Genomic DNA, 72,089 nt, shown 5'->3' on the forward strand with positions numbered 1-72,089 from the left:
TTATTCGTAGACTATTAAGAAGAGACTTCATTTTCTTCATCTGGGTGTCAGAGTAAGGTTAAATGGTATCATTCTACAAGGTGATGCAGAGCATTACCCAGTTTGTAGAGAAAGCTTTCCTGTGAATAGTCTGGCCAATATCTTTTAGTTATAAGCTAGCCTTGAGCATGAAAGTGCGTAAATGACAGTAAAAAAGCCTTCTATGTCCTTTCAGAGCTACTGAACTCAGATATTTTTTGGATTAGAAAAAGTCTTTAAAAATCAAAAGCAGCTATCCATAAGAGGCAAACAAATTCTTTTTGAATCTTTCAGAGCAACAAGCTTGGTGGTGAAGATTTGTCAAATAATTTTGAATTTATTCAAGATATAGTTGAAGAGGTAACAGCATAAAATTTTCCCTTCTTGAAATAGCAGAAAAGAAGTGAGGGGTGAAAATAACATATTTCTTCCACCCAGATACAAATTTGTACAGTCTTCTGATAAAATCTAGTGAAGAGAATTATGTTTTTGTCTCATTCTCTGAAATAATTTTGTTAGAGTTTCTTTTTCAGTTTAGGGAAAAGCTTTAAAGAACTAACTACATCTTACCAATTGCATGCTTCTTCCTTCCATATGGCATAAAGTCTAACCAACCATTTTTAGATTGCTTTTAAATTATTCCTCCATTTTTATGAACAGTGGGAAAATCTCTTTGATATTAAACCATAAACAAGATGGTTGTTTTCTGAGTTTGTGTTGGTTTTGTTAGTTTTTAATGGATGTAAGGAGTGACTATATATGTAGTGTACCACTGAACTCTACAAAGTATTTTCAGGAATTGCAACTCTTTGCATTTTACCCAGCCTTAAATTTACAGTAAAATGCTTCTGAAATACCTAAGATTGAAAACTCCATTGCCAGGAAAAAAGTGAGGAAGCTACTTCCAGAAATCAGTGATTCCTTAGCTTTCAGCTACCTTTGGCATTTAGACAAGGTGCATAAACACATGGAAATGGATTTAAAGCACTATGAAACTTCTTGTGTTTAAGAAAAACGTCATCATACATGTTGCTTTAGATTATATTATTATTATAAAACTTGTACTAATTTAGCCCCATATTTTGAACTTGAACTTTGAATTAATATTCAAGTGTGTGATTGGAGATTTATAACTGTGCTGTATCCAATAAGACATGCATAGAAATCCTTGAGAAATGGCCTAATATTAGTTTTATTTTTATCTCTCAAAGAGATGCAAGATCAGATGTCACTTTAAGAGAGCTACAGGCCAGTTGGTATCACCACTTCACACAGCTGGTGATTGCCCAACCCTCTGTCTTGTCCACATATTCCTGCAGGGTCTCCCTGCCCTTGGGGGAGTCAACTGCTCCTGTGTCCAAGTCATTTATGAAGATGTTGAAGAGCAAAGGGCTGAGAATGAAGCCCTGCAGAACCCCATTAGTGACAGATCTGATGTGACCCCACTCACTATAACCCTTTGTGCCTGAGCTCTGAGCTGGTTGCTCACCTATAGCATAACGTGCTTATCCAGCTGTGTGCTGGGCATTTGGTACAGAAGGATCCTCTGAGAGACAACACGGAAGACTTTAATGAAATCCAGAAAGAATGCATCAGCTGAGAGTTCCTTGTCTCTAAACAGGAGAGACAAGGATTTGATGGCTGGAACACTCAGTAGATAAGGAATTGGATGGATGATTATACCTAAAAAGTTGCAGTTAGCTGCTCAGTGCCGAGGTGGAGACCAGAGACAACTGGTGATCTCTCAGGAACATGGAGAGTGCTATTGAGGAAGAAATTCTTTACCTTAAGGGTGGTGAGACAATGGAAGAGGTTACCCAGAGAAGTTGTGGATGTCTCATCCCTAGAAGTGTTCAAGGACAGGTTGAGTGAGCAATCTAGTTTATTGAAATATTCCCTGTCTATGGCAGCAGGGATGGAAGTGGATGATTTGTAAGGTCCCTTCTAAAACCAACCACTTAATAATTCTATGATTCTTGGTTAATGAATGTATTATTTGCCGAAACAGGAAGGCTACTGCATAGGAGTCAGAGGTAGTATATAATCAGCTTTAACTGAGAGATTTAGGGGGATGGAGAAGATAGGTGATAATTATGTCTCTGTATTCAATCATTATAGTTACCTTCGTTATGTAGGAAGTTAGTGCTTCCTAGGAAAAAAGCTTTTTATTTTGATTTCAGTTGGTTTTGGAGAGTGATTGAGTAAGAACTGGACAGACCGTCTTGTGCTTAGATTTCCAACAGATTTCCTGATGAACTTGAATAGTAATATCTTTCAAAAATAGAAGCCATACAGTTGACCTAACTGGGATAACAAAATCACATCTAAAGGAAATTGTTATGATCCACAGAAAAGTGACAGAAAAAATCAGCATATTTAGTTCCCATTACAGGGAAGGACAATTTCATCATCATCTTTATAGCCTATGTAGGCTCTTTTAGCCTTGCACAGTTCAGCATTACTTCACTACACAGATGTTTGTTTTGTGCTACAAGTTTTGTGGCAGTCAGTCAGAATGAGCGATAAACAAGATGCACTAGCACAGAAAATGTTTTTTTCACTGAGAACTCACTTGGAAACATCAACTATTCTATACCTGAATGATTGCAAAGAGCGTGCTTGTGTGCAGACAGGGCAGAAGCACACAAGTACAGATTTGCCTCTGTAATGATACAGTCTTCATATCCAGTGGTTTTACTGCGTTTAATTTGCAAACTCTTTGGGTATATATTTGATTATTGTTCCCAGCAGTATTACAAATATAACAAGCAAGCTCTCCTGAGTCCTGTTATAAGTAAGAAAGCTCTTACTTAAAGACCTTTCAAAGATTAAGACTTGTTCAGGGGGCTTCAGGCCCTTGTTCAATTCTCTGAGGACATTCTGCTGAGTATCCACTAACTGGATCTGATTCCTCTTTCCATCTTAGTCTTGGGAAAAATCAGTATGTAATCAGGATTGTAAGAATGGGGGTTTGACCTTGGATGCTCATATTCCAACCCAGATCATCTTGCAAGCAAATATCTTAATGAAGAATTCATACGAACCAAAGTTCTGTAAAATTGTGCAGTCTTCTGCACATCTGTAGGCTGTGGCCAGATGCCAGATCCCCTTCCAGCCGCTCTCTCACTTTCATTGTTACACAGTATGGGGAGAAATAGGATGGTAGTTTATGGGGTGAGGTAAAGAAAACTACTATCATGGACAAAGGAGACAACTTTGAGAAAATTTATTTCATTGGTTTCTAGTTAAAAACAGAGTAGGACAATGAGGAAAGAGTGACAAATTTTCCCTCCATTCCCCCCTTTTCTTAGGTTTTCCTTTACTATTCCATTCCCCACTGCTCGGACTGTGCAAGGGGGTGGGGAATGGGGGGACTGCAGTCACCCTACCGATCCTTCCTCCTCTCACATTTCCCTGCTCCAGCCTGGACCATTCCACGACCCGCAGGGCCAGCCCAGCCCGGCCGGGCTCTCTCCAGTCCGCAGGGCCATCCCTGCCGGGTCTCTCCCGTCCCGTCCCTGCTCCCGCTGTCCCCTGGGGCTCCCAGCGCTGTTTCTCGCTCGCTTCCCCTGGCTCAGCCCTGGCTGCCGGGCAGCGTTTTGCCCTCCCTTGCCCAGGCTTTCCTCCGGGCTCAGGAGCTCAGCCGTGCCCTGCGCTAGGGCCGCTGCAGCCGCTGGCACCGCCTGGGGCCGGCCCGGGCAGCGCCGGAACAGCCCCGGCACGGCCCCGGCACGGCCCCGGCGGGACACCTCGGTCCTTAAAGTACGCAGCAAATTGCCTTTGTTTACCTCCTTAAAAAGAAATATTTAGAAGTGTATAAATATTTTGCCTAACTGTGTTGTGTATGTGTACCTTTCGCTGGGGAATATTTGTCTGAAAGGAATGAGCCGAGGACCGGCTGTACTCGGCATCACAGTGCCAGCCCAAAAGCTCAGAGCACAGAGCTAGCGTTCTGCAGTGTTCATTCTTGGTGTTACAGTATAGACGAAAGAAATGGTGAAGATTAAAGCACTGTGTCTGACCTCCATCTATGGGAAATTCTCCCTAGAGCTCATGATCCATCCTGTAGGTTCAGTCTACTGTGTTCTGCATGGCGCCGTAGAAACTATTAGAAAACTGCCATGAAATGAGCCATAGTTTCTTGAGAATATTTAGCAGAAAGAATTCAGGTCACGAGCTTTCATTGATTTCTTTCTGTGTACCTTGAAACATATTATGAATTTTGATGCAGTTATTTAGAAACTAGATGTTATTAACATACAGGGATGGTAGAATTGGTGGGCTAAATAAAGCATAAATGTTTTCCAGAAGGTTTTTTTGTAAGTCCTCTCAAACTACGCTCTTGTCTTAGAGAAACTGAGACAAAACTGAGAAGAATTATTGACAAATTCAATTAAAAAAATAAAAAAGGAATTTGTTGTGCTGAATACCAAATGTGTACTGGCCATGTAGAATAAGCATTACTTTCAATAAATGTTTGTTTAAGCAGCATAAAATTTCATGCTTTCATTGCAAAAAGCCTATGTTTGGAAAACTTTTGAAAATTATTTTGAACTTTATTAGAAATAAGTGGGCTAGTGAAGTTTTAATGAGCAAAGAGATGTTGGAGGTTAAGATAAGAGCCTGTTTTACATTATGATCAGTGCCTCAGTTTTTCAGTTAAAACAAAAAGCCATAAAAGTTTAATATAGTCTATTATTGTATCAGTGTTTTGGTCTTGTCTCATGTATTTTAAAGGTCACTGTGTCTAATATAAAACCTTGACCTTACATTGTGGTTGAGGTTGAATGCTATGTTTACATGCATTTTAAAAAAAATTAGCTTTATAATACACAGGTAGTGAATATTTGTTCTTTTTCTAAAATTCTCTTGGGAATGACTCCATAACTAAAGGCATGATCTCCAACTTGAGATCTTTGTGACTGTCACAGCCCTCTGGATTAAAACTCTGTGGGACCGTGTATGCCCATGTTAACTCTAAAAAAAAAAACAACTTGGTGTAGACAGCTGTGTTTGTCTACAGCAGATTTTTGTCCAAAAGAATAATCTGTAGGAAAAGCTGCAGTTTATACCATCAGAACTCCGTCATGATCCTTGTCAGTTTTCCTTCATAAAGAATTTTTAGCTCCTTTGTAGTTAAGGGCTAACAGGAAGTGTAGGTAGCTGGATGAGCTCTCCTGCAATACCAGATGAGTCTTTTGTGGATCCATTCCATATCTTCTGGTCCCTTTGGCTCCATGTACCTACTGACTGCTTAATGCCTGCTACATGTTAAATGTAGAAGAGAGTGCCAGGGTCTGCTGGCATTTCAGAAAATTGGGAGATATGTGTGGGATGGAGAACAAATATTTAATTTATGGCAGATGGGAAAGATTTGGAGGGGTGGGTAGTGCTCAGGAATTAGCTGGGCATTGGTCAGTTGGTGGTAAGGCTTTTCATTTCCATCCTTTTTTGGGGTTTTTATTTTCTTCTCTTTGATATTTTTCCTGTATTCCATTTTTTAAAATAATGTTGATTTTTAAAAATTAACCTATTTTTACAATTTTCTCACTTTCAGCCTTCTAATTCTCTCCCCCATCCCACTTCAGGGGGAAGGAGACAGTGAGTGAGGGGCTTTGCAGGCTTAGTTGCCATCTTTAGCAAAACCATGACAGGTGATTTTAAAAATATATGAAGCTTTGACTTTCTAGTTACCAGGTGAATTTTCAGGGATGATTTAGTCTTGGCTTCAGAAGTCTTTTGAGATTAAAATGCATTCTCAAAAATACACTGCAGCTGTGATCGGATTCTTTGCAATCAGATTTTTTGGGGGTTTTAAGTCAGTACTGCTTGTATCAACTCTGTTAAATCAGTTTTAGTTTGCCACGAGAAGAAATATGATTGAGCACCATATTAGTACTTTGTTTGCTTGTCTAGTCCCAAACAGGAAAAAGATCTAACCCAACTGAGGATATTTTGCTCTTTCACATGTGGATATTTAACTTCTGTTAATTCAAGGTATTCAGATTTGTTGAGCTGTTAAGTTTATTGCTTTAGTGTCAGGCTCATTCAAAATTAAAATGTATACAGCACTGTGCTGTTGAAAGTAAAATACTTTACCATAAGAAGTGAAAATTAATAAAGAGTTGGGGGATTTTGCTAAGGTTTTCATGAGACATATGCAAGAGAAGAAAAACTTCCTGTGTACTGAAAAAAAAAGCCCCCAACAAACCAAGTCCCTGAAAAATCTACTTTGGGGGAATATTTTTATGTTTTAAAACACACACACACACATGTATATATATATATATATATATCTATCTATATCTATATATCTATATCTATATCTATATCTATATCTATATCTATATCTATATCTATATCTATATCTATATCTATATCTATATCTATATCTATATCTATATAGATATAGATATAGATATAGATATAGATATAGATATAGATATAGATATAGATATAGATATAGATATAGATATAGATATAGATATAGATATAGATATAGATATAGATATAGATATAGATATAGATATAGATATAGATATAGATATAGATATAGATATAGATATAGATATAGATATAGATATAGATATAGATATAGATATGAAACCACTGGAATTTTGGAAAGATTCTTGTCTTCCTCAGGAAAATGTAAAAATACATTTGACTGTATAAAGAGGACCAGATTTTATTAATGGCTGTATTTGAAACAAAATATGTGATTACATACAATTTTCTTTTTAATTATATGTCTCTCACATCATTAATTTAACAGCTACCTCATTAAAATAATAGCTACAATTTTTGGTGAGAAGATTATTAGCAAAATTTAGAGAGAAGCTGAGCCTGATTAGGGTTTTAATTTGGAGAGGCTTTGACCATCATTCTGAGTTTTTTGAAACTGGACCAATTTCAGGTGCTTACATTTACTGTGTTAGATAACAAATATTCCATGGTCATCTAACTAGATCATGAGATACTTCAGTATAGATGATCTGCTAACTTTTCATTTCCTCTTGTAGCTTGAAGAATTCAAACAGGTTCACTGCTGCCCTCTAAGCCTTGCAAGACCTGGGCCTTTTGTTTCTGCAATGCATTTTTCAGTAACACTGAAATTTGTAGATCACTACAAATATCAACTGTCTTGTCAACCCCATTATGATGACTATAAGTAAAAAAGAGAAAGCAGGCAATAATAAAGAAGAGTTAAAGGTGACGAGTACTCTTCTGTAAATGCTATTTTTAAATTCTCCAGTTTTGTTTTCACTGTAATATCTGTGATCAAATATTTAACTTGAATTAGAATTTTTTTATTCTATGTTGAATGTTCAACATTTCAGTGAAGTCTTTGCTTTTTCTGTCACCCAAATTGCCTGAAATTTGACCTATTGATACAAATTAGTTGCATGATATTGAAAGTGAATCCACATACTCAGTATCAAAACTTACTGCCTCTGAAAAGAAAATACTTCTCAAGACTAGTGACTCAGGCAAAGGCTGGCCTTCATGATACCAGAAACAGAACTGTCTTCACACATTTAAACCATTGCCCACCATATGCCTTATCCATACCTGAAATGGTTGGTAGGACTTCTTCTGCCATGCTGGTAACAAAATTCCCTCTTTGCCCATGCTGGAAAGGTAAATGGAGAACATATACAAGACAGTCAGACTTGGGCCGAAGTGGAATTCTGCTACAGAGAGTTGGTACACCAGTTATAGCAAGTAGATTTCTGCCAATTAAACTCCAGCATTAAATGGATTGTGCAAAGCCTGGAAATTGAACTGTCCAAGATTTTCATTGATTTTCCTCATATATGCAGACCTGGGAGCAACAACTCTTACCCTATTATATGGATGGACTTGCAAATTTCATAGTGGATGGACTTGCAAATTTCATTTCAATTAAGTGTATTTATAGTTGGGGTAATGTCAATATAAAATATGGGGTATTCCAGTCCCTTTGTAAATAAGTATTAATCAGATGCTACTTCTGTTGATATAGTGACAGAATTCAGCAATTGCAAAACTTGTAACACTGCTCCAATACCTTGAAAGAAGATTCTCTTTTTTTTGTGTATTTATCTTGTGTGTTTGCTTTATAGGAGCACCAAGTCTGTTGCTTGCATAAATGTTCTCAGAAAAAAGCATTTTACCCAAATTCTCTGAGTGCCCAGTACATATCAACACAATCCATCAATACAATTAAAAATGGTTAAAAATGAAATGTTAGTAAGTAATTGAGTTTGAGTTATCCTTGGTTATTCTGCTGTATGTTATTTCTTGCAGAACATTTAAAGTATTTGGAGTATTTTTCAAAGCATCCTGCTGCTTGAAGAATGATATGTAATCAGACTTTCTGTTGGAATATGTCAAAGGATGTTCTCTCATTGTAAGTACATTTTTCATCTTTAAAGCTTAGAATAATAGAATAAACTGCGTGTTTGTTAGTTTATCTGTAACAAGCTGTGAAAATATTTAAAAAATTGATTTCTGAGAAAGACTGTGTATTCCTAAGCCTGGTCTGGTAAAAGTAATAGCTCTCTTAATAAAATGCTGAACTCCTGGAAGAATGCACAGCAGCAAACCCAAAAATATGGAAGGGTTGGATGCTCATACTCAGAAGCAGATCAATATTTAATGCAACTTTCAGAACATTCACAGTATTCTGAAGAAAAAAACAATTGTTAGACTCAACACATGTATTATATTTTAGTACAGAATGTCCTAGACCTGCTACAATTACTGTGTGTTTTAAATCAGATTCTGCCATTGTTCTGTATAATATCTGCTTGAAAAATAGTCCTATTGTCAGCACAGGTGAAATCCTGACTGTCCAATTTAACACATCTCTATATGAGTCTGAATTAGAAGCCTCATTATAGTGTACTTGGAACATAGGTTTCTGTCTTTGTCACACAGGCTGTGTGCCTAAGGTTAGGCTGCAATGTGAGTATTTGTAGAGTGCAATTGGAAAGTCTGCTGAAATACTGTTATGGACTCTGATCTGCAAAAAACAGAGATTTTGATAGGTTGAAATAAAATCACTGCCACTAGGAACAGTATTTTTACAGTTGTAATAAAAGTTGTGCGCCTGGAAACTTTTGATCCAGCCATGGGTTAGGATAATCAAACACCTCTGAAGTCCGTTTGTATTGAGATCTAGAAATACTTACCTGTCTCTTGTTCTTAAAAATTTCACTGTAGGTGTTTTGCATCTTTAAATCTGATACACATTTTCACTGTCCATTTGCATGATTTTCACTAATAGCTTTTGCTATTATAATAAAAATATCATGCTAAATCTTACATTCTACCCTAAGTAAAACACCTAATAGTTCCTCAGAAGGAATCTGATCACCTGTGATACCTAAAAAATGTCAACAGATAAACTGGAATTTTAACAGAAGAAGAGTGGAAAGAAACTAATACACAATGTTGAACAAATTCTATTTTTTTTTTTTTTGTTTTGATAGTTGAATTTTATCTTGTTTTAAAGAATTTGGTTGGAGATGGATCAGCACTGGAAAAAAGAATAAAAGGTAAGATATGAGAAAAATAATTTGAGAGCTGAGGCATCATACAGTTTATACATTCAAGGAAGCTGTTTCATTTGGGAAATTAGATTTTTGCCAAAGAAGCAAATACTTAGAAAACAAAAATCTGTCAGGGGAAAATCTCAGTCTTCGGACCCTGAAAAAAATTATGGTTATAGTTGATGTAGGGATAAAAGGGAAAGCAGAACAGATCTCAGAAATGAAACAGAAGGGAAGATTTCTTTAATAGGGAAACAAAGTATTTGCATTGAAATATAGTTACTGTAGCGTTTTGTCATGGTGTTGGTACTCTTGGAAAGATTAGTGTTGTGTTTTTGTTGGTTTGTTTTTAACTAAAGGGTTTACTTTAAAAAGGCCCTTCCAGATTGTTTGGGATTGACTTTATTAGGGCACACGTGCCAGCCTCTACACTGTGTGATGAAGAATGATAGAATGCTTTCAAGTGGAACTGAGTGTATCAGGCTTTGAGACACAGCTTCTACATAAAAGTGAGTTATTTGATTAGAGAGTCACTAAATCAGACCTGAAACCACAGTCTATGGAGACATATGTCTTGAGCTACCTAGTTTCTATAAAATCAGACACAGACATTTTAAATGCTGTTTCAGTTTAGGAAATAAATCCATTTATGCTAATAATTTCCAGATGACTTACATAGTACTTAATGGGGTATAAATAGCACTGTTGAACATGCACTTGGTAAATGTGAGGAGTTTTTAGATTCCAGAAATTTGTATTTCAGATAATCACAGCTTACAGGGATCCATTCAAAAAGCCTGCTAAGTCCAGTTTCAATGACTTTTGGTAAATTTTTACTATTTGAATTCCAAAACTACTAGTTATTTCATATTCAAGTGAAGAATAAAAAGGTATACAATTAATCAGATGCATTCTTTTACTTCTAGTGAAATAAGGGTGTTCCTAGAAGTATTCAGAAAAGTTGTCTTTATCTGTAATATTCTTTGTCCTTTCTTCAGTTCCTGTTCTGTCAGTGATCCAGTTCTGAGACTTTTTAGTTGATAGGTTCAATGAACGCATCTTTTAACATGAATGTTTCTATAGATGTGTCAACATTTATTGTCTTCCATGACTCAGTATTATCCTAGCTAATCCATCAAACTTGAACACATAATATTCTCTCCTGATTTACAATCTTTTTCTAACAATACCAGTAAATCTTCTATCATCATACTACTGGACTTTAAAGATAACGGTAAAAATCAGAAGATAAATACTTTTGGGGTAGATTCATCATTCCAGGTGATTATCTTAGCCTCAGATGGATGCAAATATGTTGATTTTAAAAGAATATATCTCTGCAAAAATGAAAAAAATTACCCCATACTGTGACTGGAACAAACGCAAACCTGCTTAATTTATTTTTTTCATGTGAATATGTAACTCCTCTCATTTACTATGCAAAAACAGTTGCCTTGATACATCTGACTATTTTATTCAATCTTCCATATCGTTCTATTTGTTTCAGTCAGACAAATAGAGCATATATTTGTGATTTGATTTCCTTATTCACTGAATCTGTATGAGTGTAATACTTCTATTGAATACCTTTTTAGGCTAATGTGAAGTGAGAGTAAGGCTTTCGTTCAGGTGTGCACCAGAATGCGCAGGAACAGTTACAGAATTTTGCAAATAGCACTGGTTAAATAAAAAGGGTTGACATATATTACATGATTGGAATATTATTCACTGCCAATATATTCAATTTTCTCAAAGGATTCAATCTGGCAGACTTGTTTGACTAGAGGCAAAACAGATATATTTGATTAGAGAAAATATTTTGGTATGTGTCAACTGAGCAGTTATGAATTTTATTTCTTTCAAATTATATATAATCTGTCACCTATTTTAAAAGCCCTTAATTATTACTCATTCTGACTGTTTATTTTGCCAATTTTTCTGAATTTTGTTATGTACCCTTCATAATCTAAAGTGCTGAAAGACCAGATAGAAGAAATTATGGCCAGATTCTCAGACTTAGCACTTTATCCAAGGTGTGGTTTCATCAGTTTCAATGGAATTACTGATGGAATAGAGCACTGATAAAATCTGAATCAGAATGTAAACCTCCTATAATAAATCTGATGGTGATTTGCCAACAGAAATCTGTGTCATTGTTGTGCCTTACAGAATAACAAAACAAATTACCATCTGTTACTGAAGAAAAGGAGAATGTAGCATACAAGTCTGCCACTAGAATAGGATACATCCCTCCTAACCCTGCTTCTTGTTATCAGTAAGCAGTAGTAGGTGGAGTGTGCAGAACAGATAAAGTACCAGGTATTTGATGATAATGATGGAATATATTCAGAAAATATGTAATATGGTATTTTTATACCAAATTTAAGTGGTAAAATCTGAAAAGCTACCAAATAGAGCCTTATTTTTCTTAATAACATGACTTGCTCCAAGTGAAATTGCAATATAATTTCCATACTTTCTGAAAAATTTATCTTTAAAATGTTGAGTCAGTCATGAATTAGCAGATGGGTGTAACAGGATCTCCTCTGATCAGGCTCCTGGTACTCCATCTGACTAAGCTTTGTAAGAGCCGTTGTGGAATCTCATTCCTTTCTTCTGCTGCTTCTCTAAAACTTGTCCTTGGCATAACAGATAGGCTTTAATCCATAGGCTTATTATGGCATTCAGCATTAGGAAAATAATCATTGTAATATCAATTAATGAAATAAGAAGGAAGACAGATTTAATTTAGTCAGGTCAGAAAACAAGATACGTTGATCGAACACAATTACTTAAAGGTGCCTCAGAGAAGAAAACTGGGTCTGTGCCCTCTTTATTCATTATGAAATATTTACAAGATCAGAAAGTTTGTTATTTTTCTTTAAATAAATGTTGCTTATATTCACATGGAATATTAAAAATCCAAATTAATCTCTGTCTTGGAACATTTTGTAGGCAAACTAATTAACAAGTCTGAGTAGCAAGGCAGCATTTTTTTATGTCAAACACAGTATGTAAAGATAGGTTCTCATGTCACTGACATAAGTCTCGAGGCACGAGTACAGGACAGCCTCTACCTAAAACTTTTGCAGACAAACTCAACATTTCTGTAACGTTGGTTGTAGAATATTTTTAAGCAGAACTTGGCAATCATATTGATCATGGCAACAAGACTGACAGTGAGTAAGCTTTACAAAAACTATACATAAAAGATCTGAAGTTCTCCAAAAACTGAAATGAGACTTCAAACTTCTCATTTGGTCATACTGCTGAAGACACTATTCAGGTAGCAAGGACAAGTTAAAAGCCCAGGGGTATGAGTGAGTTACCTTCTAGTGTTTGCAGCCAGCCTGCAAACAGGTCCTTAACTGGTGTAATAATTTACATGCTTGCTTCTCAGCTAACCTGAAAGCATTTCCAATTGATTTTAGTGTGTTGAAATCACTGCCCTCATTTTTCTCTGTGCTATCAACATCTACAGCATATCTGGAATAGGAGCAATAATGGTACCATTGCCATATTTTATGAGGCAATAATAATGACCCTAGTGAAGTTAAAATGAAGAAATGTAATAACAGGAAGGATATATGCCCAGGAGTGTAATCATGGCCATTTTTTTCCTTATCTTGATTGAAGGAATATCTTTCTGTGAGCAGACAGATTTAGAAACAGTTCCTATGAAAGAGGAAGGTAAAGAAAAGGGCACTGTGTGATAACAACTACTCTCTAGCTCTAAAGGGAACATTCTCAGCTGGATGGAAAAGGTGAAGATTACCATGTCATAAATTCTTAAAGACTCTCATTTTCTCCAGTGTTGTCACAAAACTCACTCTGTTTGTTGAATAAGGAAATTACAACTTCAAGTCTCTGGAAGCTGTCACTGCCAGCAAGGATGCCAGTTACATTTTTGGAACAGTCTCTTACTACACCATCTGGATGCCTTTAGTACAAAGTCCAAAGATGAAATCACATGGGACCACATTTGTAACAGTCATACTTATTCAAGAATAGGAAACATTTTGCAATATTTATGTGCTGGGGTTTTTTTTCCCCTCCATGCTGAAATGCTAGACTAAATCCTCAATAATATACAAGTAAACTGGATTTCTCAGCTTTTTATAATTCAGCTCTTTATCTGATCTCTCTTAGAGATTTGTAATAGTACATGGGATGTAGATGACAGGATGTCACATCCTGGTTTTAACATTGTGAAGCATTCAGAGAATAACCAAGGATCACTTCCTTGATTTTTCCAGTGTGACAGCTGTACTGCCGTCTTACATTCATATTTATGTAAATGTTAAGTATTTTTCTGTCTGGTAGTAAATTTTTGGCTTACATTTTCACAATACACCCTTTTCTCCTTCTATAGGTATAAAATGAAAATACAAGTTCTAACCAAATACTAATTTAATTGAAAACTTTTTGCTCAAATTTTACCAATTCTTTTCAAAGTGTTGACTGTTGCTAATGAAAAGTAGGAATCTCTGGCTTTGCAGTATTGAGGACTTCAATCTTCAAAGTAGTTGAATACTTGATGACTGAGGCTCATATCTGTTACAATCACATGTCACAACAGCAGTTTTTGCAATAATTTATAGCTTGTGCAACTTCCATGCTCAGCATCTGTTCTGAGGTTAGGCTAAATAGGTGTGAATGGTAATTCACTATGGTGGGGTTTTACTGCTGAATTTTCAGTTATGCTAGCAGGATCATGGTTTTTCTCAGTTCTACCTCTTATCTGTAGTCTTTCCACATGCAAAGCCAGAAAGAATAAAACATTATAAACTTACTTACACTGTTTCATTTTGTCTTCATTATGAATTCCAAACTGACTCTCACTTAGGTAAATAGTTCTAGTATGAAGTCAGCAGAAAACTTTGAAGAGACTTCTGATTTTTCTGTATGTTTGTATATCACATAAAGTATTTGGTGGTTAATACAAATTGCTAGGATTAGGCCTTTAAGCAGAAATCACTTCTACCTCCCAGATATTTTCATTGCTGTAACTATAATCAAAGTATTGTTTATGTTAGTGGTTTTTTCTTGGGGAAATATAATAAAAATGTATGAGGTGTTTGGTGAGATAGAGTTCACTAATAAGTCCTGGATATAAAATCACATACAGGCTATCTTAAAACAGAAAACATTAAGCTTTCTGAAAGACCTATTAGCCCTGGTTGGTTTTCAGATAATTTCAGTTTTTCTTTTTCAAGTAATCTAAAGTCAGTGCACAACATGATGTGTCCATGGTATGTAGATTTTTGTACAAATTTAAATGTTATCCTCAAATGTGGTTCAAACCTGTGTATAGAAGGACAGTATTTTCTTTTGCTAAGCCACCAGTTCACAAAAAATAATACTTCAATCTGTGCATTACCATAGCTGTAGTTCCTTTGAAATTGATGTATTTGCATCCATGTAGACAATAAGACAAAAGGAGAAATTGCATAGCTGCTTGCAATGTGACAGGATGCTTTATGAAGCAATAGGATGCAGCAATATGTTACTCAAATAAAACTATTTCTGTGCCTAATTCTGACAAAACCAGAAGAAATTAGATTTGCAGATTTATGCTTTAACAGCAGTGTAATTTTGTTTCAGAATCGAAATCTTGAATTGCCAGTGCATCCTACTGTGCCAGTAGAATTTTCAGTTTTACTGAAATTGCACTTTAGGAAAAAAAAATAGAAACTCGGAAAATTATCTTTGTATGCAGTCAACATTACTTGTCTCTAGAAAAAAAGGATCAGAATATTTTTTGATACATTTGCCACATGGGTATTGAACTTAGAAGTGAATGTTTTGTGTAAGGAATGGAAAATAAATTCTTGGGTTTCATCTCCTCCAGCTCCTCCCTTTGTTCTTCTTTTGCATTAGATTGCATTAACATCTCAGTTCATGAGAAACAATGAAGAAGGGGATCTCTGCCTACTTTATTAACTTTGTTATGATGACTGAGAACTAGTGGAGCATCTGGAAGTATCAGTTATATAATAAGAATAAGGTTGTGTGATGAAGGTGTTTAAAAAAAATGCAGTATATTTTGAAAATAAGGATCATTTCAATGCCGTAACATTTCTTCCTGAGCAGACAAGGAAATGTGTGTTTCCAAATAAGTAAAGGGGGAAAAAAAAAAGAAGAGGAAGAAGAAAAAAGAGAAAGGCTTAATTATGCTTATATGTTTTACTTCCTGTTTCTGACTGTGTCAGCAGCTGTCAGCTACAAGCTGGATGTCAACAGATAAGTTCTCTGCTACTCTCAAGGCTTTACAACCCCATATTTTGGCAAAATAAGCTTTAAAAATGTGTAAAAACATTTATCCCAAGTCAGGAAGTTTCTTCAAAATGGCATTTTCAGTCCTTAAGTTATAAACAACAAAAAAAATTTAAAAATCTGTGGTTTGCAATGCCAAAAAATATAAATGGGTAGGACACGCAGATGCTAAACACCTCTGAAAAATCAGTCTATCAACCTCAATGTCCATTGTCTTGCAAAAATGTAAAACAGGAATAAAAGAAATGCTCTACAAGTTGGTGGACTTATGCATAATTCACTGACATTTCTATGATGCTCAGATACTATGGTGATGAGTACTTACAACAACAATGTTAAATAATAGAAGTAAGCAAATTAATTATTAATTTATGTGATGTTATTTCTCTTTTCACTTGTCTCTGCTGAATAGAACTAAAAATTAAATGAGTTTGAACAGCAAAATAATTGTTATTTTTCTTCTTGAAAAATGCAATATGTGGAATTTAAAAGCTGAATCTAAAATGTTTGTGACTATGTGAAAAAAAAGTTGTCTTCTTTAATGTGTTGACAACTTCAGTTGATAATAGTGATAGCTGTGAATTTCATTTATTAGATATACATTAACAAAATAAACTTATGCATCATTAATTTCTAATTTTAGTTTTAGTCTCCTACTTTATGTTGAATAAAAGGCAGAAACTGAAGAGATTTACTTCTGGTTTAGTCTCTTCTTAGATGTTATATGCTGTATCAAATAAAAATCCTCTTGTGTTTTCTTTTCCAGGAGAAATCCATAATATTATTTGGAAGACATTCTCTCAGTGGTTTCACTTTTTACACCAATTTCATATTTGCTTCTTCAGTGAAAATGGCTTTAGAAGAATTGTAGTGTGAAAGAGTAGAGTTCCCATGCCCACCAGAAAAAGGCTTTGAAGTACTCACTGAATAGCACCAGGGTGGACTTGGAAATAGGGCATGGCACTTATGAGAGATGTGGACCAGATACACACAGAAAGCTTATGTCTTTTTTCACCTCTTCTACATCAAATGCCACGTTCACATTTTTGCTCTAGTCACAAAAACAGGGTCCTCACTTCCAGCACTTCTCTTTCTTCCTCTCTCTTGTGTCTGTCATCCTCCCCCTCAAACATTATACAGATATTTTTGTCTCACAGCCTCAGACAAATGAAGTCATCTCACCTGTAACAACATAGACAATTTGCACTAGTTGAAATGGATGTAGCAGATTGCTAGGGTAGTACTACTTGACTTTCTTACCTTTCAGTTTCTTGTCTCCTCTGATGCCTTAAGTTTTAGCTTTCATATTTTTCAGATTCTGTACTGCATGTACAGGGTGTGTCGCTCTGATCTTCATATGGAGTCTTGGCAGGTTCTCTTCACAGTTTGGTAGGACAAAACAATCCTTTTCCAGCCCCAGAACCAAGGACACAGTTGCAGATTCAGGCCTCCAAAAGTATAAAGAAAAGGAAATTTGGGGGAGCAGAACTGGGAGAATGTGACTTCATAACCTGAAGCTGTAATTGGACAATTAACCCCAATATGCAGATGGACCAAACTCATAAAAGTGTGAAAACTCATGACCTGGTGTCCATCTTGGGTGTCACCTCATCAGGGCTCTTGTACTACCCAAGGTGCCTTTGAAGGCCTTTTTAATAAATACCTACTTTATTTCTTTACTCTTTCCAGCCTCTGTTCTAAGTAACCTCTCAAGGCATCACTTTCATGGTATAGACTGGCCATTAATCACCTTTTCTCTGGGTTGGTAAGTTGATCTTGAATGAAAATTTTCTGGCTGAATAGTCTTGACAACAGCTTCAGTGTCTTAGTGCAAAGGTCAGACACTCTTGATTTTAGAGTGTGGTGTATTTTTTTTATCTTTGGCTTCAGCTATAGCTAGCTTCCATTTGGGGCAGATTATATCCAATTCATAGCACTAATTGTCTGTGAGTATATTATCACTAATCATACAAATTATGTGAAAATATTTTGTCCGTTCACAAAGAAGGAGCAAAGATCTCAACAAGTACGCTCTTTAGAATAGTAGCCGTCATTCTGTAAGGGTTGTTTGTAAGCTTACAAAATTTTAGAACAGCTCTAATATTTTAAAAGACATTAGATTTTACTTGTGGGAAAGCATGCAAATTATCTCTACTCATTCTGAACCTCTAGTCTTCAGTTTTGGCTGTTTCTATGTGAATAACATTTCCCTTGAGAGTCTGCTTCTATCCATATTTAAGTAACAGAAATGGCTGCTCAGCATTTGGTGTGGTGGGTTGACCTCATCTAATGGAACTGACTCCTTTCTGCTGCATGTCAGAGAGAAAAAAAGGCAGGTGATAAGATTCATGGCTTGAGGAAAAAAAAAAACCAAACTGTATAATAGGTGGAACAAAAGGTACATGTGAAAGGAGAGAAAAAAAGGAGTTATTTCCTTCTTCCAGTGAGGTGACAGGGTTCTACCAATTTCATGGAAACCACAACTTCAGAATGCATAACAGTTACTTGGAAAGAAAATACTTTAACCATCAACTTCCCTGGGTCTGTTTTTGTTTTTTGGTTTTTTTGTTTGTTGGTTTTTTTTCTTTTTCCTTAAGCTTTTATTGTTGGACACAACACCATATGGTACAGAAGTCTGCTTGATCACCTGTTGTAGTTGTGCTCTCCCAGCCTCTTGCTCACCTCCAGCATACTCACTGGGGCAGCAGTGTGGGAGATAGATAAATCCTTGACTCTCTTCAAGTACTGTTGAACCACAGCCAAAACACAGCTGTGTTATCAACACTGTTAAGCCACAAGCCAAAGCACAGCAGCATGCTGGCAGCTAAAAGGAAAGTTACTTCCATCCCAGCCAGGCCTGGAATAAGTGGGGACCAGCAGCAGACTAGAAGGCTCACTGGTTCTTTCTCTTTCCCTATGACAGTTCTGGGTTGATGCTTGCTGCATTCAAAGGCAGATAGGACATGAATTTTCAGAAAAATTTTCTTTTTCAGGCCCTGCTGTTAAAATAATTTTAATTTACCATGGAGACTGCAGTTTTGGGTGTGGCAGGGGAGATATTTGAAAGATAGTATCTTCAGTGAGTACTCTGTGCTCTTTGGGGTAGTTTTCAAAGACTGTTGCTCTAGCATAGTGCCACACAAAGTAAGCAACTACCATAGATGTAGCATTTCATTTGACATTTTCAGTTCTCTGTATCTTTAAAAGTAGGCACAAACTAGTAACATTCATTAAAGAGTGGCACTTCCCTTTCCCAGCACGGAGCCAGGGCTCCATTCCAGAATCATATCAGTGTGGGTGAGGCAGATTGCCAGCTGGGCTGGACGCTCAAACCACAGAGGAGTCAGAAGAGGTATTTTATCACAGCAAGGTGTTCCACTTGTCTATTATCTAGAGAGAGTGAACTAACTACAGCATGAAATAAAATACCAGAGATTTTAAATGCACAATAGCTACTGCAAATTTAAACTATGTTAAAAATCAAAAAGTGAAAGACCACATACATAGGGGAAAACTGAAACTATAATTGTTTTAAACCTTTTGGATGGATCCTGGGTTGTGATTGGATACTGTATCCTGTTTGTAAGGTTGGTAGTGGGGGGACTACAGGGAAGACATCAGCGATACCTGGCCAGAAGTTTCTGCCATGTCTGACAGAGCCCGTGCCAGCTCCAGGACAGACCTGCTTCTGGCCAAGGCCAAGCCAGTCAGAGGTGGTGAAAGCACCTCTGGGGTTACATATCTAAGTAAAAAAGAAAATTATTGAGAAAATTTAATTATGGCCAGAGAAGAGTGGGGTCAGAACATGTGGGAGGAACAACTCCAAGGTCAGTGCAGAAGGAGAGGAGGAGGTGCTACAGGCACTGGAGCACTGATTCCCCCCTGCAGGCTGTGGTGCAGCCCATGGTGAGGCAGCTGTGCCCCCACTGCCCTTGGAAATCCGTGGGGATGGAAAGATTCACCTACAGCCTGTGGACAAGACCCACACTGGAGCAGGTGGATTCCTGAGGAAAGGCTGTGAGCCTGTGGGGGACCTGCAGACCTATGAAGAGAGGATCCAATGCTGGAGACATTTTCCTGGTAGGATTTGTGATTTTGTGGGGTACCCACACAGGAGCTGGCTGTGCCTGAAGGACTGCATCCTGTAGAATGACCCATGTTCCAGCAGTCTGTGAAGAATTGTTGCCTGTGGGATGGAGTCATCTTGGAGAAGTTCATGGAGAACTGTCTCCTGTGTAAAGGATCCCACACTGGAGGACTCCTCTCCCTGAGCAGTGGCAGAAAAAATGTGGGATGAACTGACCATAACTCCCATTCCCTGTCTCCCTGCACTTCTGGTGGGGAGGAGGTAGATCTGGGAAGGAGGGAGGGGTCGGGGGGAAGATTTTAAGATGTATTTTCTTCTCTTTATCCTGCTCTGGTTTTGTTGCTAATAAATTCATTTAATACCCCCAAGTTCAGCCTGTTCTGTGATTGTACTCGATGTGTGATCTCTCGCTGTCCTTACTTCCATTCATGACCCTTTAACTATATTTTCTTTCCCCTGTCCAGTTGCAGGTGGGGCTGATAGAGTGGCTTTCATAGGTACCTGGCATCCAGATAGGGTCAACACACCATAGTCTTTTTGGTGCTGATAACTGGGAATGAAACAGGGACCTTTAGGGTCCTCATAATTTTTAGTCTGCCTAGACATTCTAACAACAAATAAAATATTCATCATTCATATGTTGTATTAACCACAAGACAAATTTCATTGACATCATTTGTAAGTTTAAAGTTAGATTGGTCTCTAAACATACCATTGTTAAGCATTTTCTTTTTTGTGTCTGTCTTCCTCTGTTTGTCTGGCTCCCAGAGCCGTACCTTCTTTTACTTCTTCCAAAAGAATTAACTGCTAACAAGAGCTCTAAGGTTTGTCAGCTAAACTTCACAGACAGTTTAACAAGCTACTTATTACAAATCTTCTTAGAGAAAATCTTGTTTAAAATTACATCGTTTGCATTTGAATTTATAATGCCGAAGTAATGTTAGTTTACAGGTCTACAGGAATAAGAATAATAACAAAAAATAAATGTAAGCTGTGCAATGAACATCCCTTCATTTTCATGAAGAAAATGCTGCAGTTTAAAGATCAACTATTGACAGAAGCATGGTTTCTGATCAAACAGCTGGAGGAAATCCTGAGTTAAAAGATGTCTTTTGTTAAGCATCTTACAAGAATTAGCCATACACTTGCATAGCTAATCCAAGTTACTGATCTTCAAAAAGACATGACAACATAACACATGGGCTGTAACTTGTTAAGATGCCCATAAATCATTATGACATGAATAACAAACTTAGCTAAATGCATGGTTGTCACTTCTATAGGATTAAAAAGTGCATTTGAAGGGTTTAATTTAAAGGGTTCATATAAATATCCCTAAGGCCTCGCATTAATGCACAAGTTGTTTTGCAAATTTGCTTTTTAAATTACCAGTGACAGCAAAAAGAGAATTTTTTTTTTTTCTTTTGGATAAAACCTTTCCACAAATGCCATAAAACCTTCATGCCATGGTGACTAAGACTGGATCTAATGAAGAAATTAAGCACCTACAACTTAGGTCCTACAATGTTTTAATGGTTAGCCCCTCATTAACAGAAGTTCAGAAAGAGGTACTGAGTTTGCCTCTAGTAAATAGGGCATTCAGATTCTCCACCATTAGTTTGAAAATCTGGGTGCTCATTTCGGTTGGTTTTCATTCACTCTGAAACCAGAGAATGATAGGATGCTAGGAAAATTGCTCAAAGATGTTTAGAGCTTTATCCTGAAAATCTTGAACCTTGAAAATCTTCAAGGATGGAGACAGCACAGCCTCTCTGGACTGCTTCTGCAACTGCTTGTTTGTCTTCAGGGTGAAGAAGAGTTTCCTTACAAAATACTGTTTTTCTCTCTGCTTACTGTCTCTCATTTCCCCACTGTACACCACAGCCAAGGTGACTCTATCTTGTTGATAAACTATACAGAGGTACTAGCAGGCTGCATTTATTTCCATCCAAAGCCTTTTCTCCTCCAAGCTGAAGAAGCCTGGTCCCTCACACTCTCCTCACAGGAAAAGTGTCACAGACCTTGGCCAACCTGAGTGCCCTCCCTCCTTCCTCTGCTTCAGGGATCCCATAGCTTGGAGTATACAGATGGGAGCTTAGGAGTGCTGAGCAGAGGGGGACAGTCCTTCCCCTCAGTGTCCTGGCCTGTCCCTGTGAATAACTCCCAGTGTGCTGTTGGCCATCTCTGCACCTGGGCACGCTGTCGTGCTCAGCTCGTGTTTTCCAAGGCCTCCAGGTTCTTTCCATCCACATGTGTCCATGCTCCCTTGCCAAGGGAAGCACTGACTCTGTTGTGAAGCTCAATACTATGAACTGACTGAAATAATACACCTAGTATTACTTCTCAAAAGACTGAGAATGAAAATAAGATCATTAAATCCCCAGATGAATCAGCAATCGATCACTCCTAGATGTTCTAGCTAGCAAAGTATTGAACTGCAATCACATACTTTCTAGATAGAATTTTTGGTGTGGTGTCTTAATTCTGTCTAAACCCCATTTTAGAATAATATATCTTTTACTAAACGATTATTGATAGCCTCTAAACATATGGTCTTATAGAAGAACATTTGCCAGAGCCTGTCATGTTCAAACCTATTCCAGCACTACACTGCTCTTAAAGTTGAGTCTTGTAGGATGTTTCCTTTGTTGTTCCTTTATGGTTGTGTTTGTCTGACAGTGATGGTTTTACTCAGACAGTTTCCTGGCAAGCACATCACTCTGGTCTACCTCAGCTATCAATAAACGAGGATGAAGCATTTCTGCATCCACTCTAAAAGCAAAGTGCACTGCTGGGATTTAGCCTTCCACAGGAAATTTATTTCTGGAGTTACCCAGAAATGAACAGATAAATATACTGCCACTGTTCAAAGAAATGAAAAAGGCAGAAAATGTATTAATTTTCATAAGCAATTTTAAAGCAAATATGAGGGAAAAAATAGCCTTTCAGAAGGAATCTAAAATTATTCTCTGCCTAAATTAAAATCATCTGGCTGTCATAGTGTTCAAACAGTGTACAATGTGAATTAAAATAAAATTCTCTAAATCCACAGAAATCTGGCAGCAAAATTATGTATCTCTCTTCTAGTGGCTAATAGAACATTGAACTGTGGCCTTAGTATGAATTTTACTAGTGTTCCCTAGGTTGTCTTTAGAGTCTGAGCATTTTTTTTTTTACTTGCAAACTAATTTGGGAGCTGTAACAACATTCTAGTGAGTTTGAGGTGTTTTTTTTTTTCTTGGTTTGTTTTGTTGGGTTTTTTAGGTGAAGGTTAATGTTCAAGGGTGTGTTCAGAGAGGACTTTACAAAGAAAAGAAAGATGGAATAGAATGAAATGCTGGGATCAGAAAATGTCACAATGGAGTCTTCTTTGTTCATTATTTTTAGCAATTTTCCGCTCTCTTCCTGCTATCTACAGAAAAATCCTGGATGTTTTTAAGGTATTTGTTGTATCTTGTATTGAAAATGAAAAATGGTAGCCTGGTCCAGCAATTTTCAAGTAAAACAGATATTTCAGTACCTCCTTTTTTTTGGTGTCAAATATGTTTTTTTATTGATGGCATCTGACAATTCATGAGCTCATGATACTAAATTAAATCAATTGAAACTTTATCAAATTCTTTGGAGGATTTCTTGAAGAGTCATAAAGAATGGCCAGGTTTTTGTCACTACTCTTTCCAAAAAAAGATTTTGGTTACAGATATGGAATATTAAAAATCAATATAATCTGGAATATTCAAACAGGCCAGTGTCAAATGAAGAAAAATTATGAAGAAAGAAAATGGAATTTAAATCTTCAAATAAAAAAACATAGTAAGTCATCAAGTGAATGGCATATGCAGATTAAAAAGGAAATGAAGAAAATCCTTCAAAAGAGAAAAAAACTCGACATTTCAGTGGTCTAAAGATTTTTTTAGAAGTAGGTCCAGGGAGTATTTTTACAGAAGCATTTACACCATTGTAAAATAATATAAAAACAATGAAAGATTTATTCCATTTTTGATTCCAAGTCCACCAAGAAAACCTATGATTGTTGTGCATGGTTTTTAAAATTTCTTTATTTAGCCAGGAAATTCTGTGCCCAAATTACTTTTTTCCAGAGGATTTCTCAGCTGATGAAGCACCACTTCTTGTTCATCTATGCTTTGGATTTGACATAGGCTGTTGATTTGAAACTTGATTTTTTTTTTTTTTTTTTTAGCCAGTGCATATACAGGAAAAAGCACTTATATATTTTTCGTACAGAAGTTTAAGTTGTCCATTTGTTACTTTTTTATTTTCTTATCTGTGTTCATTTAAGCAAAGCTTGGCCCATGGATTTGGAGTTATTTTTCCCCCAGTTCAAGCTCTTGTCAAATTACAATTTTGTATTTGCATTAAGATATGCTAATAAGATATTCTTATCCCTACTCTCCTACTCTCCTACCAAATCTAGCACTGAAATGTTATACTTAAAATGAAACTGCTTGTATTGGTTTGGCCCAAACTGGTTTTTGGTATTGGGGGGCCACAGAGGTGGCTCCTGTGAGAAGCTGCTGAAGCTTCCACCATGTCTGGCAGAGCCAGTCCCTGATGGCTCTGAAGATAGAAATGCTGCTTATCAGGGCTGGCCGGTTGGACATGGTGGTATCACCTCTGTGATAACAAATTAAGGAGAAAATCAAAACAATGTGGGGCATGCAGTTTTAATTCCAGACAGAGGAGGAGGTGAGACCATGTGAGGGAAACCACACAGAGACACCAAGGTCAGTGCAGAGGAAGAGGCAGGAGGTGCTCCAGGTGCCGGAGCTGAGGTTCCTCTGCAGGCTGTGGTGAGACCATGGTGGAGCAGCTGTGCCCCCATGGGGATCCATGGGGGATGCAGAGATCCACCCACAGTCCATGGGGAGGTGCCTGTGGTGGAGTGGGTGGATGCCTGGATCCAGTGGAGAGAGGGGCCCTGCTTCCAGGCTGGAACAGCCTGTCCTTAGAGGACTGCACCCTCTGGAAGAGTGACCCACACCACAGCAGTTTTGGGAGGAGTGTTTGCCCTTGGGAGGGACTCATTTTGCAGCAGGTGCAGTAAGGCTGCTGCTCATGAGATTGGAACCATGTGGGAGAAGCTCACAGAGAACTGTTTCCCGTGGGAGGGACCCCATGGCCTCACAGGGGAAGGACTCCTCTCCCAGAGCAGCGGAAGAAAATCTCGGGGGTGAACTGACCAAAACTCCCATTCCCTGTCTCCCTGCACTGTCAGTGGGAAGGAGGGAGGGTCTTGGGGGAGAAGGTGTTTTAAGGGCTTATTTAACTCTTCATTATCCTCCTGGGATCCTGTTAGTAATAAATTCACTTTGCAACTAAAGTCAAGCCTGTTTTGCCCTTAAAATATTTTCTCCAGGTCCTTATCTCACTCATGAGCCCTTTGTTAATTCTATTTTTTTTTCCCTCTCCTCTTCCCAGCTGTGGCAGGGGAGGGTGAGTGAGTGACTCTCGTAGGTGCCTGAAGTTGGGCCAACATCAAACCATGACACTGGTTAACTAAATTTTTTGACAAGCATTCTGATTAGAAATCCATTATTTTATTATTAGAATTATTTATCATGAGAACTTGAAGGAATTATTTCAAACTGAAAAAAAAATCAACACTACAACAGCAACAACAAAGGAGGTCATTCAATAAGAAGTAAAAGCAACATCATGACTCCTATATGACAAGTTATAAAATGGTATGGGCAGATGTCCAATCTATTCAACACCAAGTTTGGTATCACAACTCAAGTTTTAGAAATATCTTAAAGTTGCTTTTGCTCTTTTGTGCTAAAACAATCCTTCAGTGCTGTTGCAATCATTAGACAAAAAAAAAAGTAATTTTAATTTAGTCTTTAACTGCTTATGCAGGTTAGAATCCTCCACAAATACAAAAAGTACTTTGATGTGTCTGATGTTACTGTATTTCTGCCAAGAAAGAAGAAGTGCTGCCAAGAAAAATTATTCCTGTTGAAGACTGTTGTGATGTTTTTGATGTGGCATTCTGCCCTTTTTTGTTTTTTTACCTTGAAAACACTGCTGTTGGATTGAATATATGATGGCTGAGCAGACAGTCAATGGATTAGCAATGAGAAATCAACCCCATACATGCTACTCTTTTTATAGTCACACTGAAGCTGAAAAAAATTATTCTTTTCAGTGACTGCATTGGATGCACATATCACCAGCTGTTACTCTTCACCAGCTCAACAATTCTGTGGATAGCTGTTGCTTCTACTTAATGTCCTGAACTTGAAATTTGCTGCTATACATGAAATGAGTTGTATTTGTTCTTAAACTTTACAATCACATTTTCTTTATCATGGGAACCTGTCATGACGCCTTTAAAAAGCATTAAATTCTTTCTTTCATTCAGTATAGTCTCTGAGATACCTCTTTATCTTCAGTGGATTTAAACAAGTGTTGAAATTTCGTTTCAAGTTAGCCAAAGCCTATGTTTTGCATAGATACTGCAAGCTCTTTGAATAATATTTTTCAGTTTAAATGGCTCTTACTGACATTTTTTAGTAGAGAGTGATTATCAAAAAACATAATGTCATTTTTTTCTTGGTATTCTGAGGTATCATGTTCTTACCTTTTCAGTACAGTAAGGATGATCAGACAATTGATAAATTCTTAATACAGGTAGTGTAATACTTAGATGTCCTGCCATGTAAGTAATCTGCAGTGATATCACACACAACAAAAACACACTGAATGAATCAATCATTGCTGAAAGTTAACAACATTTTGTTCCTAGAAAGAAACTATTTTCTTCAAGAAGTGATCAAAATAGAAAATTTAATTAATTTTACAGCTAAAGGGTGTTATAAAAACAAACATCTCCTGCATACACTCCCACCAATTTAGTTTGCTCTGTGAGGTTTGCAAAAACCTGTAAGGTCAAACTTGGTCGATTAGACTTTGGCCTGAAAGCTTAAATCATGAACCCTGTGGCTAAATGAGATTTAATGATTTTGCATCTGGTGGTTATTTACTGTTATTTTTTCTCCTGTTGCTCTTTTGCTTGTTTGTAAACTGTTATTTTTTAACTTATATCTCGTTGTATGCATTCCTTATTGATGGAAAGGGATTGGTTAAAACTAAGGGGAGATAATTCAATTTAGAGTGCCCACCTCCTAAATTGTCTTAAACCAAGACAAGCATATGGTTATTTCTGCTGAATCATTTGATTTTTTCACAGGGAAAATGATTATAAAAATGAAGTTTTTCTGGTCACAGCTTTTTAGCTTCATTTTTGTATTCAGTCCTCTTAAAAGTTTCATTTAAGTTTTTTTCTGCAGTATCAGATACTTTGACAGGACTGCTATAAACTTTTGTCTCCATTCCCTTTTATACATTATGGGACTTCTAGTCATGCCTCCTTGTATGACAGAGAAGGAAGTAATTCTCCAGTGAGTTACACATGAGAGGTCTGACATCCCCTGAGAAGGAATCCATTTTCGTAATTCTATTTCCTGCTCTGGGCAGCTAATGAGGGAAGACAGGACCTTATTTTAGATGAAACAGATCATACAAGTTGACAGTATAATTTACTCTAACAAATAGATCTTGTCCTGAAACCCACCTCAGAAAAACCAACTATTCTCAACTATTCTCTCTCTTTTTTCTTCTCTTTTTTTTTTTTTTTTTAGTTCACAAAGAAAAAAACCAAACAGGTCACTACATTTGTACATGAAATTCAGGTATAATGAGTATAAATATCACTTAAAGAAGCATTTAGACTGACAGCACTAGGATGAGTAGTGATTAGTACCTGTATTTCCTTACATGGCACACTTTTAGGGTTTCAAGGATTTCTTGTTAGTACAGTTTTTTTCTGTCATCAATCACCATACTGCCATATTCTCTGTCTTCCAAGCTACACATGTTGTTCTCATTACTGCTGGCTTTTATATTTCCTTCATACAGTGCTTGGTTTTATTTGTCTAATATTAAATTAAGCCTTATGTATCTGTCATATTCAATCAGCTTCATCATTTCTGACAAGATTTCTCTGTATGAATGTCTGCCTGAAGTGAATGTGAGAAATGGGTAGAATTTTAGAAGACATGTAATGTCTCCCACATCTGAAAAATATGCTCATTTACTCTGATATTTTATGCCACAGAGAGAAATACTAATTAATTTTTTTTTTTCCATATGCTGTGATCTGTGCAGCCTCTCTATATTCAAAGCACTAATTTTATACGTTTTGTTGTCATTCCTGAGTCTGTAAAATATGAGTTTAGGAAGGAAGATGAATTTTTTTTTTAATATAAATTGTTGGAATGCCTATTGTCACTGCTTCCAGGAATGTTTGCAAAAATAATTATAAACAGAAACAAACAAAAAACAAAACCAAAGCACAAAAAACCAAAACCAAACCAACAAAAAAACATACAAAAGCAAAGAAACAAAAAACCAAACTTGTATTTCTGCCACTCTCCTACTTTTTCATTCATGGTATGGTGAACAGCTAATTCCCCATTCCTTTTGGTAACCTCAGAGACTGGACTACAAATCAAACCATGTAGGTATTGCAAAGAATACTTCCATCTCAAGGACCCTAAAATACATCTGCCAGATTTATCTAAGTATCATGTTAAGGAAATATCATGGTAAAGAGGATGAAATTGTTTGACAACTATCTCTACATCATACCTGATTATTACTTTCCAAATAAATTAAAGTGTAATTTATGAAGGAGACCAAAAGACTTTTGATAACTTCTGGGTTGCATAATGCAAAGGGTGTCAGAAAACTGCTTATGTCTCTGGTATTTGACATACCCCTTTTTTTCAGTGCTGATAATGGCTTTCAGCTTACTGTTTTGCCAGCCAGGTTTCTGTTCTCCTGTCCCCCAGCACTGTGTCATTAGCAGTAGGATTAGTGCTTCCTAATGTCTTTTAGTCAACTGCATCTGCAGAGTGGATTTGCAAATGTCCAAGACACTGTAATTAGCTGTGTTACCTCTTTGGGGTGATATCCCATGGCAGAGAACTGAGAATCACCAATATTTTGCAGGCATATCCCCATGTCCCTGTGGGCTTACCAGGAATGTTTATACTATAAATGGTAAAAAAAGGTTGTTTTAAAAAGTCTCACTTAAGAAATTATTTAAAATGCAATATACAAGCTCATTCAATTGAACTTCTCTGCTTCACTATGAGTACAGTGTTTGCAGGAAAAACTGAGATTTGGTAGACACTGTTCTGTCAAATGATGTGCACTGTAGAAGAGGAACATGAAAGTTATCTGCAGCTGCAGGCTGACAGACTGCATAGGAGTCTGCCAGCTTTTCTGGCATTTTAGTACAGTGCTCTGTGCTGACATGGTGGAAAAGAGAACAACTGATAAAACCCCCATAATATAAATATATTTGCTATTTTAAATAGAGCAATTTAATTCTATATAGTATAAACACATTTGCTATTTTAAATCTAGCAATTTAAATCTGTATACACTTCAGTACACTTGGTTTTATAGAAATTTGCTCTGTGAACATTTATTACATTCTGAGACCCCACAGCAACAAAAGCATTGAGGTAGAACTTTATATTTTCCTTAAAGGAAGGACACTGAGAGATATCAGAAAGCTTTTCATATTTAATGATGTTATATTGCAGCATATTTATACTGAAATTAGTTTTGAATTTAAAAAAAGAAGTTGGTTTTGCCAGCAGTCACAGGTTCTTAAAGTAATTTCTTCCCTTTTTCTCAGTCTTATGCACTGTAATTGGGAAAGTTATCACGTCAAACTTGATCTCATTTATCAAGTGTCAAGGGTATCTTAGACTGGTAAAGGCTTCACACAATCATCACTGACTCTGTAGGAGAGTCTGTTGGTTTTTTTTCTTATCAAACCAAAGTTTGGCTCACAGTTGCCTTTTTGCCACCTTAGAAAATCCCTGTCTCTCACGGGCAATGGTCTCTCTGCCTCTCTGGGGTTTGGTGTGGTCATCTGGTCTCTAAGAAAAAACCAGCCTCATTCCACCTTCTTATAGTTGTGCCTTACCCAGTGTGCAGCAGCAAGGACATGGCAAAGTCAGTCATTCTACTTGCCTTCAGTCAAATATGACATGAATTTAACATGAAGTCCACCATATTATTATCTTGATCTTAGGAAGCAAGCCCGTTGATCCTCCAGGTGTACAGTCATCACCTGCCAGCTAATAGAAGTGGTGCCAGCAAAAACAAAAAGGTAATTGCAACGTCAATATCACTGTTTGAGCAACAGTCTTTCCTCAGCCATGTCTTAGTCATCCAATATTATTAGGAAATCTAAATAATTTCCTTTCAGGAAGCTGCTGAACTTCATTTGGGAATTTGACCTTAATGTTGCAATGAGGTAGCACAAGGAGCAATGACTCCTAACTGAAGTGCATTCCTAAAAGTTACAATAAACTGAAATAATTTTAAAGTCTGTGTACATACACTGTCATGTTTGCTTTACATACCCCACAAAAAATCAGTCTTTATGCAGAATATACTCAAAATACTCATTTTTGTCTTGGGAATCAAGCAATAGCTTCCTTATTATTCCCAGCAATCTGAATCCATGTCAGAGTACATCTTTTGGAAGCTTTGGATCATCCTCATCAAGAGACAAAGCTCAGATGTTCAATTTTTGCAAACCACATTTCTGTTATTGGGGCTCACAATGACAAAATACTTAGATACAAGAAATTATTTTGAAATTTCTGCAATGCTAATTCACTGAAAAGCCATGCAATCTGTGTAATAGTTAATAAAGTTATATCCTTGCACACCAAAACTTTCTAGTGACAGTTCATTCAGCTCCTATTCAAAAATTAGTTGTGAAATGAGGTGTGGCTTTCACCAGAGAATTCCCAGTGGAAACCAATCCCAAGGGTCTTAGGGAAGTAGTCTGTATTAGCAATTATTTTTTGTGAGCTACTCTGGTAGCTATTTTCTTTTATTTTATTTTAGCCTAAAGCTATACTTTAGGCTAAAATAAAATAAAAGAAAATAAAATAACAGAAGGTCTCCTCTTTATTCCTTTTCCGTTCTTTCCTTGAGTTATCAAAGATTAAATGCAACACTTACAAACAGAAAATGGGCTCACAAACAGCATTCATTCCAAACTCTGATTTTTGCCTTCAAAATGTTGTTCTCTTGTGCTTGGTCTAGCTGTGTTTCACCACATCCCTTTATTCTGGATGTTTACTTCAGTTCTTTATTTCCTGCAGATGGTATCAGCCAGGCAGAAAAATGTTGAAATTTACAATTTGCATATGTTGGAAAACTCTATTTTGTATTCCATAATGGAAACTATTAATGCATCCTAAATATCCTGCAAACATTTTAAACATGCAGACACTCTTTTCTATATTCTTTAAAACATTATCCACAAAGGTTTAGAAAGTTTAATTAGGGTTGCTATAAAAGTCATTCTTCTCCTAAGCTGAAGTGTCTTGTACCTAATAGAAAGTACTTTGTACACCACTTGCTAAGTTAGTGTGTTGCAGACAAACAGTGTAGGTGATCCATTTTTACATGGAGTGATAATATTAGAAGAGTTAGAAGCTAATACATCTTCAGCTAATGATTTTTCTTTTGTTTTCAGTACGTGAGACAGTAGTTCATGCCCATTTTTCTATTTCTATGCCATAGCTTTGACTGAAATAGAGTTAATTTTCTTCTTAGTAGCTGGTACAGTGCTGTCTGTTGGACTTCATATGAGAATAATGTTGATAACACACTGGTATTTTAGTGGTTGTTAGGTAGTGCTTTCTCTGATTCAAAGGATTTTCAGTTTTCCATGCTCTGACAGTGAAGAGTCTCACAAGAAGCTGGGAGGGAGCACAACTGAGACAGCTGATCCAAACAGGTCAGGGGGTTAATCCATACCATAGAATGTCATGTGCAGTACCTAGGATCATGAGTATCTTTCCCATGAGGGAAAGGTTGCTCTTGGGGGATGGGCTGGGCATTGTTCGGTCAGTGGTGAGCAATTGTATTGTGCATCACTTGTTTTTCCTGGCTTCTCATTCTCTCTAACGCCTTGCAATGCAATTTAAAGTAGTAGTTGTAGTAGTAGTACATTTTACTTTATTTCAATTATTAAACTGTTCTTATCTCAACCCAGGAGTTTTACCCTTTCTCTATTCTCCTCCTCATTCCCTGGGGTCAGGGTGGGGAGGGTACTGAGCAAGCATATGTGTGATACTTGCTGTTTGGGGTTAAGCCACAGCTATCTTTCTTGGTGCCTAGTATAGGGTGGGTGATACAGCAACAAAAGTTTTTGAGAAAAGGAAGAATAGCCCAAATCTTTCTGAAATCTGATTTTGCCATAAACCAAAGTAAGGTAAATGGACCTGCAAGGAGATACAGTTTTTAGGAATAAACTCTATGTCGTAAGCTCCCAGTGGATGCGAAGAACAAGGTAACAGCAATGTCTCCACCAACTAATGCAAAAGAAACACAAGGGGTTTTTTTATCCATTGTGGGCTTTTGGAGAATGCACATTTCAAACTGCAGTCTGATTGTAAGCTGCCTCTATCAAATAAACTAGAAGAAAAATTATTTCAAATGGACCCCTTAACAATGACAGGCCTTTGAACAAATCAGGCATTAATTAGTTCATTCAGTAGCCCCTGGGCTAGTCAGGACAGAGCAAGATGCAAAAAATGTTCCCTACACTGCACCTGGAAATAATGGCTATGTCTGGGGCCTCTGGCAGAGGACACTTGGGAACACCTGAGGTTTACCCCTAGGCTTTTGGAATCAGAGATGCAGAAGATCTGAAGCCACTGTACTCCAGCCGAGGAGATACTGGCAGCTTACAAAAGGGTTTAAGCTACTTCAGAAGTGATTGTTACTGAAGCACAGCTCTTCCTGACACCTCAGCTGCCAGTGCTGTGCTGGTTGTTCAAAGGGAGGGACTCCTGTACAGATCATGCAGCTGATGCTGCATGAATTGACTTTCACTGATCAAACAATAAGCTCAAATAATAGTCCCTAGTCATCCAGAAATCCTAGAAGTGGTCTGTCTGGCCAGGAGGCAAAGACTTGGGAATGCTGCCAGAGGACAGGGACCTGTGCTGAAGAAGTCCCACTGTGAAATAAATAACCAGGAAGTGAGAAGCAGTGTGCCTTGATGGGTCCTACTGTACTGTAGGAAAGCATTGGAGGTTGAAGGCAGTTGTATGGAGTCCAGCGTGACACATCAGAGAAACTGCTGAAGGAGAAGGTGAATCAAGTCAGTTTGCAGAGGTGAAAGCCATCCATCTAGCTTTAGACATTGCTGACCAAGAAAAATGGCTAATATTCTATCTTTGTTCTGGCTCATGGGTGTCAGCAAATGCCCTGTGAGAGTGTTTACAGAAGTGGAGGTGGAGCAAGTGGCAGCAAGACCTAAACCCCTCTGAGCTGTGCCAAAGTATTGCTGCTTGGGTGAAGAACCTGGTTATGAAGGTACTTCATGTGGATACTCATGCACACAAGAGTTGGGCCACTGAAGAGCATCAAGACAACCAGCACATGGGTTAGGCTGGTAAGACTAAAGCAGCTTAGGTGGTTCTGGACTGGAAACATGAGTGACTTTTTTCTAGCTCAGGGGGCCCATGGCACCTGGGCCATGAAGAAAGAGATGCAACATATACATGGGCTTGTGATCAAGGGGCATTTTTTAACAGGATCACAGAATATTCTGAGTTGGAAGGGATCCACAAGTATCATCAAGTCCAGCTGTTAAGCAAATGGCCCAATCAGGAGCCAAACCCATGACCTTGGTGCTGTTAGCACCATGCTCTAACCAAGTGAGCTAACTAGACTTAACCACAGACATTATGGTTCGGGTTATGAATGTGACATTTTATGCTATAAAGCACAAAATAGTATAAAGGACTATGGCTGAAATATGAATATGGGGGGGCCTGGCAGATTGACTCTATCACACTCCCCCAAACCTGTGACCTCAAGTGCCATGTGCTTATAACAGTGGATGCCACAACCAGATGGCTGGAAGGATATCCTGTGCCACATGCCACCACCTGGAACCATTCTGGACTTTGAAAAGCAAGCCTTATAGTGACATGTACACAGAAAGAACGGAGTCCAAGAACAGGGCCCATTTTTGAAACAACCTCATAAACATTTGACACTTTATGAGCACTGCAGGAGGATGGGGAGGTTCAGTGTGTATCTTGAAGGGTTTGATTTTGGGTGAGAATAGCCAATGAATTCAGTTGTACATTGTTACTGGCTATATAACACTGGGTATCGTCACCTCTGTGCTGGGCACGTGCCCATCACTGTGCAGGACGTCTCACAGTGTCTGTCTCTGCCACTCCAGATTTGAGAATCTGAACCTGACTCCCTTTTAATCATCACATTAATGAAGAACGGACCCTGATTAAATCAGGCAAGTCCAGCAGTGATGGACTCAGAACTGGCTTCAGCTTTCAGAAATCCAACACCATTTTTTTCCTGTCCTGAAAGGCTGTTTCACTTGTATCTAATAGAAAACACTTTTTAGCCTACTTGGTGATGAGTGCAGCAGAGAGGCAATACAGGTGATCCATTTTTATATGGAACAATGAGAAGAGTTGGAAGCAAATATATCCCCAGCTAATGACTTTTCTTTTGTTTTCAGCACATGAAACATTATTTCATGCATATATTTCTGTCTCTGCAAAGTATCTAAATCTGCATTTGGGCCAAGCTTATTTTTATTATACAAGTGAAATTTATTCTTCCATGTACAAGTTTTTGTGAGAAACGGTGGAGATGGATTGAAAATTAAAAATTCAGACATAAGAAGTACCTGGCTCACTTATTTTTCCCTATACATCATGCAAAAACCCTTACAGGTAGGTTATGGCTTGCAGAGTAGAAAACTAGGACTGGACAATAGAGATTGGTCACTAAAATTCCAAGAGGAATATAGCAAAATGTTTTACTTTTCTGGGATAGGTATTTTGAGTCAACAGAAGTAAGAGGAGTCTGGCTCACTAAATTGCAATACAAAGGACCTATGAAGTGCCTATGAAGATTTTTCATCACAGGAAATATGATTTTGATCCTGCTATAATTCCTGCTTTTGTGAGTGCTGAAACTGCTTAAACTTTTTCATGCCCTTCTCTGAGTGATACTTCAGTATGCTAAATGAAGTACAGCTATTTTGGTGATAAATTATAAAGTCATAGATTTTTGAATAATTTTTCTTTTCTTTTTTTTAAAAGCACTAATCAAAGATTTCATAAGTGACACGAAGGTGAAAGAGGAGAAAGAGGAAATGGCACAGAAGAAAAGGAGTTGAAAATCTTAGGATTAAAAGTAGGACTAGACAGCAGCTTCAAGCTACACAAGTTCATGCAGGGACATTGGCTCCTGTGGAGTACATCTCTCCCTTTACCACTCTCCTTTTCTATTTCTTTGATTGTCATGGTTTAACCCCAGCCAGCAGCCAAGCCTCATGCAGATGCTCACTCACCCACCCACCAGCAGGATGGGAGAGAGAACAGCAAGGGTAAAAGGCAGAAAACTCATGGCTTGAAATAATGGCAGTTTAAAAGGGAAAGCAAAAGTCACACACACAAGTAAAGCAGAATAAGGAATTATTCACAACTTCCCATAGGCAGGCAGGTTTTCGGCCATCTCCAGGAGAGCAGGGCCCCATCACACGTAACAGGGACTTGGGAAGACCAACACCATCCCTCCAAATGTCCCCCCATTCCTCATACTTTCCTGCAGTTCATACGCTGTACGGTGTGGAATATCCCTTTGGTCTGTTTGGGTCACCTCTCCTGGCTGTGTCTCTGCCACTCCCATGAACTCCCAAATTCCTCACCAGCAGAGCAGTAGGGAAAGCAGAAAAGGCCTTGGCTCTGTGTGAGCCCTGCTGGACAGTAACAAAATCATCTCTATATTATCAACCCGGTGTTCAGCACAAATCGAAAACACAGGCCCACACCAGCCACTCTGAAGAATATTAACTCTGCCCCAGCCCAAACCAGCACATTCTACTCCTTGTATCCCATCAGGCTAATCTCAACCTCTAATACAGTCAGTTGTTTGCATCCCCCTGTCACTACAGGCAAGTCACTGCTCAGTACAGAACAATACTGTATTCACTAATAATTGTTGAAAATCCCGTCCTACCTAGTAAAATAAATTTTTATTTATAAGGATTCAGGACCAATTGATAAATAAATACACATGTTTTTGGTAGGAATATAGTGCTGAAATTTTTGATTCCCAATAAATAATAACTTCCATTTCATTCAGAAATACAAATGTGCCTTGATAGGATGGAGAATTTAAAGTATATGGAAGAGAAGAAAGAATGTCCTGCAATAGAACTCTATTGTCTTGGCTCTTGAAGAAAAAGGAAATAATGTTTTAATAATAATCTGTCACTTTTGGTCCAGATAGAATTTTTAAACAAACCTTATATATATTTTCAAAATCATCAATTCCAGGATCTGCTTTTTTTTTTTCTTATTTAAAAACATGCTCAACTCTAATCTTAATGGAGAAATATTTTGCTGGCACTAAGTTTTCTAGTGGATCAGTTTAATCCTGTAAATCCTCAATTTAGACAGGGCCTATTTCAGTACAAGTATACACTGCTGTGTTAGCACTGTTGCAGTGAAGGCTACTTGAGGTAGAGAAAATAACCTCCCTAGAGCAGCAAAGAAAACCTGAGTTATAAAATAATTTTCCAAATATTCATGAATAGAGTTTTGGGAACCTCTTCAAAGAGCTTTTCATCCCTCACCTGACACTCTGTGTAAAAAACTTTAATCTTGCTTAGGAGTAATAGGTAATTTGGCACCAAATGACCTTATCAAATTTTATCAAAAGGAGAAGCAATACAACCAGATTCCCTCAAGTAATTTCTTGGAAGCACTTCTAATATAATGTTCAACCAGGGAATTTTTTTTATCACTTTCTTTTAGCACAACTTTATCTGGGATCATGTTAAACTGAAGCCAGAACACTTTCATCTACTATAACTCGAGTATTAACTTTTTCACTCAAACATGCCATGTTCCATTTTAAAAAACCCTTATATATATATATATATATATATATATATATATATATATATATATATATATATATAACATTTCTGCTCTTTGTACACCTTCTTTGATTTGTATACAGAAGCAGCTGAAAGCTGATGAATACATGAGGGAAATTGTGCTTAACTAACCTGATTGCCTTCTATGATGGGACAATGGCTGGATAGAGGAGGGAAGAGCAGTGGATATTGTCTGATTTCAGCGAGGCTTTTGACACTATTTCCCATGCTATCCTCGTAGACAAGCTCAGAGTGGGCAGTGAAGTGGATTGAGAGCCAGCTGCATGGCAGATCTCAGAGGGCTGTGATCAGTGGCACAGAGTCTGGTTGGAGGCTTGTCACCTGTGGACTTCCCCAATGTTTAATGCTGGGCCCAGCTATTGCTTAAATTATTCACCTGTGAAAGGAAAGATGTCATAGAGAATATCAAGCCTCAAATATTTCAACAGCTTTAGAATATTAGGAAGTTTTCCACATGAGAAAAGATTGTAATGGAAGGATGTGCCCAATATGCTTGTGCAAGCTATATTAGTAGGTTTGTTCATTAAAAGCCAGATTAATTTTTTTCGCTTATTGAGCTCTTGGTGATAAGAGTAATGTTAACTTGTGCTTGGGTTAATCTTTTCATAATTTCAGTCAACTAAACAGCATTCCTATTGTTTTTTAGTGTTGTTTATATCTTTGTTTTCATTTTGGTTTTTTTTTTGTTTTTTCAGGTAGAAGAGAGAGGGTAGAGGGTAGGGAAAGATAGTGAACTTGAGTAAATTTGAAGTTTTGTGGAAAAGAAACCAGACATGTAGTGGTGGGGATGGGAGCATGTGCTTAACTAAATCTTTTAAAGGAGAGACCAACAAATTTTTATAACATTATGAATTAGGTAAAGACAGAATTATAAAAAAACCCCCACCAACTTTGGATAGCTGTGGACCAAGTTTAATGACTTCTAATGAATGGTCTTTTCTATAATGCTTGTGGTAAGGATATTTTTTCTGAATATATATTCATGTTACTTGGTTTTAAATGTTTAATTAAAAAATGGAATGCTAAACAAACATATTTTCATAAAATCCTTAAATAACTAGACACCAATGAATTATGCACTATTTAAAGAATGCAACTCATCTTTATTATTGTAAATGGACACTATTACATATTTTTAATCTGCTGCCTTCTGTCAATTTTTTGAACTTCAGGGATGCTAACTGAATTACAAAGCAAAGATTGATCAGTGTTTTGGATCAATGGAGCCAGTTGAAATATTTATTTATTTAAATAGCTTAACATATTTCATATAACCAGATATAATATCACATTTTGTACTGAGATCAAAAGACAAGTATCAAAACAAATACAGGAAAAAGCTATTACTCTATAAATTCTCCCATGTTTAGGTAGCCACATCCTAAAGTGATTTTACAATCAAGTGTTTGGTCAAAATCCTTTGCACAAGATTGCAGAAATTAAACTGAATTTCTCATGATGTCTTTGATAATAGGCCCTCTTTCAATGTACAAGAGAAGACCAACTCAAATGGACAGCTGAGAAAAAACTAAAATGCAAATAAAAATGAGCAGCTGATGAGCACAACATTTTTGGGATATTTTGAGGACACAAACAAACCTAGTTTGTTCTCAGAGTGTTTTGGTCTTGACCTCTGGGAAGTAAAGAAATAAGGAGAGTAGGAGAATTTAACAAACCTGAGTAGATGCTTGCATGATGAATTATTTTTAATGAGTAGAACACTGACTTTAAAAGTAAAGTATAAAATTTGCACCAGTAAATGTAAGAATTCCAAGTAACAGCTGATGTCCCACTTTATCAATTGCTGCATATGGAATTTCTGGGATATTTGTTTGGAAGATGCTCAAAATCCTGGACTGTTTTCAGAAGCAATCTGTCATAATTATCAGTGTTATAAGAAGGTTTAAGGACTGATTGAAACAGATGAAACAAAGTTTAAAGCCTTTACTGATATTTCTTTTGGCCTGTTGAATCTGTAAATTCCAATTTTATTTTGTAATTTTATTAATGTATCAATGGTTGTTAAATAAATTTATTAATGCTTAAACTGATCATAGATCCATGTTGCTCTCTAAAATTTACTGGCAAAAAAATAATCTCACTGTTATGGCAAAGAACACACAAAAACACAAACTGTGCCTCTATTACTCACTAGAGCATGCTTTCAGATAAAAATACTGAAGATCATGATTTCATTAAGAGTTTTAAATCTAATCCATATAGAAAATGAGATTGCATTCATGAGCTCAAGTTATGTATGTTAATATTTTGATAAAAAACCACCACATTCAATAAAGAACCAATGAAAAAATCTGACAACAGATGAATGTGTCTTTTGCACACAATTAATACACAAATAGATATATAAGCACATATTCACTTGTATTAGCATATATCTGCATGTATGGGTATGTAAATAGATATAGGTGTATAGATGCATATGAGCCTACCTAAAGAGAATTAATGACATAAATAAAAAAAAGGCAGAGAAAGAAGAAAATAAATAATATTTTTGAATCAATCAATATGTTGTCATTTTTATCATTTGATAAGCTTGTAAGTTAAAGTTGTAGCTTGACTAGAATTATAGCAGAGCTCCCTATTTCCCTAACAGAATCAAAATTCCACCCCTTATGCTTGCATTCCTTGTACAAAGTCATTCAGACCAGTCATTACAAAATCAACCCTTTACATAATTCAATTGAAGAAAAGGCACTATGTATGGGATGCATTTTCTTCTTATCCTTACCTGTTCCTTACAGCATAAATATAACTCAAGATCACAAAAATGTGATCAATCTTAAGACTGATCCCTTATTCATTGGTGAAATAGCTAACGAAAGAAAGCTGAAACACTTTCCCACGTTTTCCTTCTTTGAATGAATAACTTGGTTATATGCCAGACTTATATGAGGAGGAGTATTCAATCAAGAAAACATTAGCATTCATGTATTCTAACTTGCAAGGAAAAACGCCTCACTTAATAATTATTTAGATTGTAAACTGAATACCCTTTGAGATCAATACGCAGATGAAACTGATCATGTTACTGAAAATAAGGATTGAGAATAAGTGGAAGCAGAAGTGTGACATATAAGTGCAAGGAGTAAAACTGACTTTTAATGAGAGGGAAGTTATTAGCTCATTATAGAAACAATGCAGGAGGGACTGTTGTATGAGTCAAATGGGGTGAATAAATCTGAGCTGTCAGTAGGTGACTGTAGCAGATAATACTAAGTAAAATATAAATTTAAATCCATGTAGGAATTGTCCATCATAGAATAACCTTATACTCTTCAAAAGCATTGCTATTATGATCAAATAGAAGCTTTACATTTTGTAATTTTGAACATCTGATCATTATAGGAGAAATTCCTAAGCAAAAGGATTCCATTTGTTACTGTGCCTCACATGCAGTTGTAGAAACTAATATTCTGAAAATATCACTTTGGTATTCTAATAAGGAGCTTAAGCTCATGGCACATTTAAGTTAAATTAGAAAGCCTGAATAGGTTTTTAGAACTTTCCCTCTTTTTTTTTTTTTTTTTTTTTTTTTTTAATTGGTGAAAGCTAGAAAACTCCACAAGAACTATTAAAATAACTCCTATCTTGACTCCTATTCTTTACTGAGAGAGTGAGAGTGGTGAGGGCACCAGAACAGGTTTCAAAGATATGTACAAGTCCCATCCCTGGAAGTGTTCAAGGTCAGGTTGGATTGGACTTTGAGCAACCTGGTGTAGTGGAAGGTATCTAGAAGATCTTTATTGTCCCATCCAATGCAAACCTCTCTTTGATTCTATGATTTACATGGGTTTGGATATATTACTGTCATTTACTTGTCCTCAAGTATTTTCCTTATCCTCAATTGCCAAGTGTCCAGTGGATTCCTACTTCTTCCTCTTTTTGCACATCTTTTCAATGTGCAAATTAATTCAGTAGTATAAGAATACTTCATGTGGAAAAAGAGTTCTTTTTGCCTGAAATTGTATTAATATCATTTACAAGTGTCAGAATCCATCACATCCGTGTCACTTCTTTTTCCAGACTGAATAGATAGCACTTTGGAATACCATGAAAAATAACTTGCTTTGCTTCTAAAAAGGCTACAAAAATATCATCATGAAAATTAATGATGAAGTATAAACCTTCATTTTTCTAACAAAAGTAGGGGAGGGAATGAAAAAATAGATCATTGTGGAATTTTTAATCAAATGTAATGTATTTACCTCTGGGAGTCTGTCAAAGTACTTGTATTTTGCTATCAATTTATTCTGAGGAAAATGGTTTCACTCAGCATCTTAATACATACAAATTCAACATGATACAGGTGAGGTAAGGAGTCTTAGCTGCTGGGGAGCTATTTTATTACCTTCTTCATTGTTTTGGGTTCCAGCATATGCTGTTCCCCATAAAAAGAAACTTGCCTATAGACATGACATTTTTTATTATTCTCAGAATTTATAGGAATTTTTCTTAGTTTCTTTGTTTTCAAAAAAATCAGCAGCCTCTGAACATTTTCAAAACCACATCCTCTAACTGACAGCCATACAAATATAAATAGAAAGCAAGGTTACATGTGGGCTACTAGAATATATGTGGAACAGAACTCTTTAAACCTTTGAGTTGATTAATAGGAAGAAATTACAGCATAAAAACCCTCTGATGAGGTAATGCTAGTGATATAAAAAGTAAAGACTTGGTTTACCATTAGTGTTACTCCCGTTTTAATTGGCACATCCCAGTAAAGTCAGTTGACTAAAGCTGATTAATGCTATCTCCATTAGTTTAGAAACCTTTTAAATACTGGTGGTTTTTTCCAGGGGGCAGAAAATTCTGTCATTTCTATTTCTTCTAGTCTTATTAAAGCCCATTAACATTTTTGCAGATAAGTTAATAGGCTGCTAGTTTTAATCTGGTGTTTAAAAGGATGCAGTCTTGAACATTTTCTTATTACATCTTGTTATTACCTGTGTTGGTTTTGGCTGGGGTAGAAGTAACATTTGTCATAGTATCTAGCCGGCATGGTGCTGTGTTTTGGATTTGTGCTGGAAAAAGTGCTGTTAGTAGAGAGATGGTTTTGTCACTGCTGAGCAGTGCTTACACAGAGTCAAGGCCTTTTCTGCTGCGGTAAAAGCTGTGAGGAGCCAGAGCTGGGACAGCTGACCCCAGCTGCCCAAAGGGCAGAATGTACCATCATGCTTAGGATACAAAACTGGGAGAAGAATAAGGAAGGGGAGATCATGTTTGGAGAGATGGCATTTGTCTTTCCAAGACACTGTTACGTGTGATGAGGCCCTGCTTTCCTGGGATCACTGAGCACCTGCCTGCCCGTGGGAAGCAATGAATTAATTCCTTGTTTATTTTGCTTGTGCACGTGGCTTTTGATTTCACTGTTAAGCTATCTCTATTTCAACCCATGAGTTAACCCATGAGTTTTCTCACATTTACTCCTCCAATACTCTCTTCCATCCCTCTGGGAACAAGTGAGTGAGTGGCTGTGGGGCTTAGTTGTCAGATAGGTTTAAACCACAGCATTATTTTACAGCATGGTAATGTCCCAAGGTTGTACACCTAAACAGGTGAGTGCAAGTTGTCCTACTCTCTCTCATATGCTGTCAACCATCTATGAACAGCATCAATTCTTACCATTAGTTATCTGGCACAATTAGCAAATGGATGATCTGAGGATAGGTTCTTATGGTTTCAGAATGGGCACCACAGTAAGATAACAGGCCTTTTTTGCTACAGACTAATCTTCTGCTCTGAAGAGAAAAATACCTAGCCTACTCAAAAGATGCAGAATTAGGGCAAATTGTGGGATAAGCTACAAAATTATATACTTTTTCTTTTTAAAATTTCAGACAGACATCCAGTAATTAATGAATGAACTAGAGGTTAAATAGAAAGAATAGGATTACAGACTGTATTACTGTGTATAGTACTTTTTGCAATAAATAAGTGCAAAAAGAATTAAAGGATGGTTACATATTATAACTTTACTTAGTCATAAGCACATAAGGCCAATCATATCAGTTTAGATCAGATGTGCAGAAGCCCTCAATCCTATTTTCAAGAGCAAAATAGACACTTAAGAAAGATCACTAGGACAAATAAATTTTATAATAAGACTCCTCTAGACACCAGGGTTTTTTATCTTAGCAACATCTTGAACCAGAATGCTATCTGTATGTAAATAACCCTTGACTTTTTTTTTTTTTAATTTTAAAATTTGTTATACCATTTCATCTAATTGTTTTTGCAGTTTTCAGAGTTCAGAATAACACGTGGCAGGGAGTTTCATGGCTTATGAGATTGTCTGTGAAGAATCACATCTTTCAGTATGTTTAGAATGTTGCTTGGATTCATGTAATAACCTCTGGGGGTGTTATTAGGTAGTGGAAGATAAAGTCAACTACAGTTCTCACAATTTTCTAGATTGCTGACCTGAGTTATCCTTTGTTTCTCTACATGGCAGCACTCTAGCCTATCCTCTACACAAACATCAGATGTTTCATCCCTGTGGTTATTGCTATTACTTTCTTTGAGAATATGCTGGTTTTAGTATACTCTTTCTGAGAGGGAATCACCAAAACCACCAGAGCTGTTCAAGATGAAAGTTGATACACAACTGTGTCCAAGCCCAGGTTGGATGGGGATCTGAGAACCTGGTCACGTGAAAGGTGTTCCTGCCCACAGCAGGGCTTGGAATTAGATGATCTTCAAGTTTCCTTCCAATCAAAACTATTCTATGATTCTATGAAGTGTAGCATGTTTTTCTCTTTTGTCCTCTATTCCTTCCAGTTTGATTTCCAACTTTTGTTCACCACCTGCCCAAGTTTTCCTTTAGGAGTGCTGTTCTCCAGTTCAGAGCCAACTGGACTTTTCTATTATGTAAAACTAGCGTTCTTGTTTTGAAGGTATGGCATTTCACATCCATCTATGTTGAAATGATTTACCATTTTATTTTACAGAATTTTCCATATTATGAGATCCTTTTGCAAATTGGTCATGTTTGGGTAACACCTTTTTTACCTTTAATTCAGTAGCCGGCAAACATTTTTATCCCAGTAATTCTAATGTTTCCAGACTATTCTTACTGATGTACAGACATTTGACTTGATGGCTTGGCATCTCATAAAGTGGCCTAGAATATTTTCTAATAATTGACAACCCATCATCTGTCTTAGGGTAGGACAGCATTTGGCAGTTTGGAGAGGAATTTCATATGAAATCAATATTTCAGGTGTTTCATCCTTTGGGAGTTTTTGCCAATCATATTCTCATCCTTGTGATTTATTGCAGTTCTCACAAGCTTTTACTGAGTATGCTTTATCAGCAAGTTTTTAATTCAAGAGAGAACTTCCCAAGGGCCACCCATGTTCTGACATGAGTATTTCCCTTTCTATTCCTCTTGTAATGTAAAAAAAAAAAAAATCTCATTATTTTTTTAAAGAATTAGAAGTTGGTCTTTCTTTACTTGTTCATGGTTATCTCTTCTTTATTCTATATATGAACACAACTTCATCATTAGACCGTATCCTTAAATCAACATAGAAACAAGAATGCAATATTTGTCAAATGTACTTAGCTAATTCCCTTTTTTCTCCTCCCAAAATTCTTCTGTAGTCAACTGGCTTTACTTACCCTCACCATTTTTCACAAGTCTGCCCAGACTCCCAGGTGCAATCAGTGTTTCTATAGAAAGGCTCAGACCCTTTATTATAACTTTCAGTAATAGTTTTACCCCACCAAATGGCATTAGAAAATTTGTCTGCTGATCTGTTACCTGATCTTCATAATTTGTGCATTCAAATTTTTCTTTTACACTGATAAATATATAATTCCATGGTATATTTGGTGACAAACAGTTTGAGGGTAAAGCCAAATTGGTTGCACAAGAGTTTTTTTTTTTTGCTTGAGGAGAGGCATAAATAGATTAAATAGCAAAATATCTTATAGATTCATCTGAAAAGATTTTAATCCATTATGTAAATACACTAAAACATTCTTCTTAGTTTTCTTAATTGTGAAATGAAGCTTTAAATGAAAGAGACTGTGTTTCTCTTGACTTAATAGCCACCATGTATGGGTTAAAAAATAAGACAGAAGAAAAACACAGAAATGTTTATGTTATTTGAGAACTTCATTGCAGCTTTCTGGATTGTTTGCAAATTTTATGTTTAATGATCATATTCTGAAGTATGAGTGACTTAGATTAGAAATCTGATCATAATAGGCATTTCTTTTATTACTGGATAAATGTAAATCCAGGGATTATCTTCCTGGCAGGGATGTCTGTTTTGACTTTGAAATGTGTCTTCCAAAAACATTTCATGACATTCCTGTCAGTAAACTTCCTTCACTAGAATTATTTTAGAAAGCAATCAAAATGGGGATCACACAGAGTTAAAATTCGATAACTTTAAAGATATTGGTGTTTACCTAGGTGCAAGCATATTCTGTTTACACTTGTTTCTTCATCCTTTGATCCATACACAGCTACAAATGAATAAACAGATCCCAGGATCAAAACTGGGATCCCTCATTACAGTGCTATAGCAGCAGACCTCAACACTAGCAAGACCCACTTCTGAGTAGGAAAATGCAAATTAAGAGACTGTTTAGGACAAATTAATATCTAAAGTTAATTATAGCTTCTGGATTTAGGAATACGCAGGAGTTTTGAGCTATACTCTCATGCAGACATATTTATACTATTAGTTTTATTTAAATTGCATGCATGGAATGGAAGAGAATACATTAATTTCTTTATTATCTTTACCTGTTGATAGAATGTTTGTCAAACTTTCATCCTTTGTAAGAAAGGATCATAAATTACAGAAATCACAGAAATTACAGAAACAATCGGGTTAGACGGAACCACATTGGATCTTCTGGTTCAACCTTACTGCTCAAACAGGGGCATCCGAGAACACATTGCACAGGGTTGTGTCCAGATAGTTCTTCAATATCTCCAGTGAGGAAGGCTCCACAACCTCTCAGGGCAACCTTTTCCAGTGCTTGGTCCCCCGCACAATAAAGAAGTTCTTCCTCATATTCAGGTGAAACTTCCTGTACATCAGTTCCTGGCCATTGCCTCATGCCCTAGAGGCTGGCACCACGCAGAAGAGCCTGGGTCCATCCTCTTGGCACCGCCAACTTTAGGTGTTAGTACACATTGATAAGGTTCCTTCTCAGTCTTCTTCTTGAAGATGAACAGGCACAACCCCCTCAGGTTTTCCTTATAAGAGAAATGCTCCAGACCCCTCATCAGCCTTGTTGCCCTCCACTGGACATGCTCAAGGAGCTCCATGTCTCTTTCAGGCTGAGCTCAGGACAGGAAAAAGGACTCCAGATGTGGCCTTGCTAGGGCAGAGTAGAGGGGATTTCTTAATATATTGTTTCTCTGGGATTTCTTCATTCTTATTCATTACAGTTTCCTTTCTGAGTTATTGCTGTACCAGTTCTCAAAACCACAGAATTTTGTTGATGATTCATAATGACCTCCTAGCAGACTCTACCTATGTATCAAAGAGAAGCATTTTTCTTTATCAGCTACTTTTTATGAACAGCTACTTTTTTTAGCACCTGTATTGCACATAAAACTGAAATAAATACAGAAAAACCTTTGGGATATGGTACCTAACATCATTTGCAGGAGAAACAGAAAGGAAGAAAGGATAAAGACTTGCTTAGAGGACAGTGGTAATATTTTTGGCTTTGATGCCTATCTCACAATGCATTCAATTTGGCCAAGGTACAGATTGTTTAAACTGTAATTTCAGTACTCAGTCTGTGTTCTTCATAAAGGATATGAACATTATGTGAACTTAAGAATTAAGCTGACCCAAGGAGTTATATTCCTGAATTGGGCTAATGAGTGAGAGGTGAGGACAAAATTGAAAAAGTAGAAGAGGACTCCCAGTGCTCAATCTATCACCACTGAGGATGATGTTATCTCTTCTGGTAAGAGTACACAGTTATTTTAAAATTGCTTTGTGTATTTTGTTCTGTTTTAAAATAAATATGTGCAATAGAAACTGGAAATTAATATAAATCTGTAAAACATATAATTGTTTTTTGAGTGATGATGCAGTCACATTAATACAAGTTGATAATGAAAATACAGTAGAACAAATGGGTTTTGGTCACAGACCAACTTTTTATAGTGACATTATTCTTTCTTTCACGTGTGTGAACAAACACTGAAAAACAGCCTTTGGTTTTCCTCTGTTCTTGTCAGTATAATTGGGATGAACATCACCCACTCCTTTCTCCCTAAACACAGCAAAAACAATGCTGCTCGTTCTGGGTTATGTTGTTTTGGTAGCAATAGTGACTGATTTGCTTGGGGGAAACTGTCAAGTCTCTGTGTAAATTATTAACAAACATATTTCTGTATTATTTATAAGACATTGAAAATATGGCTTAATGATCACTTAAAATGATGGCTTTAGAAAACAATTGTTTCTTTACAGTTCTTATTGACACAAACAGTTTTTCATTTTATATAGGGAATATTTCACAGAGTAGCAAAGAAAAGCACAATTTTAATAACACGATTTTTGCATTTACCTCAACATTTTCTATCCCTTTTATAAAGTAAAATTTTATTGTAACAGACACAAAAAGTCTGAGAAGAGAGTAGAGATTCACTTAGTGTGAAATTAGCTTTACTGGGAACATAGCTGTAACATATCTTTTTTTTAATCATGTTAAAGTGTTCCTTCTTGATGAAAACCATGAAGAAGACATGTGATAACTAATTTTCAAGTTCAAAAAAGCCCCAGGGAATATTGTGCTAATGTTCAGGTGCTGAACAGAAGCTATATAAAACATACTCTGCTCTTCTGCTGGGCATCAGAGAGAGAGCATGGTCTCATAGTCAGGAACAATCTCTTCCACAAATGCCTACCCTGAACTTGGGTGAATACATAGCCCTCTGTGTCACTTTATGTTTCTGGTTTTAATTAATTTTGTTGGTAACTTCTCTGCACACATAAGGTGATGTCAGTGTGTATTGACACACTATATGCCATTGTGCCCATATTAATGGTATCACTGATGCAGTATTAGCACAGCCTGACTCTCATCTGGGACAAGGATGTTTGCATGAGCTTTTCTGAGAAAGCTTGCTATATAACTTTGGTAAAGAGAATCAAAAACTACATCACTTACCTTAAAAACTTTTAAAATCAAATTTCTTAATTTTACTCTGAGTTTGTTCAAAACTTTAAAGACTTCTTCCTGAGTATGTGCTACATGCTTTCATGGATACTTCCTCAATTTAAGAACTACAATTAAACTTGTAGCTCTGATTCTTGATAGCAGAATTGTAAAGAATGAAAACAAGGCCTAATTGTAAAGAATGAAAACAAGGCCATTGTTGTTTAATGGTTTGTTGGACCTTATTTAGGGTGCAATTATTTAGAGGAGACATGTTAATTATTTCTTTAGATAAAATTTTACTTATGAATTATGTAACAATTCAGGGGTATAAATAATGAAAAGCAATCTTCAGTGTCATCTATTTTTCAAAGTTTGTCTCTTGCATTTTTTACTTCATTAATGCACATTAGAAAGTGAAGAGAAAAGCTCTTTCACAGACAATAAAAATACAAAGTTCTGTTTTGTTAATCATCAAACTGTTTTGAAATATGGGGAGGTTAATTATTTTTTTTCAAGAAAAAATTGGATTTTGGAAAGGAGTTTTTCTGCTCACATGGAGCAATATCAGCTCTTTCCCCTAAACTATTTGGTCTTAATTAACACTCAGGTAACTGCTGTAAAGCCAACATAGGAGATTCTTCTTCATTCAATCCAACTGCATCAAGAAAAAGTGTCCAGACTCTTTCTATTAATTTCCTTCTTTTGTTACTATCGTAGCAGAATTTCTAATGGGACTGTGTCAAATAATGAGCTATCACAGACTGCACTGACAGTAATATAAGGAGATAACATCCTTTCATCAGATTGTGTCTATTGATGATCTGGGTTGTGTAGACAAAGCATTTATAGTACCTTTATTTCCACCCATCTGTGCATGTTCTTTCATGGCTGACTTTGTGCATGAAAGGATGTGGCCAGGGTCCAGAATGTTGCAGAGATTTTCTGTCAAGTGATTTTGAGTAGCAGAGCCTGTTATGATATTCTTTGGGCTGTATATCTTATACTTGCAGCAGAGGTATATAAATAATCTGAATATAAACAGCAATTTAACAGCATGCTATTTCATTGCCTTATGTAATACTTTATTCTTCTTTTAAATGCAAGGACACAACACATGAAGCCAGACTGATGGGCAGACTCATTAATCAAATATTTGCAAGCATTTCTGCTGGATTTCCCTTCTTGCCATTAGAAAAGTTATTCAAAAGAGAGTTTGAGAAGAAAAAGTCAACTTGTTCATTAAAGTAAAATTTCATAATTTTCACCTAGGACTGAATCTGAAGGTTCCCAGCCTACTGAAAAAGGTATGCACAAATAATGACACTGACTTTTTTAGTACTAATGAAGTGAATGCAGCTATGAGAGAAGCTAATAAAAGTATTTTTAATTAATTTTCTTGAAGGGCAATAAAAATTCTTGTTCCCTGGTGGAAAAAAAGTGTAATACAGCTATTAAATAAATTGCAGGGAGAGAGAGATATAAACAAATCTGATTCATCACATTTAGTATAAGGCTTAATGGCATATAGGAGTCTCAAAATGTTAGGAGGCTGAGAGAAAGTATATATTGGCATAAGTTTTATTCAAGTGTTAGATGAAATACAGTGTCATCAAAACTGAGATGGAGAAAAGGTCTACAATGCTAGGATAAGTAGAGGACATAATTACAAAAAAATTCATTACTTTTTGAAATTTGAACTGTGATTGTATAAAATGGAAGGCTTTGTTACAATGCATCTGTAGCACCTTTTGATGCATTAGGACAGGATAAGCATAGGGATGCTTTGAGTGGCCAGAGAAGACACCCTGCTAAGAAGCAGATATATCCCTATGTCAAAAATAGGTGCTACATTTAATTCATTAAAACTCACCACTTTGGAGAGGAGTGGTATATGGAGCGTTTCACTTTCAGGCATCTTTGATTCTGGCTTTATTACAGAGAGAAGATGAGCATAAATATTTTCCTTCAAAGGTGATCCTTCCAGTAAGTAGAGACATCCCTACAGAAAAAAAAAAAAAAAAAAAAAAAAAAAAAAAAAAAAAAAGCTGGAAAACACTCCTACTCACCTTGTTCTTTTCTGAAAGACATACTGCTTTTATTCCTTCCACTCTGAGTGCATCTGCATTAGCATTCTAGTTTGGATCAGAAGACATCAGAAGTTTTTGGATCAGAAGACATCTCCTGATTCACTCTCAAGTTATTTTGATTTTAAAATTGAGTGATCATGGAATTCATGAGATGTAATTATCTTGAATGATGCTAAACCACAGATGCACGTCAGGAGCACACCTGGCTCACTGCATCCACAAATGAACATTCAGGCCATAGGGACTCACAAGGGTCAGTTTTACACACCCTCTTCCCTCCCTACAGAGTGGGTATTCATCCTCAATGTCAACTATTTTTCTTTATAAATTTGTGCTTATTTGCACGTGGTAGTTGCTAAGGTAGATGTAGCCTTGGTGTTGAGTACTCCTCATTATTTGAGGATGTGACAAAAAAGTGAAAGGTATGAAATCACTGGCCTTTAGTAAGCAATTGGTAAACTAATAAAAAGGGCTGCAAAATATTTTTTGTAGCTTTATGAAAATAATCTTATTCAAAGTTTTTCTTAGTCTGCAGGAAAAAGCTTGACATTGATTATGTCCTTTAAACTTTTGACAAAAGAAGTCTTGTTTCAGTAGTAAACCCCATCTTTTTCCTCCCTCTAGTTTTAACAAATGAGCAAGTCTAGCAGAAGGAAGGCCTGTGCAATTTATCCTAGGGTTTTAGTAGTGATTTTATTTGCTAAACCTATTCAATCATTTGTTCTAAGTCTATTTAGAACATGCCATATTGAGCTAATACTGAATGGATGGGATTTGCATTAGTTTAGCACGTTGAACTAAATAAGACATTAAGACTCCAGTGAAATAATTTGTTTTATATATCATAACTGATTAATCTGTAGATGGTAGAGTAGCAGAAGATGGTAAGAGCTTATTTTGGATCAGCAGACAGTTCCAAAAGACAGCTGAAGTTCAAAAGTGATGTTTGAATGCTTTGTTAATTTGACCTTTATTTGTACTTTGTCTCGTTTGAGAAAAAAATGAAAAAAATGAGCAAAGACATCTTCTCATAAAAATCACAAGAAAATTCTTATAATCACTTAATTTACTATTGTTTTCTGAAGTAAATGTTTTCCACTTATCCAGTAGAGGGAAATTAAAGGGCTGTGAAATTTCAAGTTAGATTAAATCCTGTGAGCCATATGGGAAGCAAAAATCTCCCTGGTTAAAGAAAAACATACAGTCTTAGAAAAGAGTAATTAAACTGCAACTAAAGTACTTTCATCAAACACAGATTAGAGAATCCCTCAAAGTAGAAAATATGTAATTTTACATAACATTATTACTAGGTCTGATGATAAAATATAACATAAACTCATAATACAATCTTATGATTCATTATAAAAATCCCCAAACATTTTTCAGAAGAGTTCAGACTGTCTTAAATTTCTAGATTTATGGATGTTTCTCTGAAATTGTGACTGATGCTTAAAAGCAAAAGATAAGAAAATAACTTATCAAATGCATCTATGTAGTATTCACACTAACTGTGCTGCTTTATGATTGTCTTTTTTATACTGTGGCATCCAAAACTGCACACAGGACTCGAGGTGAAGCTGCCCTAGTGCAGGACAATTCCCTTCTTTCCTGGCTGGTGGTTCTGTGCCTGATTCCCACCAGGAATCAGGTTGTCCCTCCTACCTTCCAGGGCACTGCTGACTCAATTTGCTATTGACCAGAAACTCTCTTTCTGCAGTGCTGTTTTTAGCATTTCTCTTCCCAGCTTGTCTTTACATCCAGGGTTGTCCCATCCCAGGTGCAGAATCCAGCACTTTCTCCAGCTGAATTTCACATGGCTGGGGACTGCCCAGCACTCTGATTTGTTGAAGTCTCTGCAGGACCACCCTGTATTAGACAGAGTCAACAGCACCTCCCAGTTTTGTATCATCTGCAAACTTCCTTAGTGTCCCTTCTAGACTTGTTACCAAGCCATTTATGAGGATGTTGGAGAGCATGGGGCTGAGGTTGAAGCCCTGCAGAGCCCCACTAGTGACAGGTCACCAGTCTGATATTGCCCCATTCACTCTCACCCTTTGTGCTGGACACAATCGGAACACGGGACTGCACTGGGAAGTCCCCAAGCCTATGTGCTGTGTGCATTGGTATTGCATGGAAAAATCCTCCAGTTCTTTCCATACTAAATAGTAAAAGTACTATTGAATTCATAGATATTGAGCACAGAAAATTGGTGTATAAATATTTATGTAGGTGAATGCATGTTTGTAGTAATAAGCTTGCACAGCAAGACTTCCACCTTAATGTTAAAGTTCTGTCTTGGAGATGACCCAGTTATTGTATCCATTTCCATTCACATATGCCAACATTAAATTTCATGTAAGTGTAAATTTCATGTAAGTGACCATTGCTAGGCATTAAAATATCAGAAGACCAAGTCTAGCCATATTTTTTTTAGTACCAGTTTTTACTGTGTATATAGCATTCTTAGCTCTTTATGGGTGTGTTGGAAGAAAACTTTTCTGCCAGCTACCACTAAAGAAGCTATAGTTGACCTAACCCTCGGATGAAAGCTTTTGCAAGATATTGTTGGATCTTCTTTGCTACTAAAGCAGCTATATAAACTTTTTTTTCTCTAAGAGCTAAATGCACACTCTTCCTATTTGAGAAGTTCAAACTTTCATTATCTCTGTGCTTTTAGGTTCTCTTCTTCAACACCCTTATTTCATTTTAAGAAATCAGATTTAGCAGACTATTAAAACCCTTAGGTATTGAGGTTTACTTTTTCACTCATTTTGCCTCTGTATTTCATTATGTAAGTATTACTTTTTTGCTGTCCTGAAGGATTTCTTCTTCATTATGTTGACCAGAATTTGTTTATGTGTCCTCATTTTGTTTGTATTAAAAATTTATGTAAAAGTGTTTGTAAATAGGAATAAACCATATAGCTCATATCTGGAATCAGCACAGTTTTGCTCTGCACATACACTGCAACATAAGAGACATAAAAAGGAGAATTTAATGTAGTCCCTGTTACATGGGAAAGCATGGAATTAATTGGAAAAACATCTGGGAAGTGATTTAATAAGATGATTTTTAATATAGGAAGGAAAAAGCCCTAACATCACAGCTTGTCCCAGACAACCTGCAGGTGACAGCAATGTCACAACAGTAATGGAGCATGCTAAATGTCAAACCAAATGGTCAGCCCACCCCAACCCACACATGACTTTTAAAATCCTTTTCATCCAGAGAAAATCCAGGGACTTTCAGAAGATATCCTCACACAAAGAAGATAAAAATATGATGGTTTGGCTGTTGCTTATTCTCTTTTTAAAAATATATTAAGTTTATTTAACATTTTACATCTCAGTTAAATTCCTTGCCTGAAGATTAGAGAAGGAAATATGAAATCATGTTCTTTCTCTTTTATATCTTGCAGTTTTATCATTCCATCTTTTCTTGTCGTTCACCCTGACAGTATTTCCTCTTGGTTTTTTTCTTAAAAATGCCAGTCCCTCTTCTCAACGGTATTTTTCCATAGGTTTCCATATTGATTTCTTCAAATATACAATGCTTAACATTCCATGAGTTTTTGGAAATGGTGCTGCTTAGGAGCCAGAGGAGGTCAGGCAAAGGAGCTCTCCTCGTCTGGTCTTTGATTACAAGGCACAGGGCACAGAGTGGCAGCAGGCTGGTGATCCCACAGCTGACTCCTAAATCCTGATTATAAGGCAGCCCTTTTGCTCCAAGATAGTCAATAAGGGTGGCTTCCTTGACTCATTTCAAAGCCACCCCTGTTGGAGCCCCACTGAACAAGTTTCCCCTGGAAGATAATGCTGCTGGCTCCTGCACCAGTTGCATCAGACCAGCCCCCCCATATCTGGGTCCTGCTTTAAAAGATCTCCCCACTTCCCAGCAGATGTTATTTCCAGGCAGGTCACTCTGAGTGGCCAAAGGGATGGGGTGAGACCTTGTGGGCAGAAAATACATCCATGGAGAGGCAAGGGCCAGGCTATTCATGGGGATCAGGCACCAGATTGCCCACGGTGACAGGAGGACAAGCTGCTTTGGAAAACGAGGGGGCTTGAGCACACAGCAAATGCTTTTCTGCCACTAAGCCTGAGGGGAAAATGCCTGCATCCCTTTTGCTTCTTGTTGCCCTTCCATGACCTGGATCCTACTGGCAGTACCTCTGATAATTTATTTACTTCCACTTTGGGTTAAAAGCAAAAAAGAAGCTCTGCATGGATTTTAGTAAAACTGCTATAAATCCCAACCCAAATGGGAACAATGCCAGCAGGTGTCTAAGACTCTTTGGAACAGGCCACTGGAAACACATTTGTGTCAGCTCAGAGCTGTGCAGGGAAGCAATGAGCTTCCTGATGTGTGGATACTCCTACATAATTTAGACTGTAAAAAATCCTTTCTCAGTTTATTCAGTGTGTTAGTTCAAGGTCTAGGGAAGCCAGTGTCATGCCACTTACTATGAAGCCTTTTTCTGTGCTGAATTTCTCTAAATCTATGCTCATTTTGTCAGTTTTATCCTATGCATACTGTCATTTAATATTAGCAATATTTTAGAAAATGGCAACAAGCCATTGGTATTGTACCAAAAGTAAAAAATAAACCCTGAAGCTTGGAGAATAAATGTTTCTTTCTTACTTGATGATTTTTCTTTCTTTATTATGTATTTGAAATTACGGGGTCTGTGACTCACAGAAAAAAGGAAAATAAGGTGACAAGGAAGGGGGGAAGTGGCAGATGGCAACTTGAATACTTTTTCTGACAAAGCTATAAGAATGCCAGAGACTATTTCCAGACTGATTATTATACTGGGTCCACCCTACTGTGTGGTAATTACATTACTGAGAACTTGAGACTCTTGTACAATTTGGAATCAAATTAGAAACAAGTACCACTAATCTCAAGTCCTGTTCCTTGTCACTGTGAATTTCCCTTTCTTACCTTGTAGGAAAGAATGATAACTGAAAACAGGGGAGGTCTTTTAGTGGAGGCTTATAGCATATACTGAATAGAGAAACAAGGGTCATGCAAGTAAAATCGTGTCTGTGTACACAGCTGCCTGACGTGACACAGGATTACTCCTCTTTCCACTCACACTCCAGAGTTCATCATCTGAAAGCAGCCTTTGGACTGCAGCAACTTTGGTTCTGGATCAGCAGGACAGGTAAGAGTGGCATGATCATTACCATAATCCATGATCATCCAAACCCTATATAGTGACCTAAGAAGTTGCTGTAGAGGGAGCTAAAACATGGTGTGCGTGATTAGGTAATTGTTAACAGAGGCTTTGAGTTTATACAGACAATGAGGTTGCCTTGGGAGAACGTTTTCCCCTGGCTGGGGAAAATTCCTGTGATTGCTATCCACCTCTCTGTCTCTTTCTCTCTGCCTCCCCTGGACACAAACACTTAGTTATCCAGTTGGCGCCCAGACTCTAGAGGAGTAGCTCGCTTCTCCTTTCACTTAGTATCATCATGATACAGTCAGCATTTCCTGCAGAGCAGACTGCACATGGCAGCCAGCAGCTCCTGGGGAAGGTGGGGCTCCCTCACTCATAAGGGTGGCTTGGGAAGGCAAACATCCCAGCTCCAAATGCCCATACTTCCTTCTTCTTCCCCTCCCTCATATGCTGAGCATGATGCCCCAAGGTATGGAAGTTTGGTCAGCTGGGATCAGCTTACCTGGATGCATCCCCTCCCAGATTCTTGTGTGCCAGCAGCCTGTTTGCTACTGGGAAAGTGTGAAAAGCAGAAAAGGCTTTGATGCTGTGCAAGTACTTCTCAGCAGTAACAAAAACATCCCTGTGTTATCAACACTGTTTTCAGAACAAATATAAACCATACTCCTATGCTGGCTACTATGATGAAAATCATCTATTCTAGCCAGACCAGGTACACAAGTGCACATGCAGATGACCCAAATGCTAGCAGTCCACACAGATTGCAAAACTTCTGGGCAATACCTGGCCTGTGGTACAGATCTGCTATATAAGTGCTAAAACCCATCAGATTTCTGGTATAGATGAAACAACTTATCAAATGGGCAAATTAAAAAAATAAAAGAAAAGCCCTCCACTTAAATCAGTTGTGCATCATAAAACTTTATTCTGTAAAATTAGAATGATTTATGAGACATCATCCTTAAAAGCATGAGCATTTGAAGAATATCTGAATTTTGGCAATATGTATATATTTAAAAATATATGATTTTTCAGTTCAGCAACACTTGCACTCTCTTTTCAAAACAGTTCTTCATTGCAATGTTACTTGACTTAGAATATGTACAAGATTAAGGCCAACCTTGCTATAAAAATCATGCCTCACACCCAACATGAGCTTCTGAATTGATCTTTTATGGAGCAAAAAAAAAAAAAATCAGTGAAAAGGAAAAGTTAACAGCTAACTGCTGGCTTCAGTAGATTTGAAGTAGCAAAGAAGAGGAATATGTGTATTTCAAAATCACAGAAAATTACCTTCGGAAAACAGGATTAAAAATATATGAAATATGCTATTCTATAACAGCTATTTTAACATATTATAAGCAGAATGCATAAAGACTGTTGTGGTTTTTTTTTTTTTTTTTTTTTTTACAGTTTTATTGACTTTTTTCTCCTTTGGGCAAAGAGAATTTCCTGTTTGTCTTGAGAAGTGAGTAGTAGTATGAATATATATGAGTTTGATATGTATAATGGCAGGAATGTTATCGAGTAGAGATCACAAATCTTCACTGCCTAATTTCACAAATTCCTATTAGAGTACTATAATAGCACTGAGAAAGATGCACCTTGCAAATGCAAGCTTTTAATGGTGGCGTATTTGTCTTGCAACAATTGCATTTGACCAAGCTTTAATGAAACATAAGAAATTGCTAAAGCTCTCACAGCCTTCACACTTGTCAATGTCCTTTCTATTCTGTGTGAGTAAGACCAAAAGATGAATGAGCTGAAAGTCACTTAAGTCCACACAGGAGGTAAAATGAAACTACCACTTTGAAAAACCGACCTATAGATATCTTTCACACTAACTAAATTGCTCCACATGGCAATGTCAGATTTTCTGTCTTATAAAATCCAATAAAAAACCCCACACAGAAGACAACCAACATTTTTCAACAACTCACGAGTCAATACAACTGTCTCAGACCTTATCTCAAAATCAGTAATTACAAAAAAAGTACTTCAATTTTGCACTAGCATCTGCGTTTAAGAATCAGCAGAAATTCTACTTAACTTTCATATTATATATGAGCATCTGCAAATATAAACAATGCATGGTAAATGGTCACTTAGGTCAATGTCAGCTGGAAAACACCAACACCAGAGATGCACTCTTGCAATGACTGCATGGTGCGAATGTGTCAGCTTGGCAGTGAAAGGTGGGCCTTGCAAGGTGAGAAGTAACAGGATGCTTTATTCCCTCATTTCCCATGTGCTTTCTTCAAATATGCAACAGGCAGCTTTATTACTTTGGGTGCAAAAAAGCTCCGTGCAGCTTTGAGTGGGTGCCTTTGCAAACAGAAATGTATTCAGACATGCCTTTGAAACTACGGAGGTTTAAATCTTCAAAGCCCAGCATCAAAGAGGTTATGAAAAAATGGCAAAGACTAAGTTTCAGAAGTTAAACCAAAGACCTACTCCCTGCTCTACATACCAAAATATGAATGCTTAATTAGTGAGGAAGGATCTGTAGTCCATTTACAAGAGACATGTGTTCTAAGAAGGCTGTGGGAAGGCCCAGGCTCTAGGCAGGTATGGCTGGGGAGAGCTTGGATGAAATCCTGGAAGAAGAGGCCAGTTCCATGCACAGAGCACCTCTTGAGCAAGGCTGGGAAAAGCATGCCAAGCCCAAGGCATGAAAGGAAAAAATACAGGGAGAGTTAGCATCACCATCAACATTCCTGCTCTTTTTGCATTCCTCTTTGTGGTAAGCTCTAACAGAGATTGTGCTAGTTATTTTATCACCTGGCTTGGAAGTGACCCCAAACTTAGTGTGGCAAATCTGTAATGAATCCTACACTGATCTATGAAACAAATTCTAATTTCTGTCATCTGAATAAATACAGTTAATTCTCATTTGTTCTTGTAAAAAATGTAGGAACAGTTAAAAACAAAAGAAAACAACAACTTAAAATTGACAACTCAAAAATGCCCCAAATATACAAACATTAAAACCAGGTAAGCTTTAAAAGAACTGTTCTGAGACAGGACCATTGAATCAAAAATTCTTCTATGTGTGAATTGAAGCCCTCTATTCACTTTCTACACCATAGGCTAGCCCATTAATTCAGTTATGCACTATTGAAACAATTTCCTGGTTTAAAACTGCTAACCTCTTCAATGCAAAAGGTTATTCATTACACACTGAAATAACAGCAATAAATAAATACAGCTTAACCATACTACTAATGGTTGTTAATTACCTGTTCACAATAAATTCCTGGTGACAGTGAAATTTGTACTAAAAGATTACTTCCCCTGATGCTTATCAACTCCATTCCATCTGACAGTGTTTATCACAGGTCTTTTGCCTCTATGAGTTAAGTTTAAAACAAGAACAAAAAAGGAATGTGAGGGAAAGAGTGAGTGACCTAAGCTGTTTAGGAAAGTTTTGTAATTTGCTCTTCCATAAGCTACTGAGAAAAAAGATTATGTATTCTCAGTGTGCTATTTCCTATTACAACTGTATGGACAGATTGCTTCCATCAAAAGATCTCATCCGCAAATTCCGGATTGCAGACTTTTTTTCCTAGTCTATGTCATAAACCAATTCTGAAGCTTATTTGAACATAAAGTAGTTAATTAAATTTTCTAAATTGGCAAAGTAACTAGCACACACTCCTTAAAAAAGAAAACCCCTTTTTCCTGGGTTAGTTTTCTGCACAATTTTACTGACTTAATCAGGTAAGCTTCAAGTCAGGATAAAATCAGCAAAAGAATAGAATAGGAGGACAAATTACTTCTGTCTTTCAGTAACAAGCTGTAATTTGTACTCATAAGAAGGATCCTCCATTCCTTTTCAAAACTTCAGACGTCAATATGTTGTCCTGTTAATGATTATGAAGTATATACCTACGAGCTGCTATTTTCAGTACAAATTTCATAAATTTTCCTAATATCTTGCTTTCACATTTAATGAAAGATTTATTTCTGAGAGATTTCTTTTTCTTAACAGGAGTTTGAACCCCTCTCAAATTTCAGAAAGAATTCCTTGATAAATTATGGAAAAAAACTGTGGGAATTGATTTTTTGTTTTACCTAACTTGATTTCTAAGAAGTTAAATGAAAGAAATAAAATATTTTCTTTTGAAAAACTTTTTCACTTGACTCTTATTATCTATGACCTAGTTGTGGAAAATCATTAAACATTGATGCCTAAATGATTTCTTTAATTAGCAGTGGCAATTTTCCATGGTGAAATATGTTCTATTACTATTCATCATATACATACATCATAATACATTAAATAGAAACTATTTCAATTTCTAAAACGTTATTAAACTAGGTAATTATTGTTAGAAATAATAGGCACACATTTCAAAAAGTGTTTGTCATCTTTTTTGACCAAAAAGCATGAATGATTTTAGACCTGTATGTGATAGTGTATGTTCCAAAATTTCTCCAATTGCAAAGGTTTTGATTAAAATTTGAAGGTTTTTTTGTAAGTGTTTGTAGAAACACAAACAAATCCTTCATATTAGAAAAACCTTGACCCTATTTCACTACTTTCCTTTTAAGGGGGGAAGAAAAAAAATGGGGGGAAAAAAGGTCCTTTTAGGGGTAATGGCTTATGACTCATACAATGCATATGTCCTGAACAAAAATTACTTATTGCTTATAGTCTCTTTTAAAGCACTCTTTTAAAACCCTATCTGACTTAAAATTACTGAGTTGTAGAGATAAAGATTACATCTGTGCTAAACTTCATTGAGTTTCATTTATTTTATTCTTCTGCAAAAAGCCCATGTTTATTATAAAGGAGGTGCACATACTGATTGCTACTGTGTTGACAAAATAACTTCCAACTTCAAAATATTTTGGGTTTTCACATTCATGTAGTAGATAAGTAATTAAAAAAAAAAAGTTGTTAGATATTTTACCCAAACAACAGAAACACATTAAAAAAAAATTAAACTATGAAACTTCACTGTAGAGTGCTTATAACACATTTGCTGTTTTATAGTCATGACTGTTGTTTCTGTTAATAGCTGAGACCCATCCAAATGTTGCAGAAAAGAAAATTGTCACAGAATTCCTGAATAACTGTAACACATATTTTGATCAGATGGCCAGTCAAAAAATTAATATATGGTTTTCTTCAAACATTTTGAGTACAAACATAAAGTGTCCCAAAATGAATGAAAGATGTGTTTACATTTATGTTTAACATTATTACAGTATAATGGCTTTATCTGTTACTCTATCTTCATTAGCAGCAAAGTTTTGCCTGGCACCAGGTTCATTTCCAGTTTTCTGTTTCTTACCCAAAGTCTGACTTTCAGAGATGCTGAGCATGAAAAAAATCTCGTTTTTGTAGGATGAGAAATGCTCAGCTGATCCTCCAACACAGTAATCCAACTAAATTCACCAGTACTGAGACATCCAGAAAGAATGAGCCTGTGGAAATGAGGTATTGAGTTTCTTTTTGTCCTCTTTTATAATGAGCAGCACAAGTATTTTCTAGGGAATTTACAAGGTTCTATTAATTGATGCCTATTAATTTACTTAAAATCCCTGAAGAAAAGACGGTATGTAATTACAAAATATTATTATTCCTCCTTCAAAGTAGGAGCTTTATTCCTCATTTTACAAGTGGAGCATTTTGTCTGCTTTTCTGCTGGCTAAGTTCCAAAGTGGGAAGACTTTTAATTACCTGCTAGAATGACAAGGGCCATTAGGCAGCTTTGGGTGCAGCTTCTCATTGAGGAACCAGTGCTTCCAGCCTACAGAGGATTGTATGTGCCATCTACTGCACAGGAGTCAATTAAAAATCTGAAATGTCAGCTGAAGAAGGGAAGGACGAGCTGTGATGGCATTATCCAAATTGATTCCTGTAGTTGTACTGAAGTGATTCATGGAACAATATGGGATTAGTCATTCAGATGGACTGGAATCATGGAATCATTCAGGTTGGAAAAGACCTTTTAAGATCATTGAGTCCATCCCATACTGCCAAGTCCACCACTAAAGCACGTCCCTAAGTGCCACATCTGCGAGTTTTTTCACAATATAAGATGAATGCTGTTTCCAGTAAAGCTCATTTTGTTTATCTAACCTTTGATTAATGTTTTTTGAAGTGTTACCATTTCCTGCCACATATTGATTGCTTTAATTGAACTGTGCTCTAGTATCTCAGCTAGAGCACAAAAATCAGACATTCATCTGAGCATGTTTCTTGGACAGAAAAATTAACTATCATGATACTCATATTGACAGTTATTTCTGTTTATATTCTAGAACATATGTTTTCTGTCTTACCATTTCCTGCTATAGCAAAACACTCCATGTACATTTGAATTGCTTTTTACTTGGTATTCTTGGTATTGAGTATCAATACTCAAGAAAGAACAGAAATATGGGAGAAAACATTTCTTACCCTGATTTTTTGATAACTTCACTGTATTTTTTTTCCCCCACAGTGATTAATATTTAAACATACAGTGTTTGCAAACAAAAAATCTGGAAATGTGATCTTGTAAAGGATGAAGAATATTTACTGTCTGGCCCACATGATATTGTGTAGTAAGAACTGGGTGTATTACTGTACCTCATGAAATCTTCTTGTACTTATTTTACGGAATGGAGAGAATTTCTGGTTAAACAGCAACTCCCTCGAGTCCATGCAATTTTCCAGTCAGATGGAAATATTCATTATGAATTAACTAAAATTGGGCATGTTAGACAATGATAATGAGTAATTTAAATCACATTGATTTATATGTACCTTTCCAAATATTACTCACAGAAATGAAGGTGGATGAATGGGATGCAAATAGAATAATCAATCAATTGTTCTTGAGTAAATAGTCAAGTATAGAAAGGATAGCATTAAACAGAGGTTATCACAACTGTATTTATCAAATGCAGATGCTGAGATGGGATGAAGATGGGAATTTCACAAACAACAAAGCTAGTCTTTCCAAGAAACCTAGCAAATCTTTCAGGTTTATCATAAACTTCAGTAAAATCATGCCAGAAAATATTTAGGGACATCATGGCTATTTACTAGTCAGTTAAAGTTTATAGAATCCTTCTTAAGTGGAATAGTACATGAGTTGTATTTTGACAATAGGTGAAGCAGTGGATGTTCTTTAAAAATTTGAGAATAATACTTAACCACACAACAGAACTGCACCATGCAGAGGTAACTTTAATGAGAATGTAAGCTATAGAAAAGGGTGAGCTCATGACTCCCAGAAACCTATCCCTAATTAATTATTCCTAGCTATCTTTACTGTGGAACTCCCCTTCTGGAGCTGGCACCAAAAGGCAGGACCTTCCACTATCAGAGATTCTGCAAAGTGAGCATTGCTCCTTTCTCCTTTGCCCTAGTACAGTGCCCTTCATCCACTGGTCCTGCCTCCCATGGCCTCTTTTTGTATGTGTGTCCTCTTTTTGTATGTATGTGATTGTTCATATTCCCACTTTTTTCAACCTTCTCTGTGGCCTGAATCTCCACTAAAAGAGCTTTCTGTTAGGAGAAAGGTGCTTTTCACAGTGTTACAACGTGGAGGCTAGGGAAAAGAAAACTGACCTATTTTCTCTGACCTAGGTACTTGAGAATAAATTCTGCTGGTCAGAGGATGTTAGTCTTTGATTGGAGCTTGTACCTATTAATAGGTCAGAAAACAAAGTTTGTCACAGCTCAAGATATGTGATGCAGTCATTCTTTTATAAGAGGAAGAAATAAAGCAAAGGATGCTTTTTAAAAAATTCTTTTTGTTTAATTGGTTTGGTTTGTTGGTTTGCTAAAATTATTTTTTTTTAGTTTTGTTACACTGGACCACTATAAGCTATTCTGATATTTTATTTCTGGTCTAGCTGGAGGTGTCTATTTTTATTTGAAGGGCAGAACACTGCAGATATATGAACATAATACATATCAGTTGCACATTGATTTCAACAGGACCTGGTAGGATATCCAGCAGGAATGTCCTTGTGATTTTTGGAAAATAACTGGTCATCCTGACTGCACAAAATATCCACACATAAGAATTATTAAGAGGATTGTACACTGAGTGATTGCTATTTCTTAAAATCTGGACATAAATTCTTATCTCCTATTGAGAGATTGAAGAACTACTTGAATTTAACATCCTGGGAATGTTCATGTCACAGCTCAACTGCTTGGGGTTGGATTGTGCTCCATAGCCAGATCACAAGTTGTAGTCATTTTCACTTCAAAAAAATGTGTAAACAGACTCTGAAAACTTTCTACCTAGCAGAGAAAGGCAGCACTCATTGCTAGTATAAGGACTACCCTTGCCTGTGCAGTCTGCATGCCATTAATCCTGCACTCCAAGATTTAAATTGTAAAATTAATTCAGATTTCATTCAATAACACTTCTCTTTGGTTTAATTTACCAATCCTGATTATTGACTTAGTGGTGGGTTATAAATTATTAAATGGGAACAAGCTTGTCTGGTTCAGGTATATTCAGTCTGTAACTAGGGAATCTTTCTTCTCTGGCCATGCTGTCATCTGTATTTTCTAGATGGAAAGCAGAGTGTTAGCATCCCCTTGGTCACTACACATGTCCTTAATCTAGCAAATAGCAGGTAAAGGGCAAAAGCAGGAGGATGTTCCACAGAAAAGCTTTGTCTAATTTGTGTTGAATTAGATTCAGTACATGGTCGGGGGGGGAAGCTTCTATTTGGTTTTATGCTTGGGAGTTTTTGTTGTTGTTTTTAACTTCAGACAGCTGTTGGCCTTTGAAAGCACATTAGCAGGTCAGTCTTGTCTACCAAGCTTCACCATCACCAATCTCCACAATTAGTGAGTCCCATCCAGATCTTGGCAGCAGATCTAAATGCTTCATTTTATATTGTTTTCAATTTGTATTGTTTTATATTTGATTTATTTGATATTGTTTTCTTGAATCACAAATGGAGTTACTTCTGGGGTGACTCAGCATTGGTGTTACTGCCCTTTCATGCCTCCCATGTCCTTTATGAAATGTTTTAAATTCAGCTTTGCCTTTTACTGTTAGCCCAGTTTTACTTCTCACATAAGAATAGTGAGAAATCCTGCAAAAAGTTGGCAAAGGGTATCTAAATCAAGGCAGGAATGAGCTTTCATTGGGTAGATAGATTTCTGTGATAGAAGAGAAATAAGAATGAGGGAGCTTTTTTTTTTGTCCATTTCCATCGGTTTTGAAATAAAAGCCACGCAGCCTTTGTAAGTGTACAAGAGAAGTAAAGGACACACAGTCTTTTTGACAAAAAAAAAAAAAAAAAAAAAAAAAAATCAATTTATTTTCCTGCACAGGAGCTGTTAATGGCAATTGATAGCACCTACATGGAATTCTATTTTTCTTCTTTCCAGGCATACTGAGCTGCATTTCGACAGGAAATAAATAGCTTATTACTTTCTGGGTTAGGAAATAGCTGCTATAGAGATTGTTGACTGGGTAGATGAGAATTCTCTCTGTATGAAAAGAAATGACGTGTGTGTCATTATTCATTTCATTCAATCTATATTAAATTATTTTAGATGTGGGCATCTTGGGTCAGTTTTCTGCGTACCTTGGGATGCCTTGTGCGGCTGCGCTGTGCCTGGAGCTCTGGGCTTTGTGCTTTCCGAGACGCTAACCCTAGGCGTAACCCTAACCCTAGCTCCAGGCAGGAAAAGCAGCCTGGGCCTACGCCTGCCTCTGAAGAAAAAGCAGTGGAGGCAGGCATCTTGGGGCAGTTTTGAGCTCCCCTTGGGATGCCTTGTGCGGCTGCGCTGTACTTAGAGCTCTGGGCTTTGTGCTTTCCGAGGCGCTAACCCTAGGTGTAACCCTAACCCTAGCTCCAGGCAGGAAAAGCAGCCCTGGTCTAGGGCTGCCTCTGAGGAAAAAGCAGTGGAGGCAGATATCTTGCGGCAGTTTTGAGCTCCCCTTGGGATGCCTTGTGCGGCTGCGCTGTACTTAGAGCTCTGGGCTTTGTGCTTTCCGAGGCGCTAACCCTAGGTGTAACCCTAACCCTAGCTCCAGGCAGGAAATGCAGCCGTGTCCTAGGGCTGCCTCTGAGGAAAAACAATTGAGGCAGATATCTTGGGGTAGTTTTGCGGTCCCCTTGGGATGCCTTCTGTGGCTGCGCTGTGTCTGGAGCTCTGGGCTTTGTGCTTTCCGAGACGCTAACCCTAGGCGTAACCCTAACCCTAGCTCCAGGCAGGAAAAGCAGCCTGGGCCTACGCCTGCCTCTGAAGAAAAAGCAGTGGAGGCAGGCATCTTGGGGCAGTTTTGAGCTCCCCTTGGGATGCCTTGTGCGGCTGCGCTGTGCCTGGAGCTCTGGGCTTTGTGCTTTCCGAGACGCTAACCCTAGGCGTAACCCTAACCCTAGCTCCAGGCAGGAAAAGCAGCCCTGGCCTAGGGCTGCCTCTGAGGAAAAAACGGTGGAGGCAGGCATCTTGGGGCAGTTTTGCGCTCCCCTTGGGATGCGTTGTGCGGCTGCGCTGTGCTTGGAGCTCTGGGCTTTGTGCTTTCCGAGACGCCGACCCTAGGCGTAACCCTAACCCTAGCTCCAGGCAGGAAAAGCAGCCCTGGCCTAGGCCTGCCTCTGAGGAAAAAGCGGTGGAAGCAGGCATCTTGGGGTAGTTTTGAGCTCGCCTTGGAATGCCTTGTGCGGCTGCGCTGTGCTTGGAGCTCTGGGCTTTGTGCTTTTTGAGACGCTTACCCTAGGCGTGACCCTAAACCTAGCTTCAGGTGGGAAAAGCAGCCCTGGCTTAGGGCTGACTCAGAAGAAAAGAACGGTGGAGGCAGGCATCGTGGGGCAATTTTGCCCTCCCCTTGAGATGCCTTGTGCGGCTGCGCTGTGCCTGGTGCTCTGGGCTTTGTGCTTTCCGAGACGCTAACCCTAGGCGTAACCCTAACCCTAGCTCCAGGCAGGAAAAGCAAGCCTGGCCTAGGCCTGCCTCTGAGGAAAAAACAATGGAGGCAGATATTACTTTCTGGGAGCGACAAAACACGTGGAAGAAAAAGGGGAAAAAAGTAAGGAAGGAATGAAAAAAGGCAGAGGGGAAGGAAAAGGGGAAGGAAGGCGAGACAAGGAAGAGGGAAAAAAGAGAGAGGTAAGAAGGAGAAAAGGGGGAGCAGAGAAAAGTAGAAGAGATAGGAGGAACAACGATGAAGGAGAAAAAGAGGAGAGGGTAGGACCAGAGGAAGAGGCTAGAGTAAAAGCAAAAGAAAGATAATAGGTTAGGAAATAGCTGCTATCAAGATTGGTTGACTGGTAGATAATTCTCTATGTATGAAAAGAAATTGCGTTTGGTCTTTTCATTCTGCAAATAAATCTATATTAAATATGTGGATGTTGTCAGCTTGGGTCAGTGTTTCTGCGTACCTTGGGATGCCTTGGTGCGCTGGCGCTGTCCTGGGCTCTGGGCTTTTGTGGCTTTCCGAGACGCTAACCCAGGCGTACCCTAAACCTAGCTCCAGGCAGGAAAAGCAGCCCTGGCCTAGGCTGCCTCTGAGGAAAAAGCAGTGGAGGCAGGCATCTTGGGCAGTTTTGCGCTCCCCTTGGGATGCCTTGTGCGGCTGCGCTGTGCTTGGAGTTCTGGGCTTTGTGCTTTCCGAGACGCTAACCCTAGGCGTAACCCTAACCCTAGCTCCAGGCAGGAAAAGCAGCCCTGGCCTAGGCCTGCCTCTGAGGAAAAAGCGGTGGAGGCAGGCATCTTGGGGCAGTTTTGCGCTCCCCTTGGGATGCCTTGTGCGGCTGCGCTGTGCCTGGAGCTCTGGGCTTTGTGCTTTCCGAGACGCTAACCCTAGGCGTAACCCTAACCCTAGCTCCAGGCAGGAAAAGCAGCCCTGGCCTAGGTCTGCCTCTGAGGAAAAAAGCGTGGAAGCAGGCATCTTGGGGCAGTTTTGCGCTCCCCTTGGGATGCCTTGTGCGGCTGCGCTGTGCTTGGAGCTCTGGGCTTTGTGCTTTCCGAGACGCTAACCCTAGGCGTAACCCTAACCCTAGCTCCAGGCAGGAAAAGCAGCCCTGGCCTAGGCCTGCCTCTGAGGAAAAAGCGTGGAGGCAGGCATCTTGGGGCAGTTTTGCGCTCCCCTTGGGATGCCTTGTGCGGCTGCGCTGTGCCTGGAGCTCTGGGCTTTGTGCTTTCCGAGACGCTAACCCTAGGCGTAACCCTAACCCTAGCTCCAGGCAGGAAAAGCAGCCCTGGCCTAGGCTGCCTCTGAGGAAAAAGCGGTGGAGGCAGGCATCTTGGGGCAATTTTGCGCTCCCCTTGGGATGCCTTGTGCGGCTGCGCTGTGCCTGGTGCTCTGGTCTTTGTGCTTTCCGAGACGCTAACCCTAGGCGTAACCCTAACCCTAGCTCCAGGCAGGAAAAGCAGCCCTGGCCTAGGCCTGCCTCTGAGGAAAAAGCAATGGAGGCAGATATCTTGGGGCAGTTTTTCGCTCCCCTTTGGATGCCTTGTGCGGCTGCGCTGTGCTTGGAGTTTTGGGCTTTGTGCTTTCCGAGACGCTAACCCTAGGCGTAACCCTAACCCTAGCTCCAGGCAGGAAAAGCAGCCCTGGCCTAGGCTGCCTCTGAGGAAAAAGCGGTGGAGGCAGATCATCTTGGGCAGTTTTGCGCTCCCCTTGGGATGCCTTGTGCGGCTGCGCTGTGCCTGGAGCTCAGGGCTTTGTGCTTTACGAGACGCTAACCCTAGGCGTAACCCTAACCCTAGCTCCAGGCAGGAAAAGCAGCCCTGGCCTAGGGCTGCCTCTGAGGAAAAAGCATGGAGGCAGGTATCTTGGGGCAGTTTTGCGCTCCCCTTGGGATGCCTTGTGCGGCTGCGCTGTGCCTGGAGCTCTGGGCTTTGTGCTTTCCGAGACGCTAACCCTAGGCGTAACCCTAACCCTAGCTCCAGGCAGGAAAAGCAGCCCTGGCCTAGGCTGCCTCTGAGGAAAAAGCAGTGGAGGCAGGCATCTTGGGGCAGTTTTGCGCTCCCCTTGGGATGCCTTGTGCGGCTGCGCTGTGCCTGGAGCTCTGGGCTTTGTGCTTTCCGAGACGCTAACCCTAGGCGTAACCCTAACCCTAGCTCCAGGCAGGAAAAGCAGCCCTGGCCTAGGCCTGCCTCTGAGGAAAAAGCGGTGGAGGCAGGCATCTTGGGGCAGTTTTGCGCTCCCCTTGGGATGCCTTGTGCGGCTGCGCTGTGCCTGGAGCTCTGGGCTTTGTGCTTTCCGAGACGCTAACCCTAGGCGTAACCCTAACCCTAGCTCCAGGCAGGAAAAGCAGCCCTGGCCTAGGCTGCCTCTGAGGAAAAAGCGGTGGAGGCAGGCATCTTGGGGCAGTTTTGCGCTCCCCTTGGGATGCCTTGTGCGGCTGCGCTGTGCCTGGAGCTCTGGGCTTTGTGCTTTCCGAGACGCTAACCCTAGGCGTAACCCTAACCCTAGCTCCAGGCAGGAAAAGCAGCCCTGGCCTAGGCCTGCCTCTGAGGAAAAAGCGGTGGAGGCAGGCATCTTGGGGCAGTTTTGCGCTCCCCTTGGGATGCCTTGTGCGGCTGCGCTGTGCCTGGAGCTCTGGGCTTTGTGCTTTCCGAGACGCTAACCTAAGGCGTAACCCTAACCCTAGCTCCAGGCAGGAGAAGCAGCCCTGGCCTACGCCTGCCTCTGACGAAAAAAGCGGTGGAGGCAGGCATCTTGGGGCAATTTTGCGCTCCCCTTGGGATGCCTTGTGCGGCTGCGCTGTGCCTGGAGCTCTGGGCTTTGTGCTTTCTGAGACGCTAACCCTAGGCGTAACCCTAACCCTAGCTCCAGGCAGGAAAAGCAGCCCTGGCCTAGGCTGCCTCTGAGGAAAAAGCGGTGGAGGCAGGCATCTTGGGGCAGTTTTCGCGCTCTCTTGGGATGCCTTGTGCGGCTGCGCTGTGCTTGGAGCTCTGGGCTTTGTGCTTTCCGAGACGCTAACCCTAGGCGTGACCCTAACCCTAGCTCCAGGCAGGAAAAGCAGCCCTGGCCTAGGGCTGCCTCTGAGGAAAAAGCGTGGAGGCAGGCATCTTGGGCAGTTTTGCGCTCCCCTTAGGATGCCTTGTGCGGCTGCACTGTGCCTGGAGCTCTGGCTTTGTGCTTTCCGGACGCTAACCCTAGGCGTAACCCTAACCCTAGCTCCAGGCAGGAAAAGCAGCCCTGGCCTAGGCCTGCCTCTGAGGAAAAAAGCGTGGAGGCAGGCATCTTGGGGCAGTTTTGCGCTCCCCTTGGATGCCTTGTGCGGCTGCGCTGTGCCTGGAGCTCTGGGCTTTGTGCTTTCCGAGACGCTAACCCTAGGCGTGACCCTAACCCTAGCTCCAGGCAGGAAAAGCAGCCCTGGCCTAGGGCTGCCTCCTGAGGAAAAACGTGGAGGCAGGCATCTTGGGGCAGTTTTGCGCTCCCCTTGGGATGCCTTGTGCGGCTGCGCTGTGCCTGGAGCTCTGGGCTTTGTGCTTTCCGAGACGCTAACCCTAGGCGTAACCCTAACCCTAGCTCCAGGCAGGAAAAGCAGCCCTGGCCTAGTGCTGCCTCTGAGGAAAAAGCGGTGGAGGCAGGCATCTTGGGGCAGTTTTGCGCTCCCTTGGGATGCCTTGTGCGGCTGCGCTGTGCCTGGAGCTCTGGGCTTTGTGCTTTCCGAGACGCTAACCCTAGGCGTAACCCTAACCCTAGCTCCAGGCAGGAAAAGCAGCCCTGGCCTAGGGCTGCCTCTGAGGAAAAAACGGTGGAGGCAGGCATCTTGGGGCAGTTTTGCGCTCCCCTTGGATGCCTTGTGCGGCTGCGCTGTGCCTGGAGCTCTGGGCTTTGTGCTTTCCGAGACGCTAACCCTAGGCGTAACCCTAACCCTAGCTCCAGGCAGGAAAAGCAGCCCTGGCCTAGGCCTGCCTCTGAGGAAAAAACAGTGGAGGCAGATATCTTGGGGCAGTTTTGCGCTCCCCTTGGGATGCCTTGTGCGCTGCGCTGTGCCTGGAGCTCTGGGCTTTGTGCTTTCCGAGACGCTAACCCTAGGCGTAACCCTAACCCTAGCTCCAGGCAGGAAAAGCAGCCCTGGCCTAGGCCTGCCTCTGAGGAAAAAGCAGTGGAGGCAGGCATCTTGGGGCAGTTTTGCGCTCCCCTTGGGATGCCTTGTGCGGCTGCGCTGTGCCTGGAGCTCTGGGCTTTGTGCTTTCCGAGACGCTAACCCTAGGCGTAACCCTAACCCTAGCTCCAGGCAGGAAAAGCAGCCCTGGCCTAGGCTGCCTCTGAGGAAAAAGCAGTGGAGGCAGATATCTTGGGCAGTTTTGCGCTCCCCTTGGGATGCCTTGTGCGGCTGCGCTGTGCCTGGAGCTCTGGGCTTTGTGCTTTCCGAGACGCTAACCCTAGGCGTAACCCTAACCCTAGCTCCAGGCAGGAAAAGCAGCCCTGGCCTAGGGCTGCCTCTGAGGAAAAAGCAGTGGAGGCAGCATCTTGGGGCAGTTTTGCGCTCCCCTTGGGATGCCTTGTGCGGCTGCGCTGTGCCTGGAGCTCTGGGCTTTGTGCTTTCCGAGACGCTAACCCTAGGCGTAACCCTAACCCTAGCTCCAGGCAGGAAAAGCAGCCCTGGCCTAGGCCTGCCTCTGAGGAAAAAGCAGTGGAGGCAGGCATCTTGGGGCAGTTTTGCGCTCCCCTTTGAATGCCTTGTGCGGCTGCGCTGTGCCTGGAGCTCTGGGCTTTGTGCTTTCCGAGACGCTAACCCTAGGCGTAACCCTAACCCTAGCTCCAGGCAGGAAAAGCAGCCCTGGCCTAGGGCTGCCTCACAAGAAAAAAACGTTGGAGGCAGGCATCTTGGGGCAGTTTCGTGCGCCTCTTGAGATGCGTTGTGCGGCTGCGCTGTGCTTGGAGCTCTGGGCTTTGTGCTTTCCGAGACGCTAACCCTAGGCGTAACCCTAACCCTAGCTCCAGGCAGGAAAAGCAGCCCTGGCCTAGGCCTGCCTCTGAGGAAAAAGCGGTGGAGGCAGGCATCTTGGGGCAGTTTTGAGCTCGCCTTGGAATGCCTTGTGCGGCTGCGCTGTGCCTGGAGCTCTGGGCTTTGTGCTTTCTGAGACGCTTACCCTAGGCGTGACCCTAACCCTAGCTCCAGGCGGGAAAAGCAGCCCTGGCTTAGGGCTGCCTCAGAAGAAAAGCGGTGGAGGCAGGCATCGTGGGGCAGTTTTGCGCTCCCCTTGGATGCCTTGTGCGGCTGCGCTGTGCCTGGTGCTCTGGGCTTTGTGCTTTCCGAGACGCTAACCCTAGGCGAACCCTAACCCTAGCTCCAGGCAGGAAAAGCAGCCCTGGCCTAGGCCTGCCTCAGAGGAAAAAACAGTGGAGGCAGGTATCTTGGAGCAGTATTGCGCTCCCTTGGGATGGCTTGTGCGGCTGCGCTGTGCTTGGAGCTCTGGGCTTTCTGCTTCCCGAGACGCTAACAATAGGCGTAACCCTAACCCTAGCTCCAGGCAGGAAAAGCAGCCCTGGCCTAGGCCTGCCTCTGAGGAAAAAGCGGTGGAGGCAGTCATCTTGGGCAGTTTTGCGCTCCCCTTGGGATGCCTTTGGCGGCTGCTACTGTGTCTGGAGCTCCGGGCTTTGTGCTTTACGTGACGCTAACCCTAGGCGTAACCCTAACCCTAGCTCCAGGCAGGAAAAGCAGCCCTGGCCTAGGCCTGCCTCTGAGGAAAAAGCAGTGGAGGCAGATATCT

This window comes from Serinus canaria, chromosome 2 (assembly GCF_022539315.1).
Source record: "Serinus canaria isolate serCan28SL12 chromosome 2, serCan2020, whole genome shotgun sequence".
NCBI lineage: Eukaryota > Metazoa > Chordata > Aves > Passeriformes > Fringillidae > Serinus > Serinus canaria.